The sequence below is a fragment of the Rhamphochromis sp. 'chilingali' genome, assembly GCF_963969265.1.
Source record: "Rhamphochromis sp. 'chilingali' genome assembly, chromosome: 12".
Classification (NCBI taxonomy): Eukaryota; Metazoa; Chordata; class Actinopteri; order Cichliformes; family Cichlidae; genus Rhamphochromis; species Rhamphochromis sp. 'chilingali'.
In genome coordinates, this window is record NC_137939.1 from 28,426,872 (window position 1) to 28,487,819 (window position 60,948).

Sequence of the window (60,948 nt, forward strand, 5' to 3'; positions counted from 1 at the left end):
CCTTGTATTTTCTTCTTCTTCCACACTCTGCACATCTCTGGTGAATCGCTGGAGTAAAAAACAAGTTTTGAACACGGGTAAGAAAGCCGGCCAGCGTCCAAAGAACAACTCTGAAACACCTTCATAAAGCTTCACATAATAAATGACAGTAGTTGTATTTTAGTATTGATTGGTGGCTTAAGGCTTTTGCACAATTATTGTGCACGATTTCCACAATTTAAAAGTTTAAATATTAAGTTGTAACCTAAAATAAAAATTGTAGGTCATGCTCATAATTCGTTATGGTGAAGAGAGAACTGAGCGTAAAAGTGAAGCAGAGATGCCTCCTGGGTACTTTTCTGTGAGTCCCTTCTGGCCCTGAGGAGGCCTCCGGGCAAACCCAAGAGGCGATGCAGAGATTACACCTCTCACCTGACCTGGGAACGCCTCGCTGTATCCCCGCATGGCAATGTTGGCATGGAAGAGGGGGCTGGAGACAGGGAGGTCTGCTGCCTCAGCAACCCAGCCTCAGATAAGCAACAGAAGATAAATGGATTTATTGCATTTCTTTCTCGTGATGTTGTTTTTTCTTCCAAAATCTTTTCCAGTTATGTCTTTCTTTCTTTTTTTTAGTAGGATAAGAATGGGATGATACTGCTCCTTTAAACAAATTAGAGAAGTGTTCAGATATGATTATTTTTTTAAATTTAAAACATGATTAAAGTCAGAGATGTGTTATAGCAACATCTGGCGGTTGATTTTTGTTGGAGCTTTTTACTGAGCTTAAAAGAGACCAGGAGCACGACCGTTTATTGTTCCTGAGTGGATCTGTGTTTGTGATATATCTGGGTAAAAAGAACTGCTGGTTAACTAAACTTCTTTCAGGCAGAACCAGGCTCAGTGAGGGACAGGCATCTGTGACAACTGGCTGAGGGTAAGAGGAAGAGAAGATGACAAAATAGCAAGAAAAAATATTCACAAATCCCAACTTAGGCTGTATAAGAAGTTTTGAAGCTTTACCAGATAAAACTAGAGAGAAATATAAATGCTTATCCTTATCAGGATCACGGAAATAAAATCCAAGAAGTAAATAATTCTATTGACCCAACAAACTGTCCAATTCAGGATTAAGGCTGAGATAAAATGTGACTCGTTGAGTCTATGGCAGGGCTAATAGAGACAGAGAAATGCTCAAACACACATTCACACACCTAGAGGCAATTCAGAAAAACCAATTAAGTCCACAGACATGCACATTAGATTATTTCTTTGGTCTGTGCGAAGAAGCCAGAGAAGACCACAGAGACACAAGAAGACCGACATCTCGCTGTGAGATACGTGCTAAACACCCTGGTGGCATTGCTAATTTAATTTCCCTTCCTCCACTACATAGTGCCAGCTATTAAATATGGATGCAACATGTTTTAAATTCTCTAAAACGTGGTACTCTACGTGCTTGTGACTTATGGTGCAGTTTTCACACCGATAGTTTATTTACTTTGGTCAGAATCAGTTGATGAATTTTTAAACTTGTAGCTTTTCCTCATGATTTCATTTCTTTTCACACAGAAAAATCCAAGTGAACTCCCAGAAAACCAAAAAGCATGGTCCCATGGCTGAAGGGTGAGAGTCTCAGAGAACCAAAGGCCAGCCACCCGGCACCTGCCGTGAACACAGTTCTAGTGCCCCAGGTGCTCGAGACCTGCCCCCTACACCAAAGAGGCCCAAGGGAGCTGGTCATCACCCACACCAGAACATCCAGTCACACGCCTGAACTGGGGGGGGCAGCAACATCCAGAAGGGTGTGGTAGGGACCATAACCATGCCCCAAAAAAGGGCCAAGCTCAGCATCAGTCCTTTGTCTTGCAGCATAAAGAAGTATGTAATTATTAGTTAACACAAACGTTTGGATATCAGAAGCCGTAGTCGAGTCTCCAGGCCTATCTATCTGGACTCATACGTGTCAACTTGCATTGAATTTCCATAAATCTAAAGTGAATTCCCCTGCTGGGCAAAGTCTTCAGTTGACATGCTTACTGTTCTGTCCTGATAGACCTTTATGTTCTGTTGTTGGGGTTGCTGACAGTAATGCTCTTTGTGGTCTTTCAAAGATTGAGAGCCGTCCATTACCGAAAGCAGAGTCAGAGTCAGGAGCTACAAAGGGAGCAAACAGTGTGTCTCTTAGAAACCTTTAGGCTTTTATCAGTGTCTAAAAGTTGCATCAGCATATTGTGGTTGTTTTTACTGCTGCACCACAGGGTTCATGGGTGCCGAGGGTTCGGTGTCTTTCAACTCTGAGGTCGTTTGAACTTAGACAGGAGCGCACAACACAACAGAAATCTGCATGCTCAAAGCTGTGGTTTCAAACACTGTGATCAAATGAAACCTGTTTTTCAAAACTGAGCAAAGTGTCTTCAGTTTTCAGGATGCTCTCGTCCATTTTAAAGCTACCATGATTCCAACACTCACTGTGCAGTACGATGAGCTGTTCAGACTGTTACTGATCATTACGTTATGTGCTAATGTCTTGCAGTTTACTGGCCTTCTTTCGCTACATAGCATTCAAGCTGAAATTGACAGAGATGTGAGTAAATATACAAACCTGTTTCCAAAGTAAGCTGAGAAACTGAATAAAATGTCATTGAAAAGTAGAATGCACTGATTTACAACTTAGAGCAAACAAACACAGTATAGCCAGTATCAGAACTGAGAATTACACAGAACACAGATTTTCAGAGCTGCTTAAAAATATTTTTTTAAACATATATATAATCTTTTTTAATTAGTGATAGCTGTGAACTCTAGGCAGACTCTGAAACTGAGAAAAGCCTGTGACGTGTGGCATCACAGTTTAGTATAAATAGCTTTAAAGCGTTTGAACTTCGATGGGGCGATAAACCTGCTCATGCAGTGATTTCATATTCTGTTTTTTATGCAGTGGTATTAGAGGCGAATTCATGTTTTTGGACTTTTTGGCCCCTAAATTCTTGAACTATTCACACGTAGAGCCTTACACAGAGCAGCCTGCAGCTTCCCATCATTAGTTCTGAAAGACTCGGGTTCTCTGGGGTACTTAACTAAACAATCTTACTAAGAAACCAAGAAAAGATAATCTTGATTGATTTTTAGCAGTCCATACCTGTGTCACTAGGATCAAATTCAAACTCACGATTGTTTGTTTGTTCTTAAATTAACAAAAAAAAACAATACAATTTCTCAGTTTCAATATCTCATGTGCTGTCTTTGTGGGAAAATAGAAATTTCCATCGATTAACTTGATGATTTGCAAGTTATACTGCTACTTACATCTTTGCACAGCTATTTTCAGAATTTTATTTTACACAACAGGTATAGCAGCACATAAAAAATGCTAAATTACATACCTAAACCCTTTGGCATAATGTGGCAACGAGAAAACCTGTTTTACAAGCAGTGGGCAGAAGTTACTGTTCACAGAAACTAACTTAAAGATTGCAACATGACATGATTGTGCATTAGTAAATCCCCTTGTTTTGATTTTTGCATTATTAAGCAAACACAGAATATTATCATGAAATAAGGTTGAAAGATCAGATAAAGGTTAGTGTATGTTGGTCAAAATAAGAGTTAGTAATTGTAAAAATCATTATTGTATGGCCATCAACAGCCACAGCGAAAAAGTAATCTTAACAGAAAATTCTTTTACTGGCAAAAAAGGTTGCAAACACTTGAAAGTGGCGACAGAATGCCAGACATCTTTATAATGAACAATCCGGTCTTTAAGTCTGACGTCATCAGCTGTTTCCGGGTCCAAACGCTGCTTCAGGTCCCAAAGTCAAACAAACACTGCTGCATCACTGCGAGTTAAAAACTGTCCACAAACTTTCATCATAAACTGATCAGCGTTGCTTCTTTACCAGGTGTAAGAGTTATGTTTAACATCCAGGCATCCGTGAAAACAGAATTTATGAAGTTTAACAGAGTTAGAATTTAACAGGAAGTTAGCTCGCTAGTTTCCACTGTTCCACTGTGTTACTGTTCACAACTGCGGTGACACAGAGTCTAACACAAAACTGCATTTGATTGGTTTCCTGTCTCAATCGTTTCAATTCCTAACTGAAATGGAATCACACATAGTGCATAATAGTTTTTGGGGGGGGCAATGGAAGGTACAGAATACTGTAACCAGAAAACTGATACTGGAGAGATTTGGCAGCCAAAGCTGCTTGCTGGTCTTTACATACAAATAAAGAACCTTGAGTTAACAGTTGTAGTGATTTTGTGCTATAGAAATAAAAGTCATGGCTCTCTGTTTTATCCTTGGATCACAGGAGAATAATAGTAAATCCTGTATGTGCTTGTGCAGAGAAGAAGATTTTATTGGTATTCAAAACAAATCATCAAATATTTAAACTGGGAAAATGTACCAGTGGAAAGATTTGGTAATTTTTAATCTGATGGCAGCAACACTTCTCACAAAATCTTGGACATTTTCTCACGGTGCACCCTCTCCTTCAACAACAATCTTTAAATGTTATAATTTTCATCTTTACTCCTGAGAAACTCTCTAACGTGCTCTTTTCTATACCCTGTCTTCTTAATGACCTGATGTTTCTTGTTAGCACCACTACTTTGTTCCACCTTGTTGTTTTTTGAGATGTGTTACTGTCAAAGTCAAAAGGTCCTAATATTTTTCATGACATAATAAAAATGTTGCAGGTTAAACAAATTAACCTGATACATTCTGTTTGTTATGTTTTAATAAAATGCACATTTTAAACTGAGCTTGTATGTCCTGCTCTTCACTGTCACTTGATGACCAGTTTGTCATATTAAAGCCATTTAGCATTCTTGCTCTCAGTCGAACACCTGTACTCTGTGACTCCAGTTTGTCTGCCTCAGCCCGACTCCTGTTTCACTGCAGCTCTAACTGTCTTCCTAACGGTCCCTCTGGTCCTTCATTGTTTTCGCTCTCTAGAATAATGATCCTAAGGCAGCTGGCGCCTCCATTAAGGATGTGCTTCCTTTCAAGCCTGACTTTAGTTGTGTTGAAATCTACTGGTGAGCATATTACAAAGACTGCTGTACAGTTATCCAAAAGGCCATAGGGTCCTGTGGGAAATACACTTATCAGGCAACATTTATCATCAGCCTTTTTCAGATCTGTCGTAGTTTAATCATTTAGTGAAAAACAGAATAATCACATTAGTGCCCACTCTGATGTTGATGGTGCTACAGGAACAGAAGGGTTCAACAAGGGTTCGATCCTGTCAGTCTTGTCTCTGTGTTTCATTCTTTAGCGTCCCCCTCCCCTCCTCTTACACTCACTTTAGTGTCTTCCATGTTAAATCTGTCATGTGTCCGTGATTGCTACCTTCAGTCTTCCGAGCCCATCATGTCGCGGTGTCTCTCTCTTTCCCTGTCTTAAGTCTGGGTCTCTGTTTGTTGTTTCCTGTCCTATTCTGATCCTCGTTCCTTGTTATTATGTTCAGTTTTGCTTCAGTTTTTGCTTCCCCTGTCTCATTATGTCCAATTTTGTGCCCCCCCTTCCCTGATGTCTTTTGTCACAGTGTCTGTGCACTTGCCCTTGTGTCTCCAGGTTTCAGCGGGCCTAGTTTTCTATTTTTCCAAGAGGTTAAAAAGGGTACCTCTCATCACAGGACACTGATGGATCCTGCTCACACTGGACTGAGTTAGAACTGGATATATTCAAATGAAAAGATATGCCCATCCCCCTAAAGTCATTCTTTTAATTTAACAGCCACACTCGCATGAATGGCTTTCATGGTAAATGGCCTGTATTTATATAGTGCTTTACTAGTCCCTAAGGACCCCAAAGCGCTTTTCACATCCAGTCATCCAAACAACTGGTGATGGCAAGCTACATTGTAGCCACAGCCACCCTGGGGCGCACTGACAGAGGCGAGGCTGCCGGACACTGGTGCCACTGGGCCCTCTGACCACAACCAGTAGGCAACGTGTGAAGTGTCTTGCCCAAAGACACAACGACCGAGACTGTTGGAGCCAGGGCTCGAACCGGCAACCTTCAGATTACAAGGCGAACTCCCAACTCTTGAGCCACGTTCAAGGATGTCAGAGCCACAACACAAAGACTAAGTTAAAACTGGAGCCTCTGAGACTGAATAATAAAAATCACTGTGTGGAAACAGAAATATGAGTAATTTCTGTGTCTGCGTGACTCAGTCAATGTCAGAGAGAACGCCAACATTACATCATTTGTTCTTAAACTGAGTTTAAGTGCTTGCAATCCATCCTGCCTTTTTATGTAACACAAAACTCACCTGTTTCATCTGTATAGTTTGTTATCAGAGTATACTGTCCATGTAGACAAATGAATGTTTTTAATTTATGAGTCTGTTGTTATATAAGATGTGTGCCAGCTCTGAGAAACCTATGATGTGAAAGAGCATGGATAATATTCCATGTGGCTTTTAAATGTGGGACATGGTTGCATGTTGCCAGCTGAGCCAGCTTTGCACAGAGAGCATCTGCAAACCACACACTCGTGCTCGGTGCTGGAGCCTTGAGCTCTGTCACCTTCTGTCTCCAAGGGTCATGTAGTCAGAACAGGTTAGGTCCCACAGTGGGAAATGTTTGCTGCACACAGAGGACACATTGGGGGTTGTACCAAGGCCCAGTAAAAAATAAATGAGGATTATTTTGAATTGTGAATCATGCAGATATATAAGTCCACATATAAAAGAAACTGATCTAAAAATGAGCAGAATACAACCTGTTTAAGTACGTTTTGATTCAGAGTCTGTGTGGCCAAACTTGGACTGACTAGTTTCTCCATTTCTTTGGCATTATGAGTATGATTTGAAAAGTGTTTTGACTCCTACTCATCTGGATGGGACATCTCAGATTGCAGCAATTATTCTTGAATCAGCCCTGCACACATGCAGCTATGTGAAAAGCAACAATTTAAAAAAAAATCACAAAAAAGTCAAAAGCATTTGTCTGCTTTCTGATTTTCTTGTTTTTCTTAGTTTTTGCATATTTCTCACACTAAACTGTATCAGATCATTCAAAACATACTAATACTACACAAAGACATCCTGAGTCATCTCAATCTGATTTTAGTGTGGACTCCAAAATCATAATTTTTTTTTATTTTTTTTAATGTTTTAGCCATTTAGAGGCGGACTTGTGTTTATTGATCACTGTCCTGCTGCATAACCCAAGTGAGTTTGCGTTTCAGGGGATGAATTGATGACCCGACATTCTTATTCAAGAGATTCTGGTCGAGACCAGAAGTCATGGTTCCATTAATTACGACAAGTCATTCCTGAAGCAGCAAAGCAGCTCCAGGCCATCACACCACCATCACCATTTCTGACTGATATCATTTAGTTGCTGTCGTTAGTTTAATGCTAGATCTAAAGGACATGAACTCTGGAAAAACTTCAACTTTTGTCCACAGAGTGTTTTTCCAATAGTCTTGGGCATCATTGTGTTTCAGGAAGTGTGAGAATACCCTGTGTGTCCTTTTGGGTGCAGCAGTGGTTTTCACTTTGAACATTAACACGAAGAAACAAGTGTTTAAAGTTTTAAAAATAAGCCATCTTCTGTCAGTATGGAGGGTGATGTTACGTGTGGTTGGTTGCGGTTGCAGGGCCCAAAGAAGCCGTTGTATTATTAATCCAGGATAATTAACCTAGGGCCTGGCATCCACATATGTGGACATCACATTTTGGGTTGTCTGTCAATTTTGCTCTACAAGCGCCTGATATCCACTTACGAGGACATTGTGCTGCCACAGTTCTATCCAAATTTAAAACGAATGTCCTCAAATGTGGATCTCATTTTTCTAAGAAACAAAAATCTGGTTAAAAAAATTCTGGTAATTCTTTGTTTTTACATTCATCAGGTCCCAGTCAGCCCAAATAGCAAAGAGAAATTAAAAATGCATGCTGTGACAGAGCTGCGAGGTTAATGGTGTGCCCCTGCACACCTGCACACTTTTATGTGCATGCATAAACACCCAAGTGTCAGAGTTTCAGCTCACATTTCTGAGTTCAGTTTCAAAAAGCAAACCCACTGGGTAGAGAATCGCACAACAAACCAGCCATCAGCACAACCTTTATCTTTCTCTAACCTGACTATAGTAACGCAAAAGAAAATTTTATGAATGACTGATGAACTGATGAATAAAGGTGGTGCTGTGTTTGTTTATTGGCCTGTCTTTTTTCATTTCAAGTGTCATGTGACACAGAAGATATATATAGATATGCGTGTGTGTGCGTGCGTGTCTCTGTGTGTGTGTGTGCGCGCGCACGTGCGTGCGTGTGTGCGTGTTCTGGTTTGCCCACATTCACACACTTGCCTCCACCAGTGTGTGAATGTGAGAGTGAATGAATAGTGGTATTGTAAAGCGCTTTGGGTGCCTTGAAAAGCGCTATATAAATCCAATCCATTATTATTATTATTATATTCACTATTTCAGTCACAATCTTTTTAGCATTTACAGTCTTCCTCCTTTCAAACCAAAACAGGACATTAAACCAAATAGAACAGCACCCAGTTATTGGAAAAGCAGCCAGAAAACACAAACTGTGTTCCTGCAGCAGCTGTCAGCTCAGACAGTCAAATTATAGCATTTAAAATCACATCATATATCAACACATACATGACCCTGTGTTGGTGACAACACAACAACCAATACAGGCAGCATTACAACTGCTTGTTTGCTTCTGTGGTGGGGTTTCCCCTCTAAATATTAAATTCTCTCTTATTTGAATTATTTTCATGTCAGAGAAAATACATAAAGCAAGCCAACAATTTTACACCTGCATGTAAATTCACCAAGCCATGCATACAGAGAAGCATTCAGCCATGTCAGAGTGCCTCCTTTGCTCGCGCTGCATCAATTTCATGCTTACTCAGGTAATCTTTGCTTCCATGACTCACTCTGACTTTTGACAGTTCTGAGGTGGATACCAATGGATTGACTGGCCATCACATGATTGGTCGCTTTCAAATGACATACAAATGACAAGGTCCACATACTCAAGGCCTTGAATTTGAGTGACAGCTGTTGGAGTACTGACTAATGGCAGACAAATAAATGATAAATGCTGATAAATGGTTTTGTCCAACAACTCCGAACTTTGCTAACTTTGTCCTTTTGATTCAACGTTAAGATGGTTACTGTGAGCTTTGTTACCTGCTGTTCGACATAGTTTATAGCAACTAGAAACTAATGTAACTGCAATTGTTTCATGCAGCAAGATAGTTAACTAGCATTTGGTTGGTGTTAAAAGAAACTTTGTTATCAAGTCTGGTTTGCTTCCATGACTCACATTTGAAAAATGAAACTATGACACATCTTTAAAAAAGAAGTGTTTGGCCATGTTTCAGTCAATATACAAGGCTCCTTTATTTAGTCATAAATATGACTTCAGGATAATGTAAACATGGCTCATTAATCATGTCTTTCTTTCAACGGGGTGTTCTTAGAAATTAGAGTATTTCAAGAATGTGGGGAGGGCTGTAATGTTAATGTTCACCCAGAAATAGTACAGGCCTTAAGAGTCTCTGGCAAATGAGAATATCATGTTTGAAGCATGCTGGGTGTTTACTGCACCAGCCACAACCATTTGCTCCACAGATTAGAGTTGCTAATTATGTTTCCTCCTGTTGGGTTAAAAAAAAAAGTGCCTTTGAAGCAGGGCTGGGTATCGTCACTGATTTCTATAATCAATTCGATTTGATTCAGTTTTGACTCAGACACTCAGCTTTTATAAAGGCTGACCCTCTGCATGCTTACAAGGTTTAATCCAGCAATTTCCTGAGAAAAACTAGAGCAAATATTGGAATGCTTTGGCACTAACAGAGTAATAAGGAATTGATAAACTCCTTCACAAAGTTAGGTCCCAAATTAAGGATAACAACACAGTACCAACCAAAACAGTTATTGAGTAGCTCAACGATCTCTTTGTTAAATGCCTGGATGAGTGTAGACAGTGGCAGCACTCTAGGTGGGCCTCGGGAGACCTTTCTGGTCACGTTCCAGGCTACAGTGGAGGAATGTCAATGACTGGAAGAGTTGTTCAGCCTTCCAGCAGCGTCTCCAGGTTGTTTTGCACAATGTTGGTGAATTAATTTTCCTTTTTCATCTTCAATACCAATATTTGTTTCTTGGGGCTGATTCTTCACTAACAGTTTTTCCTGTGTCTCATGACAGTCACTGATCCTTCCAACTAATGACAAGCAGATAAATGAACATTAATATGTAACATAAATCCCTTGGCTTTGTTGTTTTGTGGAATTCTACTCTAGCTTCTCGCGAGAGGAACATCTATAATGACAAAAGATCTTACAGTGAGATTGTGTGACTAAAGAAGAAATGATGCATTCTTTCTCTTCAGGATATGTAATAGCTTCAAGATTAATAATTACCCTCAGAGTGCTGTTACGCTAATTGCACCAAATAATCAAAGAAATGTAGTGTAATATTTTTGAATCCATTTTGGTTACTTTTTAACAAGTGCTTTAATCTGGGCAAACACACATTACACTGCACAGTGATGGTAGAGTCCTGCTTTCACAGGGAAAATGCTGATGAATTCCTAGCGCTGAAAGGTGCATGACTTTACGGCCCCCTACTTTCATGTATTAGAAAGCAGACCAGTCATTTTTCCAATCTTCCACTGCACTGGAGGTTGCCAGGACTATACTGCTTAAATCAAATTAAACTTAAATTGTCCCCTGTGTGAGACATATTACCTGGCTCTAAGAAACAAAAGGAAGAAGTGCTACGTTCTCTGTTATGCTTTCAGTGAACACATAATAAGGAGTGATGCACTGCCTGTTGACACAGCAGACTCTGGTTTGATTGGCATAAGGGAGGCAGTGAAAATTCAATCAAGAGTAAGTGAGCGCTGTTGGGCTTAAAGTAGTTGGACTTTTCTTACCCATGTTTTGTAATAATATAATACCACATGAAGAGATTAATCCAGACTAATCCAACTGGCTTCCCTCTGGCTTACCTCTCATTACATCTGAGAGAGGGTGAAAGGACTAGCTTTTTATTATTCAAGTGATCCACAGTGACAGAGCAGAGTTTACCTATATGTGCTTTTGCTGTTAGATCATCTTTACATTTCTCATTCATCATGTTAATTAGACACAATTAGAAACCCAGAAAACAATCCCTCTCCTCTTGCAGTTCCACTCCTGGAGGATCTCTATATAAATATCCCATAGGGGTCATACAAGCTAGGTCCCGTAGCTTTGGGTAGCTGTTGAAAGGATACAGTTGTGGTATATCAATGGTTAGAAATACCATTATTATTTTAGGATTAGTTCAACACAAAGTCAGGGCTGACCCGGGACCATTGCTGTGAGTCACAGTGTGCAGCATAAAGGCCCTTTCACAGTGGACATAGCATGTGCTGCTAATGCTAACTGCTAACTAAGAGCCAAGGATCCAGAATTTATTACGTTGGCTGCTGAGCTCTGTGGGTTTTTGCGGCAGCTCTACCTGTACTAGATGCGCCTGCTCCTTGTCATTTCTATCTCTGACTTTATGTCCTCTACGAGAGTTTGTGTTGTTTTATCTTCAAATGTTCAATAAAAACATGAAAAACATGTATCGCTAATTCATAATGAAGAAAGCTTTGTAATTATCCCCACTAATGAAGACTGTGTCATTTCTACAACACTCCCCCGCAGCGCTGTTGAAAAGGCTCTGGAGTAGCCCATACTGGAGGTCTCCGTATAAGCACGTAAACCTGTGATACCAAAATCACCGAACACGGACACACACAGACTGTTTTCATGGTAATGAAGGAAAACACTGGGCTGGCATGTAAAGGGGCATTTATTCTTCCAGGACCTAAAGCTCAGTAAAGTACCCCTCCAACAGCTAAAGCCGTCTGTTCTCTGATTGGATTGTTAAAGTTGTGATTGACATGACATTGACCAATCAGCTGAAAGGAAGAAAAATCATGTCAAAATTTGTACTTGTATGTTGAGAGTCACACACAACCAGGGAACCTGAGCTCAGGGTTTTACACGTAGTTTTTTGCTTTGTATCCGTGAGCAGACCTTAACAAAAAAATTTGGAACTCATATAAATATTTTTTACAGATGCACAAACATCAAATTTTCACATATTTTGCTTTACAAGATTACAAAACTCAGTTCTCAAATACACATTTGATTTACAAGTACAAAATATTTATGACAACAATTTGAGCCCACAGCATTCTCTGTGTGAATTGTCCCTGTGTAAATAAAAGCTTGTAAATAGTTCATCGTCTGCATTTGGATCCAAAGCAACCAGAACCTGGAGTTCGTGACAGCAACTAATATAACAAATAAAAAATACTATCTTCATAAGAAATGTATTCTTATAGCAGGCCTCTCACTGAGTCTGAGACCTTGCAGGCTATGTGAAAAGGATGGGAGGGGGAAGTGAGCGTGAGGAGACCATCAGTCTCAAAGGATCTCTGACTTTAACATGTGTGTGTTTAAGAAAGAAATTACATAAAGCATACTGTGATTGATAAACACAAGTCATGACGAGAAAAAGTATTCCTATTTTACTGGGTTAACGATTTTATTGCTTGTTTTTAAGCCTCTTAATGGACGCTCTCCCATCTTTTAACAAGAAATTGTCATGGTCCTGGGTCGTGCGACCCAGTGTTTTGAGTTTTAGTCTATTTTGATGTTTATTGTTTGTTTAGGTTCATTAAGTTATTCTAGCTCATTTGTAATTATATTACCCTTGTGTTAAGTCTCCCTTGCCCTTCATGTGTTTATGTCTGTGTGTCTTATGTTGCCAAGTTCATGTTGTCATTTCTGTCATCTTCCCCTGTACTCAGTCTCCCTGGTTCGTGCGTCTACCTGTCATGAGTCATGTCTGCGTGGTTATGTTTAGCTTATGTCATGTCTAATCTCCATGTTTCCTGTTTTACTTTGAAAGTCTGTATTCAAGGTCAGTGTATTTAGTTTCACTTCTCCTGTCCTGTCTTTAGGTTCATGTGTGTCAGCTGTGCTCCCATGTGTGTGTGTGTGTGTGGTCACTTCCCCTGATCATCCCTCATGTGTATTTAGTCTCTGGCTGTATCCCAATTAAGAGACTGCACGCTTGAAGTACGCATTTTAAGTGCGGTTACGTCACCGCCACGCGACGACGGCTGTCCCAATTCGAAGTGTGCTTCAAATGCATGCTCCAAATGCGCCGTCGATTTCCCCAAATATCAAGCATGGTCCGGTGCATGCTTCATGGTCCCATATATCCCACAATTCATAGCGCGGCGGTGGGTGTGGAGAATTGTGCCGCAAAATACGGCAGAAGGGAGCGGCTGAAGAGGTTGTTTTTTTTTTCCCAAACTTTTTTGAAATCATAAAGCGAACAGTCAGTCATTCCAGTTCAGTTTGTACAGTAGACATACACGGCAAATAAGAGTAACAATATACAGTACAATGAAATAAGAAGGATAAATAAATAAAGGATAAAAAAAGAAGAAAGGGGGGAACGTGACAGACTTCATAACAACTTTGTATTTGACAGTTGTGACAGCTCATTCGTTAAACATTTCTGAATGAATTTCAATCAATGACAAACCTTTTTTATTGAAAGTTAATTTAAGAGAGTTTAAGTACTATTCAGTTTCAATCAAAAACAAATTAAATGATGGGGTTGAGTTTTGAAATTTACATTTATGTATATGGAATTTCCCTAATAAGATGGAGCGGCCGCAGAGTGAACTGTCAAAAGTACTGAATATGACGTCACTTATTTATGTGCGAATGTTTAATAATTGAAGTCAGTCATATATCCACAAACACAACAAGCTGAAAGTCAGTGATATATGTGTGTGTGTGTGTGTGTGTGTGCATATATATATATATATATATATATATATATATATATATATATATATATATATATATATATATATATATATATTCATAAGTCTTGTTAATGATCTCACTGAGGGGGTTCAGGCCTATGCAGAACAGAACAGAGGAGAAGTGTAGTCGGATGGTAACAAAGAGAGGGAAGGTAGTCAGGACTGAGGGCATTGAACTACCAGAAGGCAACATTGCAGACATAGAGGACAGTTACAAGTACTTGGGGATCCCGCAGGCGAATGGGAACCATGAAGAGGCCACTAGAAAAGCTGCAACCACCAAGTACCTGCAGAGGGTCAGGCAAGTCCTGAGGAGTCAGCTGAATGGTAAGAACAAGATCCGGGCTATCAACACCTACGCCCTGCCCGTGATCAGGTACCCTGCTGGGGTAATAGGCTGGCCAAAGGAGGAGATAGAAGCCACTGACATAAAGACAAGAAAGCTCCTTACCATGCATGGAGGGTTTCACCCCAAGTCCAGCACCCTGAGGCTGTACGCTAAGCGGAAGGAAGGGGGCCGGGGACTGGTGAGTGTCAGCACCACAGTCCAGGATGAGACAACGAACATCCAAGAATACATTGGGAAGATGGCCCCAACTGACCGAGTGCTCAGTGAATACCTCAGGCAGCAGAAACCCAAGAAAGAGGAGGGAGACGAGGAACCATCATGGAAGGACAGGCCCCTGCACGGTATGTACCACCGGCAGATAGAGGAGGTGGCTGATATCCAGAAATCCTACCAGTGGCTGGACAAAGCTGGACTGAAAGACAGCACAGAGGCACTAATCATGGCAGCACAAGAACAAGCTCTGAGCACAAGATCCATAGAGGCTGGGGTCTATCACACCAGGCAAGACCCCAGGTGCAGGCTGTGTAAAGATGCCCCAGAGACAATCCAGCACATAACCGCAGGGTGCAAGATGCTAGCAGGCAAGGCATACATGGAACGCCATAACCAAGTGGCCGGCATAGTGTACAGGAACATCTGTGCCGAGTATAACCTGGAAGTCCCGAGGTCAAAATGGGAGATGCCCCCAAGGGTAGTGGAGAATGACCGAGCTAAGATCCTGTGGGACTTCCAGATACAGACGGACAAAATGGTGGTGGCTAACCAACCGGACATAGTGGTGGTAGACAAACAGAAGAAGACGGCCGTAGTGATCGATGTAGCGGTTCCGAATGACAGCAATATCAGGAAGAAGGAACACGAGAAGCTGGAGAAATACCAAGGGCTCAGAGAAGCGCTCGAGAAGATGTGGAGGGTGAAGGTGATGGTGGTCCCCGTGGTAATCAGAGCACTAGGTGCGGTGACTCCCAAGCTAGGCGAGTGGCTCCAGCAGATCCCGGGAACAACATCGGAGATCTCTGTCCAGAAGAGCGCAGTCCTGGGAACAGCTAAGATACTGCGCAGGACCCTCAAGCTCCCAGGCCTCTGGTAGAGGACCCGAGCTTGAAGGATAAACCGCCCGCAGGGGCGTGCTGGGTGTTTTTTTTTTTTTTTTTTTCATAATAATCTGACAATACTATAATATTGGCCATATTATATTTACATTGCCACAGTGAGTTGACTTTAGTCTCATGAACAACATTAACTAATTGTTATTTACTAACTAATCTTAAATGACTGTTCAGCACAGAAATGAAGCCCAACAATCATGTTTTACAGTCCTGTGGTCTCAGCCTCAGATACTCAACTAATCAAAGTGATGTCATGACAAAAATGAATGACCAACAAAACATTTTTCTCCTTCATTTCTGTCAAACAAAGCTGTATGTAACGTGTCTCGCGGTTAGTATCATGGTTGCTAGGCAACCTGAACAGCGCAACGAAGCGTATACCGTCCCATTTCACAAGCCTCTCACTTCCGCACTTCTCGTACTTATAGTACGCACCGTACGTAGTACGCGTAATGCACGTACTTCAAGTGTGCAGTCTCTTAATTGGGACACAGCCTCTGTGTTTCATGCAGTCTGTGTCGCGTCGTCTGTGTTCCCACCTCCATGTTTTCACGGTCAGTCTTTGCAGTTATCACCATAGTCTCTGAGTCTTCTTAGTTTGTCACAGTACTAGTTTTCCCAGTTTAGTTATAGTCTAGTTAGTCACGCTATCCCTGCTGTGTTTGTACACTTTGTCTTCAGCCATAATAAAGGCTCGCTTTCTGTTAAGTTCACTCCCGTCTACTCACTTGTGTACGCACCTGGGTCCATCACACACACCACCACACGGCCTGTCTCCGCAGACCGTGACAGAAATACTCCAAGCAGAACTCTGAGGTCAGCTGATTGTTGCTTCTGATTGTTCCTAGAAGCAGACTGAAACACAGAGCGGCCTCTTCAAGTGAGGATCTGTCCAACACTCGACATCTTTGAATCCCGTCTGAAAACTTTTAATTGGGACTGAGTTTTTGTTTTGTGTTTGCTTTACTTTTTACTTTGTACAGCACTTTGGTCAACTTGTGTTGTTTTTAAATGTGCTCATAAATGCATTCATTGATTGATGATTTTTATGAGATTGAGCTGATGAAAGTCAGGTTGATGGACATAGAAAAGGAGAAAATGTAATGAAGTGATTTTTAATGTTTGGGCATAGCTTTAAATCATGTATGAGAAAGGTGACACAGAGAGAGAAGCAACAGTGTACGACCTGATGTAGATGTAAAATTTCAAATTTCAACAGAGACACCAGAGGGATCGAGCGCTGCCAAAACTGTGCACTTACAACTTTTATCCTGGTCATTTTTGCTGTATTCAATTATAAATTTAAGAGGATTTGGATTTCCATTGGTTTCCCAGAGGATGGAATTTTCAGTTGATGCTGGTTTCCTGTAGGACTGTATCTACATGGAACACAGATTAGTGTGTCTAGAGTAGGTAACAACTACTGGAAAAGTGCATAAGGAAGAAAATGAGGAAAACCATTGTGCCCCATACCATACCATTCAGGTATGGTTTCATACAATGCCACGAACATTTCAACATTTTTCCAATAATTCAATGCACTCCTGCACTGATTATCCACAAAACAAAAGGAGTAATATATTTCTTACTTTCCTGTATTAATGTTTTATTTTATGTGTCAGTGCAGATGAAGAGCTTATACGGGTAAAATAGTCATTTCTGGCAAAAACAATTTTACATCATGTACAACATCAGGTGCTGCACAGCCCGTCCAAATCACTTCATACTACAAACAACTTTGTTTAAATTATGTAAGAGGAGGAAAAAAAGAGGCAGAACGATTCCGAGCTACAGTTTTCCACTTCATTAAAATTTTGCAGTGAGCTCCTAACAAAGACTAAACCACAATTTCTGATCTCATCATCCACTGAACATAGAACTCGTGTAGAAGATCAAGAGGAGGCAGTAGAGCATTTCCTTTACTGTCGTACACAAGAGAAAAGGACTGGAAGCCTTCAGAGCTCTCCATTTTATCAACAGAATTGTGTAAACGAACTTCCAAAGCATCGCAGTTAGCTTTTTAAATCTTTCTGCAGAGAACTAGGAAAAAATAATAGGACTGCTCTTTAATGGAGTTTTTCCCCCCACTGTATGTCTTTCCCTTAGACTGCTGTATAAATGAATGCCAGATTAACTTTAGGACTAATTCTGCATCTTACACACTCGCTCATTATGCCATTCCAACTGAACACAGCGCTTTCAAACAGTGTGGCAGCTCCTTCCCACTAGGCGTTCAGATGTTAATGTCATTTGCTAACTTAGCATTCGATGAATCAATTGCCTATACAGCTTCTGCTGCTAATGTGGAAAATATAACCGTCAGGTGGTAAACCTCTGTGTATACGTCTATGAATGCATACTCCTGCAGACCACAGTTGGATTGAGACACAGGTTTTCAGGATCTGAATAATAATCGGAACCCATCTTATCTTAAAGACCTCAAAGTCCTATAATACCCCAATAGAGCACTTCACTCTCAGACAGCAGGACTACTGTAATTCATTATTATCAGGAAGTCCTAAAAACTCCCTGAAAGCCTTCAGTTAATCCAAAATGCTGCAGCAAGAGTCCTGACAGGGACTAGAAAGAGAGAGCAGATATCGCCTGTATTGGCTTCCCTTCATTGGCTTCCTGTTAAATCCAGAATCAAATTTAATATCCTTCTCATTACATATGAGGTCTTGAATAATCGGGCTGTACTTTATCTTAAGGATCTCATTCAATTCAATTTAATTCCATTCAATTTATTTGTACAGCGCCAATACACAACAACAGTTGCATCAAGGTGCTTTATAATATAAGGTAGACCCTACAATAATACATACAGAGAAAAACCCAACAATCATATGACCCCCAATGATCAAACACTTTGGCAACAGTGGGAAGGAAAAACTCCCTTTTAACAGGAAGAAACCTCCAGCAGAACCAGGCTCAGGGAGGGGCGGCTATGTGTTTATTATGTGCGTTGAAGGACATATCCTGGTCAAAAATGACTCCAAAGTGTTACTGGAGGCCAAGGTAATGCCATCCAGAGTAAGAATCTGGTTAGATACCATATTTCTAAGATTTTCAGTACAATAACCTCAGTTTTATCTGAATTAAGAAGCAGAAAGTTAGCGGCCATCCAGGTCTTTATGTCTTTAAGACATTCCTGCAGTTTAACTAATTGGTGTGTGTTATCTGGCTTCATGGACAGATAGAGCTGGGTGTCATCTGCATAGCAGTGAAAATGTATGCTATGTCTTCTAATGATACTGCCTAGGGGAAGCATGTATAGTGTAAACAGAATTGGTCCTAGCACTGAACCCTGTGGAACTCCATAATTAACCTCAGTGTGTGAAGAGGACTCTCCATTTACATGCTCAAATTGGAGTCTATTAGATAGATATGATACAAACCACAGCAGTGCAGTACCTGTAATACCTACAACGTGCTCTAATCACTCTAACAGGATATTATGGTCAACAGTATCGAAGGCTGCACTGAGGTCCATCAGGACAAGCACAGAGATGAGTCCACTGTCAGAGGCCATAAGAAGATCATTTGTAACCTTCACTAAAGCTGTTTCTGTGCTGTGATGAGCTCTGAAACCTGACTGAAACTCTTCAAATAAGTCATTCCTCTGCAGATGATCTGTTAGCTGTTTGACAACTACTCTTTCAAGGATTTTTGATATGAAAGGAAGGTTAGAGATTGGCCTGTAATTAGCTAAGACTGCTGGGTCTAGAGATGGCTTTTTGAGTAAAGGTTTAACTGCAGCTAGCTTGAAGGCCTGTGGTACATAGCCGATTATTAGAGATAGGTTGATCATATTTAAGATTGAAGCATTAATTAATGGCAGGACTTCTTTGAGCAGTTTTGTAGGAATGGGGTCTAAAAGACATGTTGATGGTTTGGAGGAAGTAATTGTTGAAGTTAACTCAGAAAGATCAATTGGAGAAAAAGAGTCTAACTTAACATCAGTGGTACTAAAAGTAGCTGTAGATAATATTACATCTGTGGGATGATTATTGGTAATTTTTTCTCAAATGATAAAAATGTTATTTGTGAAGAAGTTCATGAAGTCATTACTAGTTAACGTTAAAGGGATTGTTGGCTCAAAAGAGCTCTGACTTTTTGTCAGCCTGGCTACAGTGCTGAAGAGAAACCTGGGGTTGTTCTTATTTTCTTCAATCAGTGACGAATAGTAAGATGTTCGGCTTTGCGGAGGGCTTTCTTATAAAGCAGCAAACTATTTCTCAAGGCTAAATGATGATCCTCTAAATTTGTGACACGCCATGTCCTCTCCAGCTTACGAGTTATCTGCTTTAGGCTACGTGTTTGAGAATTATACCACGGAATCAGGTACTTCTGATTTGAGACCTTAGTTTTCACCAGAGCTACAGTATCCAGAGTCGTACGTAGTGAGGAGGTAAAATTATTAACAAGATGATCGACCTCTGTTGGAGTAGCATTCAGGTAGCTGCTCTGCTCTGTGTTGGTACAGGGCATTGAAGATGATAAGGAAGTTATCATCTTCATAAGTTTTCAGGAAACACTGTTAAATGTTCCGTTTCTATGCCATATGTTAAAACAAGATCTAGAGTGTGATTAAAGTGATGGGTGGGTTCTTTTACATTTTGAGAGAAACCAATTGAGTCTAATAACAGATTAAATGCCATGTTGAGGCTGTCAACATGGCAAAATCACCCACAATAATTATTTTATCTGAGCTGAGCACTAAATCAGATAAAAAGTCTGAGAAATCAGACATAGTAAGATGTCACTTCAAAGGAGCACTTCGCTCATGCTGCGGGCTTACTTGTGGTCCCGAGGACATGAGATCCAAAGCCTTCAGGCCCCTCTTCTGTGGTACCAACATCTCCAAGATGGCGCGGGCTCTTGAGGCCAAAACAATAGTGAGAAGCTGCACGGTGGATTTTGAGCAGAAATGTCCCCAGCTTCTGACAGACAGTTTGTAAAATTGACAAAGTTGATGTTCCAGTTCATAAGTTTAACCTGGTTTCAAATAACTTCATTAATTAAATGAAATAAACCAGTTAAAGAAAAACAGGAAAATGTAAAATAACAACAAAGAATACATTAAATTGGACTGACTAAATGAATAGGCTCACACATAATAAATCGTGTTTGTTTTGTTGATAACAACAACAATGTTGATATTAAATATAAAAAATTACATCATAAATATAAATTTCCTGCACCTGTCATCGATGTCCACATGACGTCCAACAAAATTACCCAGTCCAAAGGTCAAATGTTGAGTTGGGTCATGGTTGGACGTCCAAATTGTGGACCTGGTTTGGAATCGTATAGACATCTAGAATTGTTCATTAAGCAACAGAACCAATACAGATGTGATGTGCATGTTTCACGTCCTGTGTTTAGTGGGATATTACTAAATCACATAAAACCAGTACTGTCCTGGTTCTGATACATGTCTCTGCTGTCAGGCCAGGGTTGAATTCATTATGCAGCTATCACTGAAGCACAATGAGGAGTGAGAGCAATCACCCTGACTGTCAAATGAAGGCGACCTTAGCTGGCCTGGTCAAAGACCAGCAAGTTGGCCTTTGAAGGTTCAGATTTAGTTTTCTGTGACGTAGTGGATGATGGAGTCGACAAATACTTCACCATCACTGTTAATTTTCTTTATTAATTACTAATGTTTGGTGCATTTACTCTGCTGTGTAACTTTATGACTGGGTTATCTGCTTCATATACAGGGAGTGCAGAATTATTAGGCAAGTTGTATTTTTGAGGAATAATTTTATTATTGAACAACAACCATGTTCTCAATGAACCCAAAAAACTCATTAATATCAAAGCTGAATGTTTTTGGAAGTAGTTTTTAGTTTGTTTTTAGTTTTAGCTATTTTAGGGGGATATCTGTGTGTGCAGGTGACTATTACTGTGCATAATTATTAGGCAACTTAACAAAAAACAAATATACACCCATTTCAATTATTTATTTTTACCAGTGAAACCAATATAACATCTCCACATTCACAAATATACATTTCTGACATTCAAAAACAAAAGAAAAACAAATCAGCGACCAATATAGCCACCTTTCTTTGCAAGGACACTCAAAAGCCTGCCATCCATGGATTCTGTCAGTGTTTTGATCTGTTCACCATCAACATTGCGTGCAGCAGCAACCACAGCCTCCCAGACACTGTTCAGAGAGGTGTACTGTTTTCCCTCCTTGTAAATCTCACATTTGATGATGGACCACAGGTTCTCAATGGGGTTCAGATCAGGTGAACAAGGTGGCCATGTCATTAGTTTTTCTTCTTTTATACCCTTTCTTGCCAGCCACGCTGTGGAGTACTTGGACGCGTGTGATGGAGCATTGTCCTGCATGAAAATCATGTTTTTCTTGAAGGATGCAGACTTCTTCCTGTACCACTGCTTGAAGAAGGTGTCTTCCAGAAACTGGCAGTAGGACTGGGAGTTGAGCTTGACTCCATCCTCAACCCGAAAAGGCCCCACAAGCTCATCTTTGATGATACCAGCCCAAACCAGTACTCCACCTCCACCTTGCTGGCGTCTGAGTCGGACTGGAGCTCTCTGCCCTTTACCAATCCAGCCACGGGCCCATCCATCTGGCCCATCAAGGCTCACTCTCATTTCATCAGTCCATAAAACCTTAGAAAAATCAGTCTTGAGATATTTCTTGGCCCAGTCTTGACGTTTCAGCTTGTGTGTCTTGTTCAGTGGTGGTCGTCTTTCAGCCTTTCTTTCCTTGGCCATGTCTCTGAGTATTGCACACCTTGTGCTTTTGGGCACTCCAGTGATGTTGCAGCTCTGAAATATGGCCAAACTGGTGGCAAGTGGCATCTTGGCAGCTGCACGCTTGACTTTTCTCAGTTCACGGGCAGTTATTTTGCGCCTTGGTTTTTCCACACGCTTCTTGCGACCCTGTTGACTATTTTGAATGAAACGCTTGATTGTTCGATGATCACGCTTCAGAAGCTTTGCAATTTTGAGACTGCTGCATCCCTCTGCAAGATATCTCACTATTTTTGACTTTTCTGAGCCTGTCAAGTCCTTCTTTTGACCCATTTTGCCAAAGGAAAGGACGTTGCCTAATAATTATGCACACCTGATATAGGGTGTTGATGTCATTAGACCACACCCCTTCTCATTACAGAGATGCACATCACCTAATATGCTTAATTGGTAGTAGGCTGTCGAGCCTATACAGCTTGGAGTAAGACAGCATGCATGAAGAGGATGATGTGGACAAAATACTCATTTGCCTAATAATTCTGCACTCCCTGTAGACTGCTGGAACAAACCAGGAACACAAAGACAACAGTGATCCAGAAGAATCTGCTAATACAGAGAATATTCTTCCAGCTGTATGAAAACCACATGAAGTGCCCTATGGAGGGTTATCTCTCTATGGTCAGGTGACACAATGCCACCAACTAATCTGAACAGAATAACACAGTCTGTCTGGTGCTAAGGGGCTTACATACAGGAGACTGTTCCACAGAAACCCACAGAAATACTCATGAATAATTTACTGTGATAGTAAGGTCTATTTAAGAGACTATGTTTCCCATTTTGCAGTTGAGTAAGGAAGGTTTTGTGTAAATGTTTTGTTTGTTATTACAATATTCAGACCTCTGTATTGGGTGTACAACTGCATTCTGGGAAATGAAAGGTAGGACAGCTTGATCCCGTCATGTGTGCTTCACGTTGTTTCTTTGTTTTATTCCTGTCACTCAAACTAAATCATCTCTCTACAGCAGCGGTCTCCAACCTTTTTTGCACCATGGACTGGTTTATGCCCGACAATATTTTCACAGACCGGCCTTTAAGGTGTCGCGGATAAATACAACAAAATAAAACTAGTACCAGTACCAAAAAAAAGATTTATTTATAACACACGTGAAAAGACCCAGGAAAACCGAGTTAACGATAAAAACGATAACAAAATAGCGCTGAAAACCGATAAAAACCCTGAAAACCACACATTTCACACCTGAGCCTCTACTCTTGCGGCCCGGTACCAAACGACTCACGGACCGGTACCGGTCCGAGGCCCGGGGGTTGGGGACCACTGCTCTACAGTATTGTCAAGTGTGGTCCTGTCCCTGAGGTAACATTCATCTGGGCTGATTCTACTTAAATAACACTGAAACAGATAAATATGTAGTATCTCATTACAATAGAAGCATTACTCACAATAGAAAAAGTGTTTGAAATTATGTGTTTAAGGTTACTGAGGTGAGAATTGAGCTGACCCAAAACGTGAAACAGTTGCATTACATTTTACCTCTGGACTCCTGAACTGTACTGGACCCAAAACAATTTCAAATAAAATTCTCCCAAACCCGACAGAGCTGACCCAAACAGATCCAGGAAACCAAAACAAACACCAAAAGCACCCTGATGCATCATCATTATGATTCATTTAATTTAATAAATAATTCATGATGAGATACATGGGGATATAACACTACTGCTACTGCTTCTAGTAACAATAATAACATCCTCTTCCAGCTTGTCCAAGGTGTTCACAAGCCAACCGAGAGATATAATGATCTAAATAACAATTTAAAAATCGAATTATTAATTAGATTTTTACTAATATAATCTAATAATGTAAAGAAAAAGTCATATTTCCCACCCTATTTTATTTGATTTCAGGAAAATAAACAAAACAAAACAGAGGTTTCTTCAGTAAACCAGTTTTGTAAAAGTCAACATCCCAGCAGGACGCTTCAAGCTTCTGCAGAACATCCAGCGAGTAAAGCTGATTACTTTGTGTGAAAGAAATGAGAGAACTGCACCATAACTGTGTTATATATATCTGTGTGTGTTATAATGCTCAAACACCACATTGAACTGGGTTTGGGTTGGGGGTGGGGTGGGGGCATCTTCAGAGCATCTTTAATACTGCCATTGTGCCATCATTTGCATCATCCATCCTTCCATTAACACATTATCTTCTTCATCTGTCACTTATCTTTTCACCCATCCATTATTAGAACTTCTTTCTGCTAACTCAGTCTCCAAAGACTAACCTTCGTCATTTCTCCCCCACTCTGTCTCTGCCATCATCTCATCAGTGGGCTTGAGACTGATGTAATATCAAACCTCTCTACATCCAATAAAGCTCATCTCCTTCTCTGCCTCTTTGTCAAACAGATCAACACTCCATCAGAAACACATACAAGGTGGAAAAGACCTTTGACCTTTGTGACCTGCACAGCACAGTGTGGTCTTCACTGCGTACTGCCATCTAAAACTGAGCTCAGTGTCACTGCTGTCTGTTTTTAAACCACAGTGTTACTTGGTGTCAGTGATCAGTGCTGATTAGCGTGAGGCTAGAGCAGGGGTCAGCAACCCTGGGCACGGGTTAACTGATGGCATGGCCATAGCTGGACTGGCCATTGGGCCACCGGGTATTTGCTCGGTGGCCTGATGATTTTTGTTTGTTTGGTTTTTTTGGGGGGGTTTTGTAATGGTATAAACAATGAAAGGTGTTGGATTGGCCAGATGCTGGCCGGTGTGTAAAAATAACTCAGTTGTTTGGTGGTGGCATCGCGGAGGTTCCACAGATTCAGTAAAATTAATAAGTGGTGGAGGCCAGCAGGTGGATGAGGGAGATCGGAGGCAGGAGGAGCAGAGACCCAAGGCGGCCTCCGGTCCAAGTGTCAGGTGAACTGAACTTCAGGTAAGAAGTTATGACCTGCAGTCTGTCTGGGTCAGATATAAATCAAGTTTAGGTGGAGTTTATTTTCATTGTGCTGACTTTTACAGTCAGTTACAATAACTCATACTGCATACTAGCTAGCATGATGGAGTTTCTATACAGCTGGGTGGGTGCTTTGATGTTACTGATGTTGAACTTTATTTAATTCATAAGGTTAGTTAGTAGAGTTGCCAACCGTCCCGTAAAAAGACGGAATCGTCTCGCATTCAGAGAAATCATTATGTTTCGTGTTTTTGCTGAGAGGGGACGCAGTTTGTCCCGGACTTCAGCTAGAATGAAAAAGACACAAAGGTGGAGTTATTCTTTGTCTTTGCTGCACAGCTGCCTCTTCTTCTCTCATTCTCTCCCCTCTCTCGCCTGTTGCTACTTTAATCATGAAACTGATCAATGATCAGCTGATTGGCTTTTCTCTCTTGTTTGTTTATCGCCCACTTTGCGCCAGAAAGAGTCAACCAGCGGATGTCGCGCTAAACAACAGCAGCACGTTTAAGCTTGATCAGCTGTTATTAGAATTTATTTAATATTAATTTCTAGTATCAGCTGATGTTTGCTGGAGCCACAGCTGTAAACCTGCTGGTCATTATGTCGGTTTGGTTATCTGGTGGATACCAGGAGATGTTCTTACTGAATCATCAGAGCTGAACAGGTGATGGAGAAACAGGTTTACCTTTTAGGTGACATGAATGAGTTGAAGGGACGTTATGAACTGTTTCTGAGAGACAAATAACACCAGGATCCTTTTCTAAATAGCTGACAGCTGGTAACTGTGCAGGGGCGGGTCTAGCAAAGTGTTGCCAGGGGGCCAGGTAGGGCATTAACAGGGAAAGGGGGGCACAAAGAAATACTTTCTTATTTTCATTTAAAATGTCTGGCTGTTATTAAATAATTATCTGAAGCTTACAACCAAAGTTTTTATCTGATGTAAAATGTATAGAAATCATATATATATCAACAAGACTGTACATCACTGTCACAACAGCATTTGTTTTCATTCAAAGGCTTTATGGCTTTAATACCTGGTGGGCCGGTCTTTAGTCAAAATGCCCGGACTGTTTTTTTGTCCCAGTCCAGCCCTGTGCATGACACGGAGTGAATTAATCTGAGAAGGTGCATCAAAAAATAAATGGCCGTGCCAGCGGTGCACATTGCAAATCAGCTCGCATAGACACATTAGTTGTGCCTCTTCTTAATGACGGTATCTTAACTAACAACCCCAAGTACCAGATTCAATTCAATTCAATTTTATTTATATAGCGCCAAATCACAACAAAAGTCGCCTCAGGGCGCTTCATAGATACAGAGAAAAACCCAACAATCATATGACCCCCTATGAGCAAGCACTTTGGTGACAGTGGGAAGGAAAAACTCCCTTTTAACAGGAAGAAACCTCCGGCAGAACCAGGCTCAGGGAGGGGTGGCCATCTGCTGCAACCGTTGGGGTGAGATTCAACTTGTAATTGGCTAAAAATAACTTGGCCTACTGGTAAGAGGGACGTTGTTAGCTTTCCACATTCCGACACTTCAAAAGCTTCAGGAGCTTTCCGCTCAGCACATCATCAGCACCACAGAGAGACACGGATACATCCGTAGACTTGACACACAATGCATTTTTGGGACTTTCAGGCGTATGGACCAATGTTTTATTTTCTGATCAAACCAGAAATCTTTAATGAGCAGCTGGATTTGTCTCGCATTAACTGACTGAGTTAAAGCCAGTTAATGCAACATCGAAGCAGCTGGAATCCACAGCTGTGCGTGTTCATGGAGCTGCATTTTCACCTGCTGGACATCACTACCTGACAAGTTTAACTGTCTTCAGAACATTGCAGAGGCCTTATTGACAGTATTTGGCTCTACATATCTGTGTGAGCAGATTTTCTCTCACATGAGTGTCCTCAGGTAGCCGTCTGAATGCTGAACACTCGGAGACCTGTGTCTCTGAGTGGGAGACCAGAGATCAGAGTGTATTAACAAACATGCCATATTGGCCCAGTTTATTTTTCTTATCATTCTTGTGAGGAGACCATAAATAGCATCTGTATTTCCTGTCTACAGTCCATTTGCTGTTATGGAGTTCTTGTTATGGATAAAAAGTGTCTTTTTTTGTTTCAAAATAGCTGATAACTATTCACTGATAGCTGCCAACATCTGCGAACAAATATAATTCTATAAAGTGGTTCTATATAGTGTATAACTGTTATCATAGAGCGTTGTTAAATTTATTGCTAATGCAATCATGGCACACTGACCTCTGAGGAAATTTTAAATGGCACTTGCCATCAGAAAGATTGCCTACCCCTGGGCTAGAGTAATGTTTGGACTGTTTCTTTGTGTCATGATGGGCTCACACTGAGCTCTGGACTGACAGTCAGCATATGCTTATACTACATGTGTATTTGCTAAGCCTTCTGCTCTTCAGCTGCAAGCAAACATTTCACTTTTGGGTCCCAAATTTTTGTAAAATTAGTTGATTTTTCTTTCAAATCGATTTTAAAAAAGTTTGAGTCTTAAACGTTAAACTGTGTATGTCTTTATATTCAGATAATTCATAATTCAGAGGATGAATATAACTGAAAAAAGACCTTTACACAACCAAAGAGAGAAGCAAAAGGCAAGCCTCCGCCTAACCTCATGCTGAAGCTCAGCAGGCTGAAGACATAATGAGCAAGTGATGGATTCATCAGAAATGTATGAATCTCCATTCGTCTGCACATTCTCTCTCTGCCTCTCTCAGTTTTAGGTCATTACTAGATTGGAGGCAGGAGTAGACTGTACACATCTGATGTACTGACACGGATAAATGAGCATGAATGGTAACACATGAAAAAGAACTGCAGCCAACCAAAATCTTCCACAGCATCAGCCAGTTTTCTGATGTTAACAATCAAACATAATAATTAGACATCTCAACCATCATGTTACTGTTTAAGCACACCGATAACTTTTCATTATGCCACGCAGCCCCAGTAAACCAGTCCAACCAATTAAATTGTAGCCAAATGCTTCAAATCAAGTACAAATTATATCTGACTGCTTGATGAGCCATAAAAGGAGCAGCAAACAGAACCAGGAGCAGAAAAGAGGAGCAAAGGCTTACTTACTGAATCTCTGAGGCTCCAGCTCCATGCTGCCTGCTGCTGTGGCACTGAGACAACTGACACCAAAACAGACTGAAAGCTCTACGTAGCTCCCTCCCTCACTCGCTCGCTTGCTCGCTCTCCCTTTGTGTGTCTGTTGTGGTCAATGACTTCTGCCATGATAGCACAAAGCTCATTTTTCTCTCTTTTTCATTTTGCGTCCCTGACTGCATTGAGGCTTCTTCACAGCTCTCCTTACTCCCCATCACCGCCCTTCATCTCTCTGTACTCTTCTCTTTCTCATCTCTCTCCAGCCTTGGTTGCTATGCTCACTAGCTGTGTGTAAAGTCTGCATACTCCCATGTTACAAGTGGCAAACAGAAGAAGAGTTAATACAACATTCCAGTTGTTATGTGCAATGTTTAACTAATCGTGGCTCAAAGATTTGGCAGTTCGTCTTGTAACCGGAAGGTTGCCGGTTTGAGCCCCGGCTCAGACAGTCTCGGTCGTTGTGTCCTTGGGCAAGACACTTCACCTACCGCCTACTGGTGATGGCCAGAGGGGCCGATGGCATGATATGGCAGCCTCGCTTCTGTCAGTCTGCCCCAGGGCAGCTGTGGCTACAACTGTAGCTTGCCTCCACCAGTGTGTGAATGAATAGTGGAATTGTAAAGCGCTTTAAGGGCCCTGAAAAGCGCTATATAAAAGCAATCCATTAATTTATTAGACCACCTGTAAACAGTGTGTAATACATTTATTAGACCTTCTGTCATAACAACAAGAAAACACAGCTACTTATTCTCAGAGGATGCTGTGCTGTAGTAACACAAGATGAACCTTGAGAGGATTGAATATGGTGTTGAGCGACTGATTACAAATATTTCACTCATTAGTTCTCTCCTTTAATTTCTAGAAAGCCTTAAAGGAACAGAATTCCAATAAGGACAGATCATTGGAAGGAACTGCACATGATTTATTGATATACAGAATTCAGTTATGCTGTCTGGCGATTACATTCTGATAACCCATCCCAGTGGTGATAGGAGCCTACACCCCCAGAGTCTAGATGCTGAAAAGGAAAAGAACTGGAGGAACGAGAGGAAGCAGACAGCACAGACACTAGTAGATGAAAAACTACACCAGTTAGCTCTGTATAAAGCACTGTAAATCAAGTACAGCACATCATTTAATGCTTCGAGCATGAGTCGTACTTCCACAGTGGTGCTGAAACCCAGTCCAGTGAGGGATGACAGAGCAGTGACCAGCACAGCATGTAGAGGTGCTGGCCCAGATGGTGGCAGAGCTTCTCTCTGTTTGTGCTTAGCGAAGTTCCAGGTGGAGGCTAGCCATTGTTGGAAGACTGAATTATGCCGGCTTTAAATTGTGACCCATCCGAACCGGCAGCCGCGCCTACTTCCTGCTTCCAAACAAGCTGTGCATTTAGCCCTGTGTCTTGTGGTGTGCTGCGTGAACAAGTTTACCTTTTGAAATTAATAAAATATCTGGTTGTTGTGAAACTGCAATCCTGTGGCAGCATTGGTTTTTTTCCTTGGGAGCAGGGAGCGGGCACGTTATCCTTCCTTCTTTTTTTGTTTCCCCTAGGCCGGGGTGTAACAGGGATATACACAAATATCCCACAGTGCAGCTAGAAAAAAAAGTTTAAGGGCAAAACACATAGAGTGAAGGCTGCAATTGGCTTAGCGATGTGCGTCATTGGTGCGCGTCCTTCCAGCAGTCTCAGCTAGTGAACCAGCTGACCATTCCAAGCTCTTTTGCACTATTACTGTTAATGGAGGTCCCTTTGAGTGCATTGGCAAGACCTTATCACTTTGATTTAGTTCTGCTGGATTATGCAACACAATATCCTGAGGCAGTGCCATGGCACTAGTTTTCCAAGTCGGCATTCCTAAAAAGATACTGACTGACCGCGTCTCTTAATTCATGTCTCGCACAATAAAGGCGCACCTGTCATAGACGCCCACATGACATCCCAAAAAACTACCTAGTCCAAAGTTCAAATGTTGAACCTCATGTTGACGTCCATGTTGGTCATGGTTGAACATCCAAATTGTGGACCTAGTTTGTACCTGGAACGAAGGACCAAGTACAGACATGGTCTGCAAGTCTATCCAACATCCGGTGTTTAGAGTGGCCAAATTGAAAAGCTAAACATTCTGAATATGTCTATTTTTAGCATAATAAATAATTTTACTGTACTTTAAATATATGTTCATTGTAAACCTTTGTACTGTTATGGCAAATGTTAGTATTATGACCTTTGCGTAAAACAGTTATTCAATACAAAACCATTTTTCATATAACACAATTGTACCAGGAAACATGGTAGAACCTGAAAATTGTAGCAACTGCTTTATGCAAAACAGTTTCTGTACAGTTTCTCTTTGGTCTTGAAAACCTCCATGTTTGTGTCTTTGTACACATGAATTTCTTTTTATTTACTCAAATCTTTCCTTTGGGACTTTTTACACAAGAGTGTATGACACTTTTCCTCATAGACAACCTCAAGAATAGCAATGTACTACTCTCTGTTTTACAAGACCTTAGGAGTTTTTATTCAATGAATGAATACATCCCATTTGCAATAACTGCTGTTACAAAATCAGAGACACCTCTGATAACCAAAACCTGCATGGCCACACCGACAGCTCTGATAATCCATTCATGGTTTTGCTGGTGGGTGGATCAGCAGGGACACCTGTGCTTGTGGTTCAGACTGAAGAATTTTGGTGTGACTGACTTGTTTAACTTTCAGTGGTTTTCTAAGCTGTTTGAGGAAGAAAGACGTGCATACATAAACAGACACACAGCAATGATTGTTCAGTTCAGGACTGAAATTCATTAAATTCATTTGAGAAATGGGATAGTCACTTCATATATCAGGAGCTAGATGTTATAAACCCAAAACCAAATCAAAGAAACACCATGGCTCTTTCTTTCTTTCCCAATCCCCCTGCCAACCACACAGCACATGCAGACGTGATGGCATCCACTGAATACACCAAAGTTCAAAATGTTTCATGAAAGTGTCCCTCACATAGTGTGGTGCATTACTCTGTCCCTCCAGTTTCATCGTCTCTGTCATGACCCTGTGCCTTCTCGGCTGACTCTGTATGGCTACAAGTGTTTTTGTTGTGCTGCATCTCTCTCCCCTCCCGCACACTGCGCTCTACCGGGGCGGAGTCGTGACGGCTCCAGCCCCCGGCTCGGACACCTGCAAACAATCATCTCATCCACTTCTTAAGGCGGCTGCTGAGAGTGCTTCTTCGCTGGATTATTGTGTAACACTCGTCAGTGTCATCGCTAATCTGAGCTTTTTCCCAAGTTTCTTTCGTGCCGCAACTTACCTTTTTTCCTCCCTGTGTTAGATTTCTCGCCAGCCTGAGGACCGCCGTTTGGTGAGCTAAAAGCCGGAGTCCGAGCTACCTGAGCTTCAGTGAAGGATTGTGTACTTAGCCATCCCCTTCCCGTGCCTGTGTTCCCCGGACACCCTCTTCCTGTGCCCCCTCACCTGTATATATCCGCACATGGTGTCTGTGTGTAAATAAATTGTGAACTGAAGTGACGGACTGCCTCCGAGTCTCTCCTGAGCCTGACAGTCTCATTGTTTGTTTTTTAATGAACAAACATTTTCCCCTCAGGCACTTTAATCAAGTCTTCCTCCCTCAGTGTCACTGTTATCACAGATAAAGTGCCTGTTTTCAGTGCTGTTACTGTCAGTCTCGTCTGAACTGAGCTGAAAACAAGCACCAAGGTAAAAAACAACAACAACAAGCTTTTACAAAGGTACAGCTCCTTTCCCAGCAAACATTGTGATGATGATGAAAAACGATGTTTGTTATGTTCTGTGCCGTGAGGTCACTTTGAAAATGTTGGCCGTTTGCTGTTCAGTCTGTTTCACAGTGAGTGCTCTCTTTTTATTTCTTCTTTATTTCACCAAATAAAACCCATTATTCAAAAAAACTTTTAACTTTTCATAAAGTTCTTCTTCTGTAACGAAACGATTTACATGTGTTAGTTTTTGTGTTATATGTTGTTGCCTTTGTTTATTTTGTTTGTTCTAATGTGTAACTTTACTTCATAACGCCTAAAAATTCAACTTAAATTCTTGTTTTGTTAAATCTGATGAAAATTAACAACCTTTTCAGGTAATAGCATCTCTGCCATTTGTTGCAGGACATTGTCAGTCTGGCCTAATGTCAAATGTGCTGTCCTGTTACTACTTATTATTCCGTCATGACTTAGATTGATATGACAGGTTTGTTCTGTTATGTGAGATGACAGCAACATCAGTGTTACGGAGGCATAGCTAAGGTTGTTGCAAGTGAAGCAGGAAGGGAACACTGATCATTCATTTCACATCTCCCGACAAATGAAACAGCACCAAATATTTGAATCAGTCACGTCACCTCTGGTGTTTCGTAGCCTTAGCGTCGTCGGTCATGTGATTACAAAGATCTGACATAAGCCCCGGCACAGTGAGACGAGACGCTTCGGCTGAGATGAAACAAGCTTCAGAGTCTCAGTGTCAAACATCTTTAATGACGCCTCGTGGACTGTAGCACGTTCCTCTTACTGCATCCACATTGTGTTGGCAAGATGTTGATGTGTCGCTCAGTTGTGCCATCTGCTGGTTGCAAAAAATATTGCAGGCGACCCGGTTAAAAAGCGCTGTGGAGACTAAACTCTGTTCATTCATTCTGACATCTGGACACCAAATGAGTGATAAGGCATTATGCATAAACAAGAATGATGTGCATCATATTTGTGTGTGCAGTGTATGATTTCATGGGGTTACAAACATCACAGTTGTGTGACTGCAGGTGTGATCATCACATGACAGAAAGTGCTTTAAGTGCTCAAAGTGTTTGTTTTTAGGGCAGAAAGCACAGAATACAAAGAAAAAACTAAAAACCAGCTTATAGCAGGACTTCACATATACTGTAGTGTGCATCCATGTGGGTTTACTGGATATAAATACAGGCTCCATATTTATGCAAAGGTGTAAAGAAGGTTGGTTTTAGGAGTGATTTATGAGGTCAGCCGCTGATGTTGGACAGTCGGGCTTGCATTCTCCACTGGAATTTATCCCAGAGGTGTTCTATCAGGTTAATGTCTGAGTGGGTGAGTGATTACTTTTGGCAGTACAGTTTAAGGTTATGACATATTGTATCACAACTTTTTGGCAGCTGGGCAGACATACCAGTGTGTAATATTACAGAAAAACCAAGGTGAAAGAGAATCGATTGAACTGATTGTCCTGAATTCCCTTCTTTGGTTGTATTCAGTATTTTATTTTATTTTTTTGGGCCCATTGGTGTACCCAGAATAAAGTTGTGCAATATCACCTGTGCAACAGCAGTAGCATGTACAATTGGACTGCTAAATGAACTAGTCGGCCAGTTGAAGGATTTTTCCTTTTTTACAATTGTCGTGTTGTAATCTGGTCAGCTTTTGCTGTTTTACATTTCGAATTCTTGGCATGTGATTTAAAGATCAGCCTGTGAGTGAATATGAAGGGAACTCATTTCTGAATCCAGTGTTCAGAGAATATCCTGCATATACTGAACTCAGTCAAACTGTTTGACATGCAAAATGACCTCAGTCTTTTTTTATCGCCCTCATGTGAACTGACCAGTGTCAAAGTCTTTACTCAGTAACAGTAAAGTATTACTCATTACTTTACTCTTTACTTTTAAAGTAATGCAGTATGTTCTTTACTATCACCAATGTGAGTCACAGATAATGTGTCTAACAGTCACGTGTGCTTGCTCAGGCATTGTACGGTGAATGCAAACACCTTCTTTTGATCCATGATGCCATTAAAACCTTCACCTTCACTGAGTCGCCTGTAAGCTGTATTATATAATTTGACTGTCAGAGAACAGATCTGTGCATTTATGAATCTTCAGCTCATTGACTGAGCCATCATACACTGTGCACTGTCTCAGAAACCTGTTTGTACACAAACACGAGGTTCATGAAACATGACATGTTTCTGTTGTAACTGTGAAATCTCAGCCTCTCTTTGTGTACTGCTAATGATTTACTCCTTCTCACACCTTCCTCTTTCTATCAGCAATATAGTGATGCTATTAAAAAGGTTGTTGTAGTTTAAAAATGAAAATCTTTCCCTTTAAAGATTAGATGAGGCCAATTTGGCATCCAGACTCATATATTTCAGCATTAATGGTGCTTTCACAAATGTGTAAGTAACTCATGCCGCATGTCTGTGAAGGTTCTCAGTCAGCCAGGTCACCGTAGTCTAAAGCAGCGGTCCCCAACCTTTTTTGCGCCACGGACCGGTTTATGCCCGACAATATTTTCACGGACCGGCCTTTAAGGTGTCGCGGATAAATACAACAAAATAAAACTAGTACCGGTACCGGAAAAAAAGAAGATTTATTCATAACACAGGTGAAAAGACCCAGGAAAACCGAGTTAACGATCAAAACGATAACAAAATAATGCTGAAAACCGATAAAAACCCTGAAAACTATACATTTCACACCTGAGCCTCAACTCTTGCGGCCCGGTCCCAAACGACTCACGGACCGGTACCGGTCCGAGGCCTGGGGCTTGGGGACCACTGGTCTAAAGAGCTTGGAAAGAAGTCCAGAAGTCCTTTCTTTCCAAGCTTCTTAGACTAACTCATGCCAAAATATACACATTAGCACGAATGTTGGCTTTTGAACTATGCTATGATAACTAGATGGATGGTCACCCATATTTTTAGCTTATATAGCACAGCATCCATGGTTTCCAGAGGATATGTCTAACTGTGCCCGAGTCCATCAGTGAGTCACGTGTTCCTTCAGTCAGACCTGTAAGTACTTTCACTGTGTCTAACTCATCTGTTTGATGTGCACACACAGATCTCTACAATATCAGCTTTTTAGAATTTTGATTGTTTCCTTCAGTTGTTTCCACCCTGTACATGAGCACTACAATGCACACTGGCTCTTCTGAACATGTGCTTTCTGTTGCTCAGTTTACAGGGTCAGGTGGTCTTTTACTGAGTTTTTGGCTGTCATGGTTTGGTTAGGAGTGTATGTTTTAAAAGCTGAACACATAATATAAGACGACAGCTTGATACCTTGTTAAACACAATCATATGAAATCCAAACCTTGTGCGCTTGTAATGCTCCTCCCTGCCCCTGAGAGGCGCTGTGAGTTATAGTGTTGGCTGTCTGTCTCCAGTAATGTTTCCTGGAGCGGCTCAAAACTCCGCAGCTACTCTGAACACTCTCAGTGGATGTTAGTGGACGCGAGAGTGTGCAAAATGCAGCCCAGATAAGAACAAGCGCTGTTAAGTTTGTTTTCAGCCCAGTCACGTTTTATCTCGTGTAGTGACCGGACGACTGGACATCAGCCTGCGTGTGAATGAAGAGCAGTCCACTGGACGGTGATATCTCGGTGTCACAGCGTGTGACCGGCTGTACCGGACGATGCCCCTGGCTCCTGCGACTCGGGCTCAGCTGATTCGGTCCAGTCAGAAGGACGACTACTATCGAAGCTCTCTGAGAAACAGCGCTAACGACGCCTTCCAGACTCTGGCCGGTAAGAGAAGCACAGCTAAGCTGGCACTCAGTCATTCTGGTATAAGGAGGACTGAAAGTCTTCTTTTTAACTCAGTTCACTTTTGGGCTCGTCCTGCGATGCGACAGGTGTTTGTCTCCCGGTGTAATCACGGTCTGCGACTTCAGGTGCTTCTGATGTCTTTACTTTTATAGGGAAACAGCCTTTAGTGAGCAGGATTATTTACAAAGGGGTTTTATATAAACTGTAGATATAAACGGTATCTTTATGACTCTGGGATATTTTAACTACATTGTAACCAATCCAGTCTTTTTTGGCCTCTTAAAATATCTTCATAGATCTGTGGTTATAGTTGTTGGCCAGATCACTCTTAATATGTATGTGTGTATATATGTGTGTGTGTGTGTGTGTATATATATGTGTGTATATATATATATATATATATATATATATATATGTGTATATATACACATATATATGTGTATATATACACACACACATATATATATACACACACACATATATATATATACACACACATATATATATATACACACACATATATATATACACACACACATATATATATATATATGTATATATATATATATATATATATATATGTATATATATATATATACACACACACATATACACATATACACATATATATATATATGTATATATATATATATATATATATGTATATGTGTGTGTGTGTGTGTGTGTGTGTGTGTATATATATACACACACACACATGTATGTATGTGTATATATACTGCTGCACATGTGTTTTGACGTACGCGTTTGGTGTTTGTATCGTCTCTGCTCTGTTGGACTGTTTAGCCAAAATCAGCCCATCTGACCTAAAACTGTTATGATATAGTGAGATTTTCTCATCCAATAAAGGAATATTTAATTTATAATCTACTCTTTATTTGATCAGAAACATGCAGCTTGTGAGTTTTCTTTTTACCCATGTAAGCAGAAGCTGAAGCTGTCGGACAAATACAAGTTTGTCTCCGTGTATAATCCATGTGTATATGCACTGTAAAGATATTTGTCTGTGGGATGATATTAATCAAACATATTTCATGCTGGGCATTATATGATATTGCCAAAGTGAGGTGACTGTAGCCTCCGTATGTTTTCTTCATCTCCCTGTAGGATCCAGACGATGGCTGGAGTGGAGGAAGGAGATCGAGCTGTTGTCAGATCTTGCATATTTTGGCCTAACAACATTCTTGGGTAGTCACCATAAACCATGTTTAGTTAAGGCATTTAGCAGATTTCCTGTTTTGATCGATGGTTCTCCTCTCCAGGCTATCAGACTCTGGGTGAGGAATATGTTAACATTGTCCAAGTGGATCCCACTAAACGTCAGATCCCCTCTCCAGCCAGACGAGGTGTGTTTGTCCTCTGCCACGCCTTCGTTCCTTATCTGTTGGACAAGCTGCTGGTGTGTCTGGAGAACGAGCTTGAAGGCGGGCAGGAGAGCCGCCGTCGGCAGCAGGTGGGGTCTGTGCCATGGAGCCTCGAGTCTTGGCTGAGGAGATGGGTCCAGAAAGCGGCGGCGCTGTGTTCAGAGCCCCAGAGGAGGGCGTGTCTGAACGCTGTGTTTGTCCTCCAGCAGAGCCTGACCCTCCTCTATCGCCTCCACTCGGCTCTGTTTTACGTCAGCGGGTCGTTCCATCACCTGTCCAAGAGAGTGGCTGATATTAGTTATGTAGGTCATTTAAAAAAATCCAGTGCTGTAGGAAATATTTGTCCCTGATTTCTTTCATTTTGTTGATTTTTGCATATTTGTCATACTTAGACGCATCAGATCATCTTTGGTATCACTGTGGATGAATTCTGTGCTACTCTTCTTCGCAGAATTGTGACCCTGATTTTACTTGGAGTCCAATGAAAGTGACATTTCATCCTACAGCTCGTATCTTCATGAATGTGTGTGTGTGTTTTAGATGCGTGTGGTAGGGTTGAACAGTAACGACAGCACCGTCGGGAGCAGTTACAGGTTACTGGGAGTCATGTCCCTCCTCCAGCTGCTCATCACTGTGTGTCTGCAACTCAACAACTTCAGACAGAGACAGAGAGCCAGGCAGGAGTGGAGTCTCCACAGGAAGCTCAGGTACACACTGGTGTGACAGCTTAAATCCCAGCACCATGTGCTCATGTCGGGGCATCGTTCCTGTTCCAGCAAGATTTAATCTACAAAAAACGCATTCTAGAAATAAAACCTGATGAAATTCATGTCTTTATAAAAAAACAAACATTTAATTGAAGTATGTCTGTGTAGTCCACAGCACAGACAGAGCTCCGGCCCCAGAGCTGCCCTCTGCATCCTCTGCCTGGAGGAGAGGAGACACTCCACCTCCACCCCCTGTGGACACCTGTTTTGCTGGGAGTGCATCACAGAGTGGTGCAACACCAAGGTCAGTGTGCACCATCTTCAGTGTTATTGGACAAACAGCAGTGTCAGCTGTCATTAAGTTCCTGTTGCCGTCTTGTCAAAATAAAGTAAGAAAGAACCAAAATGCTTACTAGATTACTGACACTAATGGTATTTGTAGCCAAGCCAATGTCCTTTTACTGGCTTCTGACATGTTTGATAATTAATGAAACGCACTGTAAGCGCACATTTTTAATAACTTGAACATTAAAATGGGCAGAAATAACTGATCGAAAATTTTGAAACTTTGAATGTAGACATTTTCCAGTCTGCCCACAGTGATGCCAGTTCAGTCGTGGTGGGCAGCGTTGCTTACATTTACACCAGTAAGACACTTAACAGCTGATTAAATCTACAAGCTAGCTTGTTTAACCAATGAACACAGGGGAATCCTGGAACAGGAGTACAGGTAGTTTTTGAGGGTCAGCATCCCGGTGTACCCTGGACGGTCTCTGCAGATGTTGTTCCTATAACAGGAATTCTGCTGATTTGTGGTGTGTGGTCGTGCTATGCTCCTCCCACAGCTGGCTTTCACAGACGGCTGCCCCTCCCTGAATGTTCTTCATGATGCTCATCAGAGATTGTTGAGATTTTCTTTTAATATAAAGTCTTACAATACTTGACAACTAAAATAAAAAGCAAGTGACCAAGTTTTACAGCAGAAAGAATGCAGTTTTCTTTCTGACGTGAGTCCTTTCTGTCCTCTGGAGGTGCCTAAGTGCAAGTCTTACTTTTCTATCTAATTAAAAGATAGAAACAAGAAATGGGGGAAAAAAGATACATTTAATTTTTAATTCCTTTTTTTGGGCACGTCATCCAACGGATAGTCCTATAAACTGAAAGTAGGCAAAGACAGACACCAACTGCTCCACCATGCTTCCTTCCTGTTGGGCTGCCTTCCTGTGGCACCGTCGGCTTCACACCTTCAGCTACTAATGCAGGCTTGCTTGCGGTTTGTGGGTGTATATAAAAAGAGGCACTGTGGTGATCTGGTACCGTGGGGCATGATTATTCAAGACCTTGTGTGGGAGCAGATGTTAAGATTTAACAGGGAGCCAATGAAGAGGAGCCAGTATAGGAGAAACACGCTGTCTCTACTCACTGCAGCATTTTTTACCTGCCCTCTGAGACAACCTGATAATAACTCGTAGTTCATTGTTATCAGTCCAGCCAGAAGTAATCATTATATGAACTCGTTTTTTTCAGCATCACTCTATATTGTGCAGTCTTACATATTTACACATCGTGGTCGTTAAAGCCATCCAGAGTGTAGTTAGACAAAAGGTTTCTAAGATTCTTAACATCATCTGAGTTTAGACATCAACTGACATCAAGGCCTTTGTCTTTGCTATGTAATGAAAATGTGTGCTTCTGCATGCAAGAGCTTTCTGTAAACCTTTCAGTCTGCTGTTTCACAGCACAGGAGTCTCTTTGAAATAGAAACTAAAGGCCTGAGATCGGTCCATAACTGGCTAAGCTAGGCTGGTCAACTGACATCTTAAATCTATGTTTAATTACCAGTAAGTGCAGTACATGGCCATGATTAAAGATAGACTGATGATACTTAATGCTGAAGCATTAATAGATGGTAGAGCAGTCTTCACCTGACCTCGTGTTTTACAGGCAGAGTGCCCCCTGTGTCGGGACAAGTTCCAGCCTCACAGACTGGTGTACCTGAGGAACTACAGCTAGAACCACAGAGCCTCCACTGTAATCAACTCAACTGCAGAAAACACAACTTGTTCTTTTTTCTTTTCTTTTTTTTGCATTATTAAAAGAAAATTGAAAATATGTTACCAATAAACATTAAAATATGAATACAAACATGTACATGATTTGTGTTGCAGCCTCTGTTTCTGTTAGTTTTTGCATTTCTGTAGTAGCACGCTCCTCGGATAAAACGTAGCAGCTGATCCAGTGACAGGTGTCAGATGAGCCGTATCCTGCTCATATTTTGGAATAAGGCTGCAAATATGACGAGACACGGAACCAGTGAAGGGCTCTACGTACTCTATGGCTGAAAAAAAAACGACCAGTCTATGATGGAGCTTAGTGTCTGTGGTCTTTGCTTCGATTCTAGTTGTGCAAGACTTCTCGAAGAATATGCAGTATTAATATTGCAAACCTGGGCCCATAATACTCTTGCAAAATACTTTTTTTAATTACCAAGAGGTTCACTTCTTGGTTAAAAGTAGATAAATAAATAAAAATATAATGCTACAGAGTTCAGAAGCAATACAGGAAGTGCAGAATAATTAATTGTCAAATATTAGAAAACGTACAACAGCAAACAGTGGTATATAAATATTGTACATCCACCTTCTCCAAAGCCCTTATCTGACTCAGACGACATGCAGAGCATAATGACGAGCACAGCATCTGCAAACATTGCTGGTTTAAAAAAAAAAAAAAAAACAAAAAAAAAAAACAACCATGCGCGCGCGCACACACACCCAATAAAACAAGTCATTCTACATCAGTTTCTTTAAGCCACCACATCTACGGTTTGGTTAAAGCATGCAGAGCTGGAGCATCATAACAGACTGTTAAAAAAATGGAACCCAGCCATTCAAATAAAAGGAGCACTGTATCCTAAAATGTACTGAGATTTATCTACCCACTACCTGTATATACTATATTACATAGAAAAGTCAAATCTTTGATTTAAGACTCGCAGAAGACCATTCCAGCAGAAACATGAGAAACAAACCAAACATTTAGTTTTCACAAACCAGTCTAACATCCGTGATATCTTTGGATACAGCTTCAACTATACGAGCAGAGTTTCATCTTGGAAATATTACATCTGATCATTTAAAAACACAGCATTAATCTGATCAAAATACAATTTAACAACATTGCTAAGAGTTTGGATTCGCTGAAGTTAAAAAGAGGGGGGGGGGTCTACACCTCATTCAAACAAACAGCATTTTGAAACTACTGTGGCAAAAAGCACTTTCCCACAATTCCAAAAAAGTTCATTTACATTCACTTTAAATGACAGCATTCTGGATATTGTGTTCACTGAAGAATCATTTAGCCCTCAATGTGGATGGACCGACTCCCCACTGGTCCTGTCTGCTCTTTAGTGGAGACAAACTCATGTTCAAGCCATTTCACCACCTCTTTATCACATCAAATAGATTTCAAGCTGCAGCAAACCAGTTTGAAGGAAAATCAAACCAGTCCAAAGTGCTTTGAAAGCAGTGATAAGCGCAGAGGTGGCAAAGAACCATTAACAGAGCTGGAGCACAATCCTGGGGTCAAAGTGTTAACACCATTTAAAGCTACATATTAATGGACCAATAATCATGTCTTAAAACCCTCACTTTTATGCATAATACCAAAGTTTCTGAAATTGTTAACCGACTAGTGTCTGGTAACAACTAGTCAGTCGCACATCCATCATAAGACTGTTAGTCAATCACTCAAACAATTATTCATTCTTCAATTTAATCTTATAATCCATTTTAATTAAAATATATTCCCCTTTAACTAAAGATGCTTGCTGGTTGGCTCTCCTGAACATTTGTAACATTTGTCTCTATAACTCTGAAAACAAGTCACCAATTCAAAATGATTAGTTGCACATTAAATAATGAGCACAGCCATTAGTGGGCGTTTCCTTCCCCTGCCCTGTCAAACCCAAACTATTATTTTAAGCACGCAATATAAGGAGCTGGAGGCTTGATTATACTACAGCGACATCCACATCATTTAAGGTGCAGAAGGCAGACATGATGGGGTCAAATGTCACATGATCTGTGTGTGTTTGTTCCATAAAATTCATAATTCTCAAATATGCACGCTTTAACCTAAACAAGCACAACAGAGTTAGTGGAAGTGAAGAAATGGAGAGATCAAACATTCAGTTCAGTCTTTGGTTTGATCTTAAGAAGCCAGCAGCACTTTAGACAAGCCCAGAAAAAGGAAACATAAGAAGGGAATCCCTGAAAAGCATCTATTTCATGTCACGTGACGATTTGATGCCATCTTCAAGTTGACATGTTTAAAAAAATAATTTCAAGGAGGGGGATGTGCTGGTTTGGAAAGACAAGAGCACTTGGTAAGTCCAACAACAGTGTGCTCATTTTACACACAGGGAACATCAATGGTGCTATCAGGAGTGAAGAAAACCATCTGCAGCCACTGGTGGAAAATGCAAGTGGACATATTATTCCCAGTTCAGTGTCATTGTGAGCAGGAAGTAGAGAAGTACCCTCGGAAGCATTAGATAGAGCGAACAGCTGCAGAATGATTGCAGCAGTTCCTACTAGTGAAACGAAACATTCCTGTGGAAAGCAACAGAGGAAAAGTAGTCCCCTTTTTATTTGCAAAGAGCTGTGTGACACCACACAGACAGTTCTTTCAGGACTCGAGACAGCTCCTTCAGGATTCATGGAGGAGTTGGACAAGCACCCGTGTGGTGGTGTTCATCTTTTCCCCGACTTCATGTAGGACGGGATGGCACCTCGAGCCGTCAGGCCTTCGAAGCGTTTGTAGGTGTAGTTTATGAAGACCCAGTCCTTGTTCTTCAGATCAGCTTCAGCCTGATTGGACACCTGAGTGGCTGGAGTAACACAACAAGTAGTAAGGCATTTTAATAATCTGAGATTTCACAACAAAAGCATGAAATATTTGGAGCTACACTGTATGTACCTGTAGGTGTGAGGATATCTGAATCAGGGAATTCGTCAAAGTTTGAGGTGTCGTCAATGCTTCTGATATTTATGGGAATGGCAGCAGGCCTCTCCCTGGAAACATCAGTAAAGTTACAAAACGAAAGTCAAAGTTTGCATTTGAAAACAGAATCAGCAAATTGCCTGAATGGCTAACGGTCCTCTCCACAAATCGCCGCATTACTTTGTTGGAGGGTTTTGTGTGTCCCAGTGATCCCAAGGGCCATGCTGACCTCTGGTAGGGTCTCCCAAGGCAAACGAAGAGCGATTCAATTGACCCCTACTGATAAAAGATGACCAAGGCACCAGTGTACCCTGTCCGGGATAGAGTTACGGGGGCCCCGCCCTATGGAGCCAGGCCTGGGGAAGAAACTGGAGAGAGAGCGTTTGGTGGCTGTGCCCAGCTTGGGCTACCCTCTTTTAGGCCCAGCACCTACAGGTGGCGCAGTAGCATCAAATGAAGTGTGTGTGTCGGTGGCAGAGGCCCGAGGTCCGATCCCTAGATACAGAGACTGGCTATCGGGAAGTGGAACGTCAACCTTCCTGCGTGGAAGGAGCCTGAGCTAGCGTGTGAGTTTGAGAGATGTCGGCTCAGTTGCACTAACCTCAACGCATGGCTTGGGCTCTGGAACCAGACTTGTAGAGAGGGCCTTGACTCTATTTCAATCTGCAGTCAAATATAAGGATGTCCATAAGTGCACATGGCACCACAACACCCTAGGGCACAGGTCGATGATTGATTTTGGAATTCTTTCATCGGATCTGTGGCTGTATGTTCTGAACCTTCACGTTAAGAGAGAGACTGACAGGGTGCACCCAAGTGTATAGTGAGGGATCACTGGGAACGTGTTGCAGAGGCCGAAAGTATGTCTGTAATCCCACTGACACGCTTTCTATAGAGGAAACAGCGTCTCGGGATGAGGGGAGGGTGACCCTAATCCTTGGCTGACATGCCTCTGAAATGTCACGTGGAGATCTGGGGAGGTGCCTCCGGACTGACAGACTGGGGTAGTGGTTCCTATGTTTAAGAAAGGGGACTCGAGCGCCTGCCTGTCAGGGAAGGTGTACGCCAAGGTTTGCCTGTTAGTCAAACCTTAGATACGGGATAAATAATGTGGGGTTTTTTTGTCCTGGTCACAAAACAGTGGACCAGGGTCTTCATCCTCAAGGACATCTGAGGGTGCACAGGACTCCAGCCAGACAAAGATCATCTAATGAAACTCATTTTTAAATGCCTTCCTGTTGACCTGTAGGCACATTCACAACTCTCAGAGATTCTGGGTTCTTCTGTTTATGTTAAGTTGATTATTACAATTTAAAATGAAGACATTTGAGAATTCAACATGTCAGCACAACCATCTTTAACGTGCGTGGCAAGTATGCCCACCTGATATGGTCGTAGTCTACGCCCTCAAAGAAAGGATTGGACTTGATCTCCTCCACGCCCGAAGCCCCAATCCTGTGCTCCTCCTCACAGCAGAACCTGTAAACTCACGATCAGTTAGTACAATGCAATACAAACACCTCAGGTGTTAGAAGCCATTAGAAAGTTGACATTTTTGAAACCTCCATGGTCCGCATACAAAACAAGAGTGACAACAGCATGAACTACTATGACAGGATGGGAGATGAAGGAAAGCAGAGGTGCACTTGCCTGAGAATGAGGTCTTTGGCCTTCTCCGATATAGGCACCTCTGGAGGAAAGACGAGTGTTTCTCTCCAGTTCATCACTTTTCTGTACGTCTCCTGTGGCGTCTCTGAGCAAAATGGAGGATAACCTGCACAGACCAAAAAACAGGAATCAGATATTATAAAAGTCCATCTTATAATAACCTCAAAAGGTGAATAAGATTCATTTCCTGAAAAATTACCTATCAGCATCTCATACATGATCACACCCAGGCTCCACCAGTCACACAGTTTGTTGTATCCATTTTGCATGAAGACCTCTGGAGCAATGTAGTCCGGTGTTCCCACTGTGGAGAATGCCTGATGGATAAAGGAAGGGGGTCAATACATAGGATGAAAGGATGGGAAAAGCTACCACCTTTGTTTAAATGTTACACTTCCCACAGACAGGCTTCACAAAGACATTGCTTTGTCTGCACCGGGTAAGATCAAGATTTAACTCAGGGCTGATCTAATCAAAACAAAAGGAAGTGAGATTGTAATTCTAGCCACACAATGTCATGCTTCCTTTGTGCCATACATTTACATTATTATAATAAATGAATATGAGCTTTATATGTCGGTAACATGCAGGACTTTATTGACCGTGAAAAGCATAACACTGTGCTTTCATCCTTCAAATGCTGCTGTCGTCATAAGTTTCAAGAAGAGCACATTATTACACTTTTTCTGTAGATTCAATGAATTAATAGTTTAAATAATGAGCATTTCATTACAGCGGGGGCAGAGGAGTGAGGGGAAGACATGCGGGGTGGACTCGAACCCGGCCGTCCGCTCTCAGCCTTATGGCATGTGGTCGCCCGCTCCACGCACTGAGCATTTCTTTTTTACATTTCAAATTGTACAATCAAATACTCCCGTGGGTTTCTCTTTTTATTCACAACTAGTAACATTTGGCTCTGGGGTTTATCGTGAGCCCCTGACTGTGGCGCCATGTACGATTTCTAACAACTATCCCAATGACAAAAATATTTCCATTAACATTGTTTTTGTGGTGTTACCAAATCCAATCGAGCACAATACCAAATAGCAGACATTTTCTACACTTTCTAATCACATGTGTGTTCAAACCTACCAGCTGCCTCCTGTTCCTCTTCCAGGTCTCTGCTTTCCTCTTAGAGTTCATGTTCTGGGATGCTGTGTAGGCAAGACAACTCCATATTAAAAGCTACGACTCCATCACTGTGCATACAAACAGCGAGGCTCTCATCAGTCATTGAATACATAACATTTGTGCCACTGAAGGTGAGTGCAAGTCTTCCTCACGGTCAGGCCTGCTGTTTCAGCATGATGTCTATGATCACTGTGTGAACACAACTGTGAAAAGGCTGAGGTGTGCCAAACTATACAAGAACCAGACTGAAACCAGTCACAACAGCTCATGTTTTGAGGCTGCACTTCAGCCAATGCTTCAATACACAGAAATGTACCATCTGGTACACCATCTGGAAAGTATCTGATTGCCAGTGGCTTAATTTGTCCAGCATGACAATGATTTCACCCACACTGCCAAAGCAGTGAAACCATTCTTGGATAGACAAACACACAATGGAATACACTCAGACTGGCCTGCCCAGATCCCAGCATTATGGAGGCAGAGTGGGATCACGCTGAAAGGATGATACAAATGGGCAGCCATCATCCAAATAAGAGCTTTAGAGTGTTCAGGAGAAGTACTCCTGAAGACTCCTTACAGAAATAATTAAAGAGCGAGAGAGAGAGAGAGCGAGAGAGAGAGAGCGAGAGAGAGCGCGCGCACCTGTGCTGAGGAATAAAAGTGTCCGACTTTCAAGTAAGGCTGCAGCGATTCATCAAGTATTTGGAATAATTCAACACATTTGGAGCTAAAAACAAACCTGCAATAGAAACGTATTTAGAAGCAGCGCGTGAATAAAACGTATAACGAGCCCACACAGCCGCTAGTTTTAAACAAAAACACTGATGAATATGATGCTGTCATAGTTTGATCACACACACACACAAACACAAAGAGGTGGAGTCCTTACAGACAGTGAGTGAAAGAAAGTGTTTGTCGTCCAAAACAGCAGCGCTGCTCCTGCGATCACCATTAAAACCTTTACTTTGAAAAAGTAAGTGTCCTTCATCAAAGCAGCTGATCAACAAACTCCAACATGAAGAAAAGCAAACTCAGCAGCTGCTGTTTGTTTCACACAGAAATCTGCAGTAAGCCTCCAGAGATTGCATTTAAACCTGCAGATGAACTGCTAACTTAGCCTGTTTGTACAGCAGCTGTCCTATTTGATGCCTGCAGCAAACGGGGGGAGTCTAAAGGGGGGCATTGGGTGTACTGGACCATATTAAGCCTTTGTAACACTTTTCAGATTAAAAGTGTTAATTGAAATGAATTAAACATTAATATTTAAAAATAAATAAACACCTTTTCACAAGCCAGTAAAACTAAGACACTGAGCCAAGCAATTTTAGGTTGTTATCAGAATGAATGAACATCTGCATCATAACATCTGTTTCAGCAGCACAGCAAACTGGCCTTCCTTCACTGCAGCCAGCACACGCTCCGTGTAAGGCTTACAGTCACTGGCTGCACACAAACCCACACACAAACACTGAACATGTGCACACCAGATACCTCATCCACGAGATAAAACACTGTCAGAGAGAACTTTAGAGCATTTATAGATTTTGGCACTTAAGGAAGTGTTTTCTTTTAAAATTTTAATGTAATATTTTATATAAAAACAGCCTAAGGGTTGAGTTAATGTTACAGTTTCTAAAATGGAAACCACTGAGCAGTTCATTTTAAAAGACCCGTGTTTATTCTCTTTGTATATTAAATATTTATTATTGCAAAGCTATTTCTTATACGATTCATCGATGGAATAATCGATAGATTACTCAATTACTAAAATAATCAATCGCTGCAGCCTGACTTTCATCCTTACTAGAACTGTACAAATTCTGTTGTGTGCACATTTTAATAAAAGTCTTTTGTACAGTACTGTAGGCCCAGATATTATAGTCACCATGTCAAATGTGACTGCAAACACTCAGACACTGTGTAGAAACATCCAACTTATAGCAGTATTCCTAGCAATCCTGCACATTTCCTGTCATCTGATTTATGGAAAACTGAGCAGAGGAGGAAGTCTGCTCACACTGACCGTGGTCAAACTTCTGAGCTGTGAGCACTGTTTTTAAGGAAACAAGTTAAATGCAAGCAAGTGACGGGGGCTGCATGCAAGCCATATTTGAATTAAATGAACTTTGCTGACTTTGCTTACTGAGGTCATTGGGCAGGCTGTGGTTCAGGTTCTTGTAGAACTCAGTCCGATGAGCCCTCTTTAAGCCTGTGCACAGCCCAAAGTCAGACAGCTTCACGTGACCCTGAAACCAAGAGCACAACATTACACATAGCAGCAAAGTATGACGTCATACCAGGGTCACAAAACCAGATGTGTGCCCCACTGTGACCAAAGGTCAAAGTTCCTCATAGATAAACAGACCAAACAGAAACTCAGTCTAGCTATGGTCACATGTTCCAATCATTTTAAAAAAAATGGTGTTTCCACAGAAAACGTGAGTGTAGTAAAAACGAGAGCTCGGACGCACCCTGGAGTCCAGCAGCAGGTTGTCTGGTTTGATGTCTCTGTGGATGAAGCCCAACTGGTGGATGGAGTCAATGGCCAGCACCGTCTCTGCTATGTAGAACTGCGTAGCCTCTTCTGACAGAGTGTCCTTCTTCATCAGCAGGGTCATCATGTCGCCTGCACCACAGCAGCAGAGAACAGTCATTCTACAGGACGGATGAATACGGTTTCCAGCACATTTAAGCGGGTTTATTTTACTAATTAGCATCAACGTCTGTGCAATGCATCGAAAAAACAAAAACAAACAAAACACAGAGACATGAGAGTGTTGTTAATGTGAAGCAACAGGATGACTAGTTTTTTCCCCTAAACTGTTTTTGACTGTGAGTGATGAAATCATAACTGACTGCCAGACTTATAGAGGGGTGCAGCTACAGTACTATTGAAGATGACAACAGCATTCTTGTGTCACAGCAGTTTTTCATGCTGAGCAGCGCCCCGTTCGTACCTCCAGGTAGAAACTCCATGATGAGGTAAAGGTTCAGCTTATCCTGGAAACTGTAGAACATTTTGACCACCCACAGACTGTCGGCCTCGACCAGAATGTCTCGTTCAGCACGGATGTGACCAACCTGTACATGGACAGGAAGAAGGGGTTACACACAGATGTCAAAGGGCAGCACTCCAGGGTGTGTATCCTGTAGCTCACCTGTTCTTTCTCAAGCATATCAGCTTTGCGGAGGATCTTCATAGCATAAACATGACCGGTGTCTTTCTTCTGCACCAAGCGTACCTGCAAGTAGAAATCAAGAGTGCTCATCAAAAAGCTGATGATGGGTGTGGGAGCTTCTCCTGCCCAGAAGTTAGCCTCTCTTCTTCTTTCACTGATTGACTGCAGGATGGATGGAGAGGACTATGGAAACCCGTTTTTGCCACTAAAAAAAATGTATCCTTAACTCCAAATTTTGAGTTATTTTCTCAAAAATTTCACTTATTAACTCGAAATTTCGAGTTAGCTCTGCCAATCTGCGTGAACGAAGTCATTTTCTTGTTACCCAGAAGCATATGGCGCAGAGTAATGCGCACTCAAAACCGGACCGCAACAGAGTTTTCGAGAGTACGTTTGCTGATTTTAACGCCATGTGATTCAGCTAATAACACAAGGATTTCATCATTTGTGAAGCCTGGCTGAAAATACTCAGCAATTCATTCATGTGCATTCATGACTGGCTGTAATACTGGTAGCTTAGCTGTAGCAGTACTTGAGGGCTTTAACTTCCGGGTAACAAGGAAATGACATCATTAACGTAGATTACTGATTGGCAGAGCTAACTCGAAATTTTGAGTTACTTTTCTGAAAATTTCGAGTTAATAAGTCAAAATTTCGAGAAAATAATGTGAAAATTCGAGTTATGGATACTTTTTTTTTTTAGTGGCGGAAATGGGCTTCCATAGAGGACAGATCTACTAATGAAGCAGAGATTCTTTAAATGATGGAATTTTTTTTCTAATCAACCAGGTGAAGCGAGTGCACTACACTCTGCAGTGATATGCTGAGGGACCAGCACTGGAGCTAGTAACATGAGGAATCAGCAACATGTAACAGTCAAGACGTGGTTACTTGTTACATTTGGTTTTTTTAAATGCTGTAACAAAAAATATCTCAAATGTGGACAAAAATAAAGTATTTCTTATCTCATGTTCCATTGGAGTAAAGTTCTATGTTCACTGAACCTTTAAAGCAACAGTTTAAATCAGAATGAGCTCCCCTCAGTCTCCTAGCATAGACCAGCTACAGTATCAGTTTCAAAATCCCATGTGGGCTTTTTGCCTAGCTATTGCATTCACAAGATTTTTACAAGACTTGACGTCTAACCTTCACCCTGAGGTTTAGGTCACCGACATTTAAACTCATCTGAAATTTTCAGCAGATACACCTACACTATCAATTTGAAACTTCGTCACCTCATTTTAGAGTTATTGCATTAGCAAACTTCAACGTGTACATCAAAATTGTAATTGGTGCATTTCTACACAGTGATGAGCAGAGTTAGAATTGTTTCCGTTTTTTTCCATGTTTCAAAACAACAGCATCAAATGCTTTTTACCTCTCCGAAAGCTCCTCGGCCAATCACCTTCAGGGATTCAAAGTCCTCCAGACCCAGTCGAGTACGTTTCAAACGCAGAAATTCGGTCTCCTTCCTTGCATGCTCAGAGCGCCGGATACATTTCTGCAGAGGACACAGCACTTTAAATACACTATACTGTTTAATTCACACTTCAGAGGTGTCTTATTTTAAAGCAATAATTAAAATTTACTGTTAAGCAAATTAAGAAAGAAAAATGACTTCCAACAGCCCAGCTTAGATTACTGTCTGGTGGATTTTCAGTGCTTCTAGCTAAAAGAATGAAGAACTGTTTACTGTTTAAGGGACTGCCAGTGAAAGTGGACGGTATAGCCATGATTTTTTAAACATAAAGCTCATTGTTGCAGCCCGAGGTAGCACAAAGGTGATCCCTTAGACTGGTTTATAGTTGAAATCCCCCCGTGTTATTGGTTCTGTTACCAGTTAGTTAACATAAACAAATGGAAGTCTACTGACCAAAAGCAACCAGACTCATTTTTAAAACTTTAAGTTCCGATTTCTTTTTTAAATGCAGCTACAGAGGCTGTTTGAGAGCAGGGCTCCATGCTGTAAATTAGCCTTTGTACATGAAGCGTTTCATGTCCACTGTGAGACTTTATTATACTCTGGAGCAGACAGACAGCTGGAGATACAACAGCTGATTGGTTGTTCCCGTTACACTCTTTGAGTATAACATTTGAGTGCACTGATTCTTATATAGTGTTTGTCTACTCTCCCGGAGTACTCAAAGCGCTCTATACAACATGCCTCATGCCAATAACACTCATTCATACAAGCACTTTCTTCTATACTTTAGTGCTGTGTAGCTAACATTCATACTCAGATGGTTAGTATCTTGCCCAAGGATATTTGGCAATCCCTGGTAGGGCCAGGGATCGAACCACCAACCTTCCAATCAGTAGCTGACCTGCTCTACCTGACCTACACCAACACGGAGATTACACACACTGTGACATAAGTCTCCAGAACACACGGGTCAGTAAACACCTTACTCACCTCTTCATCAGCCAAGCCCTCCTGATCCATAACTTTCTCCAGCTTCTGCTGCCTGAAACCACAGCACAGCTTATTACTGGTTACAGGCATAAGTTATTATGTTTCTTTATTAAACACATGACAAACACAGAACAAAGCTTTAGTGCACTTTTACTACCCTATCATTTTCATATAGCAAAAACGTTCTGTACTAAAAATGCAATAAACCAGTCAGGACAAGGTTATGACTATACTGTACTGTGAATGTCACAACAGGAAGTGACCCCTCCTCAGTGTAATACTGACAGGAGCCACATCCTGATGAACCAAAACAAACAAAGTGGGTTGTCCATGCATTAGCCATCAGGTTCAGTTGTGCTGCGAATTCAGTGGTTAGTTGTTTTATTTGGAGGACAAATTAATCGGCCCACTGTTTTTTTTTGTAGCTCATAACTAAAGCTAAAATGGCAACGTTAGCCTTTGTTCATGTAAGAAGCACTAAAGCTTGTGAGCGTTACCTCATCTCTCTCTCCTCATGCTGAGCGATGAGGTTACTATAGAAGTTCTCCAGGGTCACTTTGGCCATGGTGACCCTCTCTTTGGTGTGGTTACTCATGGAGGGGTACGAGGTCTGGCTGGTCATTGCCATGCTTTACCTGAGACAATAAAAAGAGCAAAGAGTTGTGCACTGAAGGATGCAGAGAAGACATCTGCTCTATTAAAACATGTTTCGTGTTATGGTAATCTCAGATTTCCCACATCTAAAAATACTAAACTATGAAATAAGAAGACCGTTGGTCCACAGAAAGAGGAAGGAAAGTAGCAGGCTCTGCTGCCTGTGACAATGCTGCTATGAAGAAACAATGAGGAAATCTAACATGTAAAAAAACTGACACCAGACCAGAGGAGGATATTTTAAATATTATGTGGAAGGGCTGGGTTAGAGTTGCATTTAAGTCAGGAAATTGAGCAACTGTTGATTATTGTGCTTTAACACAACTGTGCAAAAGCCTTTTCCCACATGTCACTTTATGTTTTGCTAGGAAACAGTTTGGACCATTTGAACAAGCTTGAACAGTCATACTGATACAACCAGGTATCTATATTACCTTTGAAAACAGCCTGAACTCTCTTAAGCAAGCTTCCAACTATTTCTCTCAGTCATCTTCAGGTTTATCAGGCTTCCTGATGAATATTCCAAAAGCTTTCTTTGGATGATGTCTGCTAGTGATGTGCGCGATTAGTGGACTAGATGATCGTGGACGGTAGGGCAGGGCGATATGGCCAAAAATATATATCATGATATATATTTGAAAATTTGCGATAACGATATAATTTCTGCGAGACAAAATACAACTCCACAACTTTACTAACGCAAAAAAAAAAAAAAGCTCATCCATTTATTTTACTTAAACAAGCAGCTGGGTTTTTTTTTTTTTTTTTTAAATGTGCATTAAAGCTATATAAACATTTAACAGTGCAAACGCAAATTCCAAGTTTAACCAAAATGCATCTCCAGTAGAAATGGGCTGAGATATCCTGAGCATAACCATGTATAATATCCACTTAAGTTAAAAAAAAAAAAGAGGTGCTTTGCTACATTAAACTGCAGTGTGCCAAATAAAAAAGTCAAATACGTATTTTTAGGGCTGCCACAAACGATTATTTTGATAGTCGACTAGTAGGGCTGCTGAATTAATCGAATTTTAATCACGATTACGATCTGGGCTTTCAACGATCATTAAAAATGACTGCGCCGATTATTTGCACCTCCCTCGTGCTTTACTCTCGCGCTGCTTGGGCAAATCAAGCGCACCTCTCTGCATTTCGAACACGCGTCACAACAATTAAGAGAACCCAAGCAAAGCTCGGAAAGCTAAGCAGAAGTTATTTGGAGAGGAGAGAGTGACTGCTGTTGGTTGAAAAGAGAGGTATAAAAAAATAAAAACAACACTTCAGTGGTGTGGAAACATTATGGGTTCGCGGAGTTAGACGTGGATCAAGTAGACACAGTGTGTAAACTTTGCTGCAGTGTAGCTGGACCACAGAGCAACACTGCAAAGTTAACTAAACATAGATGTTTAAATTTTTCATTTATTTCTTATATTGCAAACATTTGCACTGTATTTGCAAAGTATTTGCACACTATTTTATATTATTTTTTTAAAGTCATTATTCAATACATTGTTATTGTTAACCCTTTAAAGCCGGTCAGAGCAGCACGCTCCGTTTTGCGTAACTATTTTTAAATCCCTGTAGAACCGGAACCGCGCAAGCTAGCGCAATAATTTTTTTGCATATGAAACCGGAGTTGTTGTACTTACATCTTATGCCATCAGCTTGTCCTCGGTCACGGTTTCCTTCCACATATAGCTTTGCAAAAATTTTATAAAAAGCGCTTGCAGGAACAAAAACATAATATTCCAGAAACACGCTTTGCCGATCCGATCAGCTGTTCGTAACACTTCCCACATTGAAAAAGACGTCAGCGCGAACTATCGCATGTCCGCCATTTCCTGCCCGAAACCGGAAGTGATGTCATTTTCGCGGAAAATGTAGTTTTTTTTACTTGTAGGCCTTAAAAGCCTATACTGGTGTTTTTATAAGTCATGTTTGACTCTATACTTTTCTGAATAGTTTCTGGGATGCTTAGAACTTCAATTGCACTGCTGGAAAAGTTTATTTTGATGCACCTGCTGTTTTCTTTGCAAATTTGCATCATAGGATTGTTTTTCCTGCAGTATATAAAAATTGCTATATCTCCAAAAAAAACTATGAAGACACTCAAAATAAATTTCCTGTTGTTGTAAACTATTTTTTGCAACTTTTTTGTATTTAAAGTTTTGAGGGATAAACCTCTTAAATTTCTCTAACTAGAAATGTATGTAAAAAAACAAAACAAACGATTTTCAATTTTTTTGTAGTTTATTGCACTTTTTTGCAATTAATGTAGTTACTGTGGACTTAATGCATACATATCATTAAAATATGGGTTATAACAGTTGTATTGATGTATAGCAACTTGAAATGCTCCCACAAATGGCACTACAACATGTAAAAAAATAATATAAGCTCTGGCGGACTTGGTTCTATAGTAGGTCTTACAGGGTTAAATAAATATCGTCAAATAATCGAGATCTCAATTTCAGTGAAAATAATCGTGATTATCATTTTTGCCATAATCGAGCAGCCCTATCGACTAGTCACCGATTATTTTTGCGATTAGTCGACTAATCAGATCATGCATCCATTGGACGTAAAACGTACAGCTTATTGCACCAGCAGCATCTGCTCTTATATAACTATCATTAGCTTACAGCTTTAAGTGTTTAAGGTATGTGCTAACTAAAAATAAAGACAAGATGATAGTTTATTACATTTTAATGAAATTTGCAGATTGTTTCCGTGAAGTTTAATAAACTCCTTGCTATCTAAAATATAACAGGACACCGGAGTATATTCTCGAGCATCTCACACTTCTGATAATCAGTTGTCTGCTTGATTCAGCTGTGTAAAAACTTTAATCTCAGACAAACCGATTTACTCAGGAACAAATAAAACACTGGAAAAAGCCAAACAATAACATTTTTAAATGGTAGACGGCCTGCATTTGTATAGCGCTTTTCTAGTCCATAGGACCCCAAAGCGCTTTACACTATTCAGTCATTCACCCATTCACACACACATTCACACACTGGCGATAGCAAGCTACATTGTAGCCACAGCTGCCCTGGGGCGGACTGACAGAGGCGAGGCTGCCGGACACAGGCGCCACCGGGCCCTCTGACCACCACCAGTAGGCAAACATGGGGTTAGTATCTTGCCCAAGGATATTTGGCATGCAGCCAGGATGCAGCCTGGGATTGAACCACCGACCTTCTGATTAGTGGCTGACCTGCTCTGCCACCTGAGCTACAGCCAGGTTTAAGTTATCTAAGTGACTTATATATGTTTAACCTGAGTAGCGAAAGATGGCGGTGGGTTTGAAAACTATTTGCCGGGAGTCCGGTGTTCTCACCGGCTCTAGTGAGCCTTGCCCCCGGCGAGCTATCGAGCTAGTGGGTAACAGATGTCTCCGAAAACGTCTGAGCGCTTTTGAAAATATGTGTTCTTGATAAACTGAGCAGATATTTGAGGTTTACACAGCTACATTCTCGACTGAAAATATGTTAAACGTTTATTTTGTGACCCAGAAAGAATAATAAGAGTAATATTAAAACTAACTAGCTGCCGCCATTGTTGGAAACTGAGCTGGGCTGCGCTATAAATTCTGGGACACAGCTTCTTCTTCTTCTTCTGGGTTTAACGGCAGCTGGCATCCTTGTACACGCAGTGCTGCCATCTTCTGTTTCAGTCCGTTATTACACTCTTAAATCCCACTACTTATTCCTGCGTCTTTTGTGACCTTACAAAGCTTCAAACGACGCGTCGACTATTAAATCAGTCGTCTGCGATTTTGATAATCGACATAATCGTGACTAGTCGACTAATCATGGCAGCCCTAGTATTTTTCGGACTATAAGGTGCACGGGGTTATAAGGCACATTAAGCGAAACAAAGCAGTCAGATAAATCAAACTTTATTCAATTCATTCTTCTTGCTTCCTCCACTTCTGTACCATTGATTCGTTAATGCTGTATTCTATCACAGCTGCTCTATTCCCATGTTGTTGTAGTATATTAATGACTAACTTCGTATTGTGGCTCAGAATAGAGCTGCTACTCTAAGGAGACAGGAGGCAGTCGAGGAGGTCGCCTCCTGGGTAAAGTATTCCAAAAAATCCCAAAATCCCGAACACCACTGAAATGGAGCCTCAAACCATGACAGACACTCCACCGTGTTTACAGTTCGCTGTAGACACTCTGAACAACTATTTCTTTAGATTCATTGTACAATCAGACTTGTTGCCACTGATTTTTAGTCTAGTTTTTGTGTAATTTGGCACAGCTCAGCCTTTTCTCCATGTTTCCTTTACTTGAGAATAATAATAATAATAATAATAATAATAATAATAATAATAATAATAATAATAATAATAATAATAATGGATACTTTATTGATCCCCATGGGGAAATTACTTGTTTTCTCTGCATTTGACCCATTCACTCAGTGAAGCAGTGGGCAGCCCACTAAGCAGGCGCCCGGGGAGCAGTGTGTAGGGACGGTACCTTGCTCAGGGGTACCTCAGGGTAGCCGTTAAGTGGATTCGAACCGCCGACCTTCCGATCATGGGGCGACCACTTTACCTACTGAGCTATCCCTGCCCATAAATGAATGGCTACTTGAGAATGGCTACTTGACAGCCTACTCTTTCATTCATGCCTGTGCATCTCGCAGGTGCTATGTTAGGGCTTTGGTAGGTCTTTTAGATAATGTTCATCTGTAGACAGTTTTGTCATACTGGGGTTTTTTTTGTGTGTCTTATCAAGTTTCCTCAAATTTTTAACGAAAATCTGCAAACCTCGCTGAGATTGTGAGTTTTTGAGAATCAAAAGTCAATCAAAAATACTATTTCATTCCTGCCAAACTGTTATGGCTGACGTACAGCTAAAGAAGAAAATAAATCATACATTTGTGACATAGGCTGCTAGTGGAAAAAAAAAAAAAAAAAAAAAAAAAAAAAAAAAGAGCCATACAATTTAAAATTGCATTCAAGTTGTTTGGTATGTGTAGATGAAACACTGGTTCATCCCTTTTGTTTATGATTGAATGATTCATAGGTCAGTTTGTGACACACTGGACCTAAAAAAAAAAAAAAAAATGCAGCTAACATGTTTCATGAATCACTGTTATGACCTGAAATCCAAATATAAAACTGTCATATTCAAATGTCATGCAGCAGTTATATACAACCATTTATATTAAAATGCATTAAAATGCTGACAATGCCTTGTGAGTTTTTGGGAAACAAAAGAAACAACTAGACTGCACACCAACTACACACTCCAAACACATTAAATGTCACAAATCTCGCCACTGTCACAACTTTCCTCAGCAAACAAATGTCACATAATTTATTTGTTGGGTTTGCGAGCACAATCAGCTTGCCTCCAGTATTTCCTTAGACTATCGCCTTTTTATTGTTTCTTTCTGCACGTATTATTAGAATCAGGATTGTCGTTATTTAGCCAAGTTTGTGCACACGGACAAGGAACCTGACTCCAGTTCACACTTTGCTCTTCTGCAAGGAAGAAGACTCTAAAGATGTAAAATTATTGCATATACTGCTTATTTATTTATTAATTTATTAATTAGGGATGTTCAACGTTTCCTCAGATCTCTTAGTCTACTACACGAGGAAAAAATTTTTTGACTAACTGACTAGTCTAAAAACCAAGAAACACGCAGGTATTAGGTTGAATTTGATACGCAAGTAATGGAAAGTGTCAAACTAACAAAGGCACCTGACACCATGAATCACATTCTTCAATAATGAATCATGCTGCTTAAATGCACAGCACCTCACATCACGCCTTGCCAACACTGCACACTTACTGCAGACCGACAACACAGAAGAAAAATGATGAAAACAAATCGACGTTTAACATGACATGAAAACACAGAACGCGTTCACGCATTACTAAAATATGACATCCGAAAAACGAATGAACTGTGTAGTGTGGTGCTTAGTGCTGTGCACACTGTTTGAATGTTCATGACAGCCACTGAATTAAAAGTTTAAATCTAAAATAACAAAATAATAAATCATCCGCTTATCTGATGTCGGGTTGCAGGGCAGCAGGGAAGCCCAAATCTCCCTCTGCCACCTCCTCCAACTTATCCGGAGAAACATTGAAGAGTTCCCAGGCCAGCCAATCGATATAAGCTTCCCAGTGTGTCCCAGGTCTACGCTGCGGCCTCCTCCAAGTAGGACATGCTTGGTCTAAACACTTTACCGAGGAGGACACAGCTTTAGCCGTGTCCTTTCAATGTGGAGGAGTAGTGGGTCTACTCTGAATCCCTCCCAAATGACTGAACTCTTTATCTGAGGGAGAGCTCATCCACCTTTTGGACAAAGCCAATTTGTATCCGCAATCTAATTCTAATATTGTTAACAAAAAGATTACGCCTACATTTACAGATTCATGGTGTTTCTCAACAACAATGTGTCATCTGGAGGCAGATGGCTAACATTCATGACACAATAATATATCGAATCGTTAGTCTGCCTGCCTGTTGATTCTTGCACTCTCACTACGATCAGCTGATTTCAGTTTGGATATGGACATTAGCTTTATTGCACAAAAGGATGAGAGCGCAATGGTAAAGTGGAGGACAGATACAAATCCCTCATACTGTTAACACAACTTTGGCTCTTTGAAAGCACCTGCACAGCAAGCATGCTAACGCTAAGCCGAGAGCCCACAGTGATGTTAAAGCTGAGTAAATGCTGACCCCAGACCAGCACCGTGATAAAGTGAGCCACAGCTGAACATCAACAGGTAACAAACTGATGAACAGCCAGGCTGCAGCTTCCGTTCTACCTGTTCATGTTCCTACAGTAGAATCTCTGTGGATCACTTTAAAGTGTCTTATATTTGATTTGTGTCATCAGCTCTGTTTTCATACCTAAATGCTCTGAGAAAGCTCAGGTGTGTCCTCATTAGGACAGGGATTTGTGTTGGTTGTAGCCTCGGGTCTATATTGTTAATTGGTCATTATGAGACAGTATTTCAGATCATTCAACATGAAAGTAATGTAACAAATCCTAGGTGTAATCAAGTAACCTACTGCATTACCTTCAAGGAAAGTGTTCTGTGTAATATGTGCATTAATTACTTATTTGAGTAATGACAGGAACACTGATCACAACAAAGAGTGGCAACACCTCCAACATGCACAAACATGCAATTCATTTGCATGAATATGATGACTTTGATATGCTGCTTAGAGATGGTGGTGACTCAAAGTGGAGCCAATGAGAATTGATAAGTGATATCTATAATGGAGTAGAAACTGCTCACTTCTTCCCCATCCCTGATGATTACAGGACCAGTGCTGCTGTTTTGGATGCTGGAAACATGTTTCTCACTCAGCGTCTCAGTAACAGCTCAGCCTCTTTGCTCTTAGTGGTGTGCACGCTCCATGTGACAACATCATATTCACTATGTTATCAGTGTTTTTGTTTATAACTGGGGGCTGTGTGGGCATAATGTTGTTATTCTTTTTATTCACACACTGCCCCTAAATACTGTTGCAGGTCAGTTTTTAGTCGCACATGTGGGTGAAGCACTCATGCTACAGAGTGGCACATCATTGAAGCAAAACCTTTTACAATTGAATTACTTGATGAATTGTACACTATACTGTTACATAGTTTGTGACAAAGGATTCAAATATGTATAAAGAAGGAACTTATACATTGGACTGTTTAACAATTTGTTAGGAAAGCACACAGGCTTCCACTGTGGGAAATCAGCACATTTCCAACCTCCAAACCACCACTAATCCCTAAGAACCACAAGTATTATCTCACCAAGTTTATAATGGTAGACTGACAATGTCATGATCCCCTGCAGCCTGTACAGCTAACATTAGTAACTTTAGTTACATTTGGTGCGTGGGAGAGTAAATTATTTTTTATGTGTAGTAAACAAATTCTATGAAATTATGCACCACGTAACACAATTAGAGAAAAACAGGGGGGGCTATGTCATGTTTTGTCAGACGTTTATGACGTTTCACTGAAGTCCACACCGTCTGCCTTTTTCCGCAAGTTGCATCTGCTCAAAGTTTTATGATCTCAGATAAACAAGTGCATTAAAAGAGGAAATAAATAAAACGCGACGGTCAAGAAATAGCATTTAAACCCGACAGGAGCCAACAACACGTAGTTCCGGACGCACGCAGTGCCGAAAGAGTAAAGTATTACGGATAGAGAATGACTTAAGCCAACACTCACGATCCTTCCTCATTCTCTTGAAGTTTAGAACTTTAAATTTACAAAGTTTCATTAATCTCACTCTACTACACTAACTTGCTATCATTAGTTAGCTAGCTAGTTTGCTATTAAAGTTCCTGCCAGCGTAAAGTCAGCGAGGGAAAACATAAGCGATACCCAATACTTCCTTCAAAATAAAACGGCCCTTTTTCGAGGAAATGTTTCGCCTCAGCTTTGAATGTATGCGTCTTTATTTTTTTAAAGCCTTGACCAGAAAACACCGGCCTTCGTATCCACTGCTTTACAACTTGACTTGAAGTTCTCCAAACCAAACAGCTAAGTGAAAGTTAGCTAGTTAACGTTAGCTACTTATCTGCTCAAAGCGCCCCAGTCGTTTGTCACAAGTACAATAAGGAACAAAAAAACATATTCGTTACTTGTTTCACAAGGCAGCGAAAAAAAGAAAGCAGCTACTACAGCAACTTGTCGTCGTTTAATTCCACGTTTTTAGAGTTACTCTTTGTTCGCTTACCTTGGTCGAAGGTGCGGTAGCTGTCGCCTCTTGCTCTGCTTTGCGATGAGCGTTGCGTCACCAGCAGTTTGAACTCAGCGGACACCTAGCGGCGCATCATGCCCTCCTCCGTGAGCCAGCACAGGAAAGAGTGGATTTCTCCACTGCTCGTCACATACATGACACTTTGAGCGTTCACTCAAACACGTGGCGACATGTTAATAATTTGATTCTCATAAGACGACCGAGAAACAGCTCAACGGCATTACTGCACTGTACTGTAAGCTAGCAACATTATTTGACAGCAGTAACAAAGCTCTTTATAGAAAATAACAATTTTAAAGGAATATAAAAATAATAATACACATTTAAAGGAAAT

General features: G+C 41.0%; 2 protein-coding genes across 3 annotated transcripts; one reads left to right on the plus strand and one right to left on the minus strand.

Moving 5' to 3' along the window:
* The first annotated feature begins 35,319 nt into the window (after positions 1-35,319).
* On the plus strand, positions 35,320-39,942 carry pex10 (peroxisomal biogenesis factor 10). Its single transcript, XM_080898425.1, has 6 exons — positions 35,320-35,690; positions 36,837-36,917; positions 36,992-37,395; positions 37,634-37,800; positions 37,969-38,104; positions 39,745-39,942. The coding sequence occupies exons 1-6, from the start codon at positions 35,579-35,581 to the stop codon at positions 39,811-39,813; spliced, it is 969 nt and encodes a 322-aa protein (XP_080754551.1). The 5' UTR covers positions 35,320-35,578; the 3' UTR covers positions 39,814-39,942.
* Positions 39,943-40,258: 316 nt separating this feature from the next.
* Positions 40,259-60,701, minus strand: LOC308407038 (serine/threonine-protein kinase 38). 2 transcript variants are annotated; one of them, XM_080898424.1, is made up of 14 exons: positions 60,591-60,701; positions 51,696-51,833; positions 51,199-51,250; positions 50,164-50,286; positions 48,765-48,848; positions 48,564-48,687; positions 48,078-48,232; positions 47,750-47,852; positions 45,565-45,626; positions 44,672-44,789; positions 44,455-44,578; positions 44,188-44,283; positions 42,781-42,875; positions 40,259-42,691 (listed from the first exon to the last, which is right to left on the minus strand). In XM_080898424.1, the coding sequence occupies exons 2-14, from the start codon at positions 51,824-51,826 to the stop codon at positions 42,555-42,557; spliced, it is 1,404 nt and encodes a 467-aa protein (XP_080754550.1). In that variant the 5' UTR covers positions 51,827-51,833; positions 60,591-60,701; the 3' UTR covers positions 40,259-42,554. The 2 variants fall into 2 exon arrangements, with proteins under 2 accessions (XP_080754550.1, XP_080754549.1); XM_080898423.1 differs by having other exon boundaries at positions 47,741-47,852.
* Positions 60,702-60,948: the final 247 nt, after the last annotated feature.

Excerpts from the sequence above, each read along its gene's own strand:
- pex10 (XM_080898425.1), top strand. The coding sequence starts at position 35,579 with ATGCCCCTGGCTCCTGCGACTCGGGCTCAGCTGATTCGGTCCAGTCAG. Across the intron at positions 35,691-36,836 it reads CGCCTTCCAGACTCTGGCCG|GATCCAGACGATGGCTGGAG; the intron begins GTAAGAGAAGCA and ends ATCTCCCTGTAG. Across the intron at positions 37,396-37,633 it reads GAGTGGCTGATATTAGTTAT|ATGCGTGTGGTAGGGTTGAA; the intron begins GTAGGTCATTTA and ends TGTGTGTTTTAG.
- LOC308407038 (XM_080898423.1), bottom strand. The coding sequence starts at position 51,826 with ATGGCAATGACCAGCCAGACCTCGTACCCCTCCATGAGTAACCACACC. Across the intron at positions 48,688-48,764 it reads ATATGCTTGAGAAAGAACAG|GTTGGTCACATCCGTGCTGA; the intron begins GTGAGCTACAGG and ends GTCCATGTACAG. Across the intron at positions 47,853-48,077 it reads ACCTGCTGCTGGACTCCAGG|GGTCACGTGAAGCTGTCTGA; the intron begins GTGCGTCCGAGC and ends TCTTGGTTTCAG.